This window comes from Cervus canadensis, chromosome 12 (genome assembly GCF_019320065.1).
Source record: "Cervus canadensis isolate Bull #8, Minnesota chromosome 12, ASM1932006v1, whole genome shotgun sequence".
NCBI classification, from domain to species: Eukaryota; Metazoa; Chordata; class Mammalia; order Artiodactyla; family Cervidae; genus Cervus; species Cervus canadensis.
This window is the reverse complement of record NC_057397.1, coordinates 41,470,603-41,542,691: the sequence shown is the minus strand read 5'-3', so window position 1 is coordinate 41,542,691 and position 72,089 is coordinate 41,470,603. Positions and strand designations below refer to the sequence as shown.

The 72,089-nt window shown below is 40.2% G+C and overlaps 1 non-coding gene across 1 annotated transcript; it reads right to left on the bottom strand.

The window, feature by feature from the left end:
- Window positions 1-61,581: 61,581 nt before the first annotated feature.
- LOC122451572 lies at window positions 61,582-61,688 on the bottom strand. Its single transcript, XR_006272466.1, has one exon. It is a non-coding gene; the product is annotated as a U6 spliceosomal RNA (small nuclear RNA).
- Window positions 61,689-72,089: the final 10,401 nt, after the last annotated feature.

Sequence of the window (72,089 nt, the reverse complement as noted above, 5' to 3'; positions counted from 1 at the left end):
GGCTTCTCAATGCAGTGGTGGGGAAGCCACCAATCTCTTGTTGCAGAGCACAGATTAGTATTTGCAGCAGGAAGCTGAGTATTTGTGACACATGGTCTTAGCTGCCCCTGCAGCATATGGAATCTTCCAGGACCAGGGGTCAAACCCATGTCCCCTGCATTGACAGGAGGATTCCTAGTCACTGAGCCACCAGGGAAGTCTTCTCTCTCTCTCTCTCTTTTTAAATAACTGTCACTTTGCTTTAACCCTGATAACTCACTTGGTAAAGAATCCACCTCCAATGTAAGAGACCCTGGTTCGATTCCTGGGTCAGGAAGATCCTCTGGAGAAGGGATAGGCTACCTACTCCAATATTCTTGGGCTTCCCTTGTGGCTCAGCTGGTAAAGAATCTGCCTGCAATGCAGAAGACCTGGGTTCAGTTCCTAGGTTGGGAAAATCCCCTGGAGAAGGGAAAGGCTACCCACTCCAGTATTCTGGCCTAGAAAATTCAGTCCATGGGGTCACAAAGAGTCGGACTGAGTGACTTTCACTTCACTTTAACAATTTAAATACCACACTGATATATATGTTATCTGCCTCACAAGGGTTTATTTTGTTTATTTATATCTTAGGCTGTGTTGGGTCTTTGTTGTGGCACCTGGGTTCTGGGGCTGTAGAGCTCACAGGCCCCTGGGACTCCTATTCCTCACTACCCTTCCAGTTCTGCACGTGTCCACACCACCAAACCCAATGCCAGGCACAACCGTCATGCTAAAGCAATGCTTATTTACACTGATGCTCCGCAGAGAAACCATCTGGAGTAGAGTCTAGAGTTCCCAATCTGGAGCTCCAGGCTCATGTTCCTGCCTCTTGTCCTTTGTTATCTCCTAATGTTCTCATATGTGAATGTTGCAGATTACTTGCCATGAACCGAATACCTTTGATGTTTTCAGTTCTCCTGACTGGTCCCCTGTTCCTATGTTACTTTAAGTGTCATGTGAGTGCTACCAAGTGTCATAAGCATCTGAAAGAGCCTGGAGTGAATTCCTTCATGACATAAGTGGCATTTCATTGACCCTGGAGCATAATAAAGATTTCCATAGAGGTCATTAACTGTTTGTTTCTACATTTTTCTGTCGTTGGATTTATTTCATGGGCACTCATCATTTAGTAAAAGAAAGCCAGTCAGTTAAAAATTTTAGTGAATAGACTAATAATGACAATAGAAAGCAACCCTTGAGCCTTTGTTCCTATTGCACAATCCACAAACCAGACAGGTGTCCCATGGTAATTGGGTTTCTTGTCTCACATTTATACCAAGCTGCTTCTCAGGAAATACAGTGTCTTATTTGTCTTTGTATCTCCAACACTGAGTGTAGTGTGTGATACAAGGTGGATGTTCCTTGGAGGATCCAGGAGGATCCAGGGTTAGGAGCCTGAACTTTATACCATATATGGTCCCCTTTTAAGAAATAAAATTTCTCTCTTCTTCTAAATTTTCAAAAGTATATGACCTTGAGAATATGTTGCTAGGGACCCTCATAGGATCTTGGAAGTGAGGGGCCATGTGCATATAGGAGTTTGGGGGGTTGATTTGGAAACTTTAGCCACACGGTATAACCACCTCTGAAAGAAAGTGAAAGTGTTAGTCGCTCAGTTGTGGCCAACTCTGCTCCCATGAATTGCAACCCAGCAGGCTCCTCTATCTATGGGGATTCTTTAGGCAGGAATACTCAGGTGGGTAGCCATGCTCTTTTCCAGGGGATCTTCCTGACCCAGGGATTGAGCCTTGGTCTCCTGCATTGCAGGTGGATTCTTTACCATCTGAGCCACCAGGGAAGCCCCATAACCATCTCTACTGTCAATCTTTGTTTTTTTTCTGTTGTTGTTATGGTCTGTATTATTCTAATGAAAAAAGAATGTGACCTTTTTCATAACTGTGACCTTTCATGCTGTACTCTCTGAGCATGGGCTCCCAGTGTTGTACACCTGAAGGAGTTCTTTCAGGAAGTCATCTCCCTTCAGGATACATGCTGTAGAGGCACAAGAGTTTCCTGGAGTTTGTAGGAATTTCAGATGCCCCTGGGATGTTTCTCAGACTGCACCACCATCACTAAAAATCTAGTGAAGACAGCAGTTTCCGAACTCCATGTTTGTATTTTTAAATGAAAACATTGCCATAAAACATCACCATCCTCTAAGCCTTTCAAAATGTGTTTCAAATATTTCCTTTCTAATTGGAAACTTCCCTATGAAATCATAGACTTTGAATTCAGTTTATATTCTTTTTGATACTTTTTAGGGCATATTTCTTATAACTAGTTTTATAAGAGGAAACACCCTTTGTAAAAGTATGAGACATTTTTGTTGTTTCATGTAGTTTGAAGTATATTTGGAAGTACATATGTGTGTGTATATATACATATGTATATAGAGAAAGTTACTGAAATTCATTAGTGTTTGCTATTTATGTGAGTGAATATGTTCAGGCACTCAGTTGTGTCTGACTTTTTGTGACCCTATGGACTGTAGCCCACCAGGCTCCTCTGTCCATGGGATTATCCCAGCAAGAATACTGGAGTGGGTTGCCATTTCCTTCTCCATTGTGAGTGAATGCTGCTGCTAAGTCGCTTCAGTCGTGTCCGACTCTGTGCGACCCCATAGACGGCAGCCCACCAGGCGCCCCCGTCCCTGGGATTCTCCAGGCAAGAACACTGGAGTGGGTTGTCATTTCCTTCTCCAATGCATGAAAGTGAAAAGTGAAAGTGAAGTCATTCAGTTGTGTCCGACTCTTCATGACACCACGGACTGTGGCCTACCAGGCTCCTCTGTCCATGGGATTTTCCAGGCAAGAGTACTGGAGTGGGGTGCCATTGCCTTCTCCTATGTGAGTGAATAGGTGTGGCTAAAAAGTGACCAATATCTCCCCATCTAAAGTTGATTCCCTGAGCAGTTATTCTATTATCACCCTGTTTATTGCATTCATAGCACTTATTCCTACTGTTACTAAGATACCTTGCTTTACTATCTTTGTTTACTATTTCTCTAGGTAACTCCCAGACGATGGGTAAAAAGTCATTGATGTAGACTCTTTAATGACACTACTGGTTGCTAAGACTGTTTACCAACATATCTTTAAGATTCCAGGTCTGCAAAACCCTATAAGAGAAGAGGACCACTCCCTGGTTGATGCTTGCATGCTTAATCACCTCAGCTCCAACAGACTACAATATTTACAGGAATCCCTCAGCCCCCTCCTACTCTCTGCTGATAGCCCATCCCAGTCCTTTTCTTTCCTCTGCCTCCTTGTTTCCACTTGAATTCTTCCCTCTAGCTAAATCACCCTGATCATCCTTGGGTGTCTTTTTTCACTTCATTCCCTCTAGATTGCTTTTCTCCAAACCCTTGCCTATACCTGTGGAGTGATGATTTGAACCATAACTCTCATTCTTATTAGTTGTGTGATCTTGGATAGATCTGTTAGAGACTCAATTTCTAGATACTGTGAGCACCACTCTGGCGGGTATCTCTCAGTCAGCCTTCAATAAATGGCAGCCACTGTCATCATATGGGCTTCCCTGATAGCTCAGCAGGTAAAGAATCCACTTGCAATGCAGGAGATGCAAGAGATGTGGGTTCAGTCCCTGGGTAAGATCCCCTGGAGGAGGAAATGGCAACCCACTCCAGTATCCTTGCCTGGAAAATTCCATGGACAGAGGAGTCTGGCAGGCAATATAGTTCGTAGGGTTACAAAGAGTGGGACACGACTGAATGACTAAGCACAAGCACCGTCATCGTTGTTTTCATTATTTTATTTCAGGCCTCAGAAACCTCTTTGGTTTCTCCCCAATAATCATCTATAATTATTTGTAATTTTAAAACAACTTCAAAGTCATGTTTAGTTTGCGTGTTTTTCTTCTTGAGTTAGATCTGAGCTCTGGAAGGTAAGTTACTTCTACTGTTACTGCTTTATGTATGCTGTTCTCTGTGCCTGTTATCTGAAGCAGTGGTTGTCTGCAATAACATTAATCCCTATCGTTTGAAGTTGTGCTTAAAGAAAGTGCAAATTATTCCTTCTGCTTGTGCCTGTAGAATATAATTGAACTCCCTTAAGACTTTCTAGAAACTGTCCCAGTAAAAGCAATAAATGGGGAACTTTTTATGTGCCTACGTTTTATAAGATTTGTTTTAATTCTTAAATTAAAGTTGCAAGACTTAATGTCATGCTGCCTCTGACTATATAAGTCAATGGGTAGGGACAATAGAGAGGTGATCCCCTCATCTGGGAACAAGATGACCTTCAGAGAAGCAACCTGGGAACAGCAAATCTGTAGAGTGGGGGATAGAATTAACCCTCCCTAAAAGATGACCTGTGCATTTACAGTTGAGGGGATTAAGGAACAATCAGATTTTATCAAGTGGCAACCAGGATGGAGGAGTCTTGAAAGCTGTTACCTAATCAACTATATTATACCCTAAGAAAGAAAGAATATGTTAAAACTTGTAGAAGGTAATATATGGAATCTCATTTTTTAAAAGGCAGTAAATAAGTTTTGGGGCAAAATTAACCAAATATTATCTTGGAAAGAAATAATCTTATGTACTGAACTGGCCACAAAGGAATTATAGACACACTCTGTAGGCAGATGAGAATAGCTTTGAAATTTACATGATGTGCACAAGCTAATGCCCAAGATCACCCATCACTCTTCACACTCTAAGCAACCTAATCTATCTTCTGAAGATAAATTCAGTCTCTTGTTGTTCAGTGGCTAAGTTGTGTCCAAATCTTTGTGACCCCATGGATTGCAGCATGCCAGGCTTCCCTGTCCTTTACTCTCTCCCTCTGAGTCAGTGATGCCATCCAACCATCTCATCTTCTGTTGCCCCCTTCTCCTCCTGTCCTGAATCTTCCCAGCATCAGTACCTTTTTCAATGCATCCGCTCTTTGCATCAGGTGGCCAAAGTATTGGAGTTTCAGCTTCAGCATCAGTCCTTGGTTTTTCAAGTGGTCATGTATGGATGTGAGAGTTGGACTATAAAGAAAGCTGAGCACTGAAGAATTGATGCTTTTGAACTGTGGTGTTGGAGAAGACTCTTGAGAGTTCCCTGGACTGCAAGGAGATCCAACCAGTCCATCCTAAAGGAAATCAGTCCTAAATGTTCACTGGAAGGACTGATGTTGAAGCTGAAACTCCAGTACTTTGGCCACCTGATTCGAAGAGCTGACTTATTTGAAAAGACCCTGATGCTGGGAAAGATTGAAGGCAGGAAGAGAAGGGGACGACAGAGGTTGGGATGGTTTGATGGCATCACCAACTCAATGGACATGAGTTTGAGTAAACTCCAGGAGTTGGTGATGGACAGGGAGGCCTGGCGTGCTGCAGTCCACGGGGTCGCAAAGAGTCGGACACGACAGAGCAACTGAACTGAACTGAACTGATCAGTCCTTCCAATGAATATTCAGGGTTGATTTCCTTTAGGATTGACTGGTTTGATCTCTTTGCTGTCCAAGAGACTCGCAAGAGTCTTTTCCAGCTCCACAGTTCGAAAGCATCAATTCTTCAGTGCTCAGCCTTCTTTATGGTCCAACTCTCACATCCATACATAGCTACTGGAAAAGCTATAGCTTTGACTATATGGACCAAACAACTCTATCTAGTGGTAAAACGAGTGCTCTAGAATATGATCTCCCTTCATTGGAAATTAGCATTCTGACTTAACCATTAGTCTCTTGCAGGAACAGATCCAGAATTTATGAGACCTGAATATTTTTTTCAATTAGCAAAGGTCTCTTTGACAAAAAGGATACAAAACGGAAAATATGAAATTTCTTCCAGAACATTGGAAAGGATAAGTGCAAGTGAATAGGCCCAAAGCTTTACCTTTGTCAGCATCATGACAAAGTCATTGAAGTTGCATATGGTGCAGGTTCTGAGAGTTCATCAGCTCGGGGGGCATAGTCTTGTCTTGAAAGGCTGAGGGGCAGACTCCAGAAGCCCCTTACCGGTGACCTGCTCACTCTCTCACAGGGCACTGTAATCTTAACCAGGCAAATACAACCAAGCAGTCAAATTCCATACTGCTTCTTAAAAGGATTTTGGCACTTTATGATCCTTTATATATATATATATACATATATATATATATGTGTGTGTGTGTGTGTGTGTGTGTATTTCCTGTCCGAAGATCCAAAAACTCTCTCCCATTTATTAACTCTTCCCATATTCTGTCTCGTTTTCTGCATTCAATTTACATAGCAATGTTAGGCAAAACAGAAAAAGAGAAAACTATAAAGATATAATTGTACCCGCAACAAGTGTTCAGTGTCTATCGGCTAGAAAGAAGAGAAAACTCAGAGCAGTGGGCATGATGGAGCTGTGGCCTGACACGCTCTGAGTCTGCAATGAAGCAGTCAGGCCAGAAATGTGATCCTTGTGGGGTAACAGGGGATAAAGATGCCTCATTGGAGGCAGTAGAAGAGCGTGAGAGCCACAGCTTAAAGTCCTGGGCTGGAATGGGGCTCCGTTGCTCCTGAGAAGAGGCTGACCAAAGCTGTAGCTTTGTGGACATGGGGCAGGAGGGGAGAGGAAAGGAGAGTGTGGGATGAATGGAGAGAGCAGCATGGAAGCATATACACTAACGTATGTAACATAGCCAATGGGAATTTGCTGTGTGACCCAAGGAACTCGAACCCAGGCTCTGTAACAACCTAGAGGGGTGGGATGGGGTGGGAGGTGGGAAGGAGGTTCAAGACGGAGGGGACATATGTATACCTACGGCTGATTCATGCTGATGTATGGCAGAAACCATCACAATATTGTAAAGTAATTATCTTCCAATTAAAAATAAATAAAACTTTTAAAAGGTGGTAGCCAGGAGCAGGAGGTCATGGGCACAATGCAGAGATGAGGCATCAAGTCATGCTCAGCTTAGTTCAAGAGTTAGTGGGTGGGATTGAGCAAGACTCTGCATAATGTAGGTATAATATTAGAATCTCAGTTGTGTAGGAGGGGTGTCAAAGCCTAAGCAAAGTGAGAAGGGTATTATTCTGAAGGGGCTGCCTGGCATGGGGGTGTCAAAGAGGGCAACCACAGTGGATGAAAGTGGTTGTGTCAGCTATAGGAGAATTCTTACCTGCAGAAGGATTGATCAAGTAAGAAAATATTAAGAATAATGGTATTAAGCTAGAATTGGAGATATGGTTGTGAACTTACAGTTTTCAGTAGACAGACATGTGTGTGTGTGTGAGAGAGAGACAGACTGAGAGACACACGAGAGAGAGAGAGAGAGAGAGAGAGAGAGAGACTTGAATGCATATATTCCTAGTTTTGTCCACTGGAAGCATCTGGAAGCAGTGATATCCCAAAAGCATTGGGTACACGTAGCATTCAGATCTTGCTTTCCAAGTACCATTCTTCAGAGGTCCTTGGAGATGTGGTTAACTATAGTATTGGGGTAGAGAGAGTGCAAGATGAGTCTGGAACCTACTGTTGAGGCTGAAATAAGAAGTACTCAAAGAATGATGGAGACACAGAGGTCATCTTGCAGGGGCTCCCACTGGAAAAGTCTTGGGCAATTCGAACAACAAAATAAATAGTGATAGTGGAAGAATGTAATGTACTGAAGCTGTGAGTTCATACAGATACAAAGATTAGTGAATAAATTCATTGTTTGATGAGGAATGTTATTTAAATAATCTCAAAAACTCTTATAAAATATTTATTAATTACAGTGGAGAAAAAATAAGTTCCCAGTTTAGAAGCCAAGCAGGTAGGAACTTATGCAATCAAAGTTAACATTACCAATAATGGTACAACATAAGCCATGTGTCACTTAAATAGGATAAAGTGAGAACACATCATCACTTCTGTGATATTCCCACCCAAGATGTATAACAGGCACTTAACCATAAAGAAGCATCAGAGAAACCCAAACTGAAGAACGTTCTACCAAATAAATGGCCTGGAAAATCAAAAGGTTATGACAGTTAAAGAAAGATTGAGAAATGTTCCACATGGGAGGAAATTAAGGAGACATGATAACTAAATTCGGTGTCTGCTTTGCAAGATCTGGATTTAGGACTGCACCTTTTTCTTATCGACTACATGACTGGAACCATTGGAGGAACTTGAATGAAGCCTGAGAATTTTATTAAAGTACCAGTATTAATTTTCTGACTTTACTGTTATATTGCTGTTACATAGGAGAAATGTCTTCATTTGTGGGAAAAACACACTAAAGTGTGGGAGAGTAATGGGGCCTAATATCAGCCATTTACTCTCAAATGGGTCAGGAAAGAGCGTCTACTAAGCTGTACTTGCAAATATTCCTAAGTCTGAGATTGCTTACATGTATATTTGGGCTTCCCTGGTGGCTCAGCTGGTGAAGAATCTGCCTGCAGTGTGAAAACTTGGGCTCAGTCTCTGGGTCTGAAAGATCCCATGTAGAAGGGAATGGCTTCCCACTCCAATATTCTTGCCTGGAGAATTTCATGGACAGAGGAGCCTGAAGGGCTACAGTCTATGAGATCCCAAACAGCTGGACATGACCAAGCAACACACACACACACACACACACACACACACACACACACACAGAGGTATATTTATTTATTTATTTATTTTATAGCTTGTGTGTGTTTCATGTTCTGAATATCCATGTCCAGTCAAGTTCCCCAAAGCAGATTTTGGTGGGACCTAACAGCTTAGGGCACTTCCCTGGTGGCTCAGACAGTAAAGAATCTCCTGCGGTGCAGATAGTTGTGGCTCCAGGGCCCTAAGGCAAGGCTCAGTAGCGTGCTCAGTCTCTCTGTGGCATGTAGTATCTTACCGAACCAGGGATCGGACCCGTGTCTCCTGTTTTGGCAGGTGGATTCTTTACCACTGAGCCAACAGGAAAGCCCTGTTTTTCTCCCTAATGACAATGTACAAACTGCTCAGGAAATTTGATGGGGTGGATATGTTTGTTAGGTCTTTATCCCCCAGTCACACAGAGGCTCATCACTGCCACCTTTGCTGAAAGTCATTCTTCAGTATTTTCTAGAAGCTGGCATGCAAATGATAAAATTATAAATGAGAACAATAATGCCTTCTTCTCCTAGAGCTTTATCACAGGCTTTGCAAACCATGTGACCAGAGAGCTAATGATTTTAACCATTTCATATCCATCCTACTGGGGCTTCCCTGGGGTCTCAGACTGTAAAGAATCTGCCTTCAATTCAGAAAACTTGGGTTTGATCCTTGGGTCAGGAAGACTTTCCTTGGGTCAGGCAGAGGAGCCTGGCATGGCTACAGTCCATGGGGTCTCAAAGAATTGGACACAACTGAATGACTCAAACACATCCATCCTACCGGGTACTTTTCTAGCTTCTCTTTTATCCAACAGACTTTTATTGAGCCCTACTATGTTACAGATCCTGGACTTAACCTTAGAAATAGTGGGAGGTAGAAAAGGCCCTCACAGTTCCCACTATGAACAAAAGAAAGGTGAGGAAGGTGAGGAAGCTAATATTTACTGTCTAATGAAGAAGTGGGGTACTGAGGGGAAGACCCTGTCTCTCAGGAAGACTTCACAAAGAGAGGGAGTATCCTTTTGGAGCTAAAGGAGAAGGCTACTTAAATTTTTACCAAATGTTTAAAAATTTAAGTGATATAGAAATGTTTTTTCTTTTTTTTTTTTAATATGGACAAAAAGACAGAAGAAGAGGAAGGGGAATAAACAGCTGCTTTTTTTTTTTCATTTTAATATACTCTTGGCCAAGCCACACAGCCTGTAGGATCTCAGTCCCCAAACCAGGGCTCAAACCCAGTCCACAGCAGGGATAGCACTGAATCCTAACCATTAGGCCACGGGGAACACTGGAAAGTAGCTTTAAGTAAAATATCTAAGTAGTAAAAAAACTGTGCCTGTATCTTCATCTACACTATGCTCCAAAGCCAATCTTTTTCAAAGTACATTTTTCAAGAATAAAGTAGGCATTTACACGTGCTCAGTCCTATCCAGCTCTTTGCGACCTCATGGACTCTAGCCCGCCAGGTTCTGGGATTCTCCAGGCAAGAATACTGGAGTGGGCTGCCATTTCATCTTCCAGGGGATCTTCCTGACCCAGGGATCGAACCCACATCTCATGTGTCTCCTGCATTGAAAGGCAAATTCTTTACCACTGAGCCACCTGGGAAGCCCAAAGAAGTAGATGAATAGTGAATTACTATGAAACAAATAGATGTACATGTTTTTAGCTTTACATGTGTTTTCAATACCTAATACGATTTTGTGCTTTTTTCTTTCTTTTTTTTTTAAGCTCAAATCACTTTCCATCAGGATTCTTATTCTTAGTGGTTCCATCACATCCCACTCCATCTCAAATGTGATACATTCCTTCCCACTCTGGATACTTGACTCACTTCTAAACCTTCTTTTCAGCTCCCAAACTCCCAGAACTGTAAGTCAGCTGTCAGTCTACGGATATTGAATTTTTGGCTCCTGTCAAAATTTTGCCAGTGAGTCCTAAGGCCTTAGCTCCCCTCAAGCTGATGTCTTCTGGGCCCAACTTGGGGATGCAGTGGAGGAGGGGGCATTTCAACCCCCAGGAGTTGAACTGTCGGTTTCAGTCTCACCAGGAACTTTCTGGACCTCATCTCCTCCCTCCTTTCTTCTGGCCTGAGTTGAAAGCCACAGAGGAAGCTACCAAGGGCCGGATGTCTAGAGCGACCCTAAAAATTCAAGTCACTGTGAGCTAATAATGAGAGAAAAGTCACAGTCTGTAATATTTCACAACTACACCCCTTGGTACCCCTCATTTTTAGTGTTTTTGATATCATAAATGTAGATAAATACCATATCTTCCTTATTTATCATTTATCTTTTGTTTTTTTAAACACGTGCTTTAGAACTGTATTTCACTTCCTTTAAATTATCTCCAACTAGAACCTTGCTTAGATCTTAAATGATTCTACATGGCTCTGAACGCCTTTCTGCAGAAAAGATATTTTATCTCATCATGGGAAAATAGTAGATGAATAGGCCTTTGGTATTCAGAAATGTACCATTTCTTGTGAAAGTGCCTCAGAAATCTTGGGTAGAAATTGCGTCATTTTGAAAGTATGGTATTTAATCTCAGGTACCAGGACCGGGTGGGAAGAAGACACAAGGAATGAGGAGGGTGTGCAGTGTGCACGTGGTGATGCGATTCTGGGGAATCTGGGAAATGGGAAGCAAACGCCACCCTGCTATATTCCTTATCCCCTTGTCATCTACGGTGAAGATGGAGAGGGGCAGGGTCTTGAGCAGCAGTGACTGGGTTTAGAGCTGATTGGGTTGGTGAGGGTGGGCTCAGCAGGGAAGCCTGGCATCACAGCCCATTTACAAGGAAATGGGGGTGTAGGAAGGTGAGATTCCACAAAGGTACCCACAGCCCACTCTCTGCTTTTGTTCTGTTTTTGTGTCATTCTGACCCAAGAGAGTAAGTGCTATCAATGAATTTTTAAGAATACATAATTGATACTGACATTGTTATTCCCTGATACATAATTGACACTGACATTGTCTTCCTTGATAGCTCAGTTGGTAAAGAATCTGCCTGCAATGCGGTAGACCTGGGTTCGATCCCTGGATTGGGAAGATCCCCTGGAGAAGGGAAAGGCTATCCACTCCAGTATTCTAGCCTAGAGAATTCCACGGACGAGTCCATGGGGTCGCAAAGAGTCGGACACGACTGAGCGACTTTCACTTCGTTATTATGCTATGGTTCTTGAAAATTTGGAATTTGAGAAGGAAAATTACATTTGAAGGTAAGACTCTGGAGTCCACAGCAAAGCCAGCTCTCTTCCTCTCCACCACCACTTCCCCACCAGCCCACATGCTCTAAGTCATCACCTCTTCTGCCTCCTAACCCGTCTCCTGGCTGCCACTCTAACTGCCCCTGCCCTCAACTCCAGTTCCAATCCATTCTCTTCAGAGATTTCCTCCCTGCCCCTACATGGCTTGTGGCAGTGAAAGCACCTGAGTGCTAACCACTGGACTACCAGGGAATTCCTGGGATTTTTTCTTTTTAAACTTTTTGTGTTGGAGTAGAGCTGACTAGCAATGTTGTGATAGTTTCAGGTGGATATCAAAGGGACTCAGCCATACATATGTGTGTATCCATTCTTCCCCAAACTCTCCTCCCATCCAGGCTGCCACATAACATTGAGCAGAGTTACCCATACTATACAGTAAGTCTGAGGTTTATTTCGTTGACATTTTTATTGAGATAAATGTATGTTCACATGTAGTTTGTAAGAAATAAAACAGAGAGATGCTGTGTACCCTTTACTCAGTTTCACCCAAGGATAACGTCTTACAAAATTATAGTACAAAATCACAACCAGGATATTGACATTGATATGATCTACGAGCTTTATTCAGATTTCTTCGGTTTAACTTGTACTCATTTGTGTGTATGTGTCTCTGTGTGTTTCCTTTTTTTTTTTTAACTTTTTAAATTTATTTTTTGGGGCACACCACTGAGGCGCAGGTGATATCTTAATTCCCTGACCAGAGATGCAACCCACATGCTCTGCATTGGAAGTGTGGAGTCTTAGCCGATGGACCACCGGGGAAGTTCCTATGTGTATTTCATCCTATACGATTTTATGTTATGTGTATCCACCACCCAAGTCCATCACAGGGACCTCTCTGGTTGCTTTTTCATAACGTCACCCACCTCCATCCCTCCTTCTAATCTCCTTCCTTAACTTTGGGCAGTCATCTACTCTTTATTCTTAATTTTTCTTTTTTTCATTTCAAGAATGCTAAACAGATATGATAAACAGAATCATACAGTATGTAAACTTTTAGCTTTTTTTTTTTTTTTACTCAGCATAATTCCTTAGAGATTCATCGAAGTTTTTGTGTGACGTTTATTCCCCTTCACTGTTGAGTAGTAGCCATGGTATGTATGTCCTCTGGTTTGTTTAACCATTCACCCATTGAAAGACATCTGGGCTGTTTCTAGTTTGCGGCGATTACAGATAAAGCTTCTATTCGTCTATAGACTGTTGTGTGAGTATAAGTTTTCATTTTTCTGGGATAAATGACCAAGGGTAAAATTACTGTCCTATGATCGCTGCGGATTTGGTTTTTGAAGAAACTGCGAAACTGTTTTCCAGCATGGGTTGCACCATTTTACAGACCCATCAGCAATGTATGAGATCCAGTTACGCCACATTCTTGTCAGCGTTTGGTGTTGTCACCATGCTTTATCTTAGCCATTCTGATAGATTTGTAGCAATACTTCATTGTGGTTTTAATCTGCGTTTCCCTGATGGTTAATGATTTCCAACATCTTTTCAAAATGTGCTTATCTGCCATCTGTATATGTTCTTCAACAAAGTGCCTGTGTCTTTTGTAAGACACATCTCTCTGTTTCTAATTGGCTTGTTTGGGTTTTTTACTGCTGAATTTTGAGAGTTCTTTATATATTCTGGATACCAATCCTTTAATATGTGATTTGCAAATATTTTCTCGCTGCCTGCTGCTTGTCTTTGCATTCTCTCCACAGGGATTTTTCAGAATGAAAGTTTTTAATTTTGATAAAGTCCAACTTACCAATTTTTCCTACTATGGATTATGCTTTTGGTGTCACATTTAAGAACTCTTCATCTAGCTCTAGACCCCAGATTTTCTCCTATTCTTCACACATCTTTAAAAATACAAATTTGACCATGTTGATCACTGAAGAAAACATTTAGCTCGCTTCTCATTTCATTTTGAATTGAGTCCTAACATCTCATACAAGGTGGTCAGACTCTGTGCACTGTCCTGACCCCACCCCACCCCCCCATACCTCTACTCCCACTTTCTAGGTGACAACCACCTTTCTATTTCTGCAAGTTTCTTCTACCTTGGGACCACATGCATGCCCATTGCTCTACCGGGAATACTCTTTGTGTGGCTGATTTCTTCCAACACATCAGGTCTCAGTTTACATGTCACTATATCTGTGAGGCCAACTCAGGCCTTGTTACCTACATGGATAGTTTCTATAGCAATGCCCACCCTTTGTCAATTATCTGGCACTTCATATTTTAGCATCTGTCATTGTTTTTGCTTGTTTAGTGTCTGGTCTCTCCCCAGACTCTAAATTGCATGAGGACAAAGACTTGGTTTCACCTCTCACCCTGGCACCCAGTGCTTATTTCAGGGCTCAGCAAACAGTGTGTTCTCAGTAAATATTTGCAAAGGAAACGAAATTAATGAGGGCATTTTAAGAAAACTTTCCCTCAGTGTGCAGTATTTTCTTAAGAATTTCAAGAAGATTAAAGTTTTATTGGGGATTATAACTGCTTTGGGCAGAATTCATTTTAGAGGAAGTCTTACTGTCCAGACTATCTTTGGTTTATATATTTTGTCTCATGAATTTAAAGAGGAAAAGAGATTTCAATAAAATGTTGTGCCATAAAAAAAAATCTAGGCAGCAACATTGAGTTTATGTATCTTGCTCTCAAGAATTCCTACAGCATTGCCATCAAAGTTATCATTCCTGCACTTGAGAACATTCCAGCCCAGTGAGGGCAGATGTGTGTGGAAAAATGACTAATGCACAATCGTAAAACTTTGTGATAAGGACCCGAGATGCTTTTGGAGCACCTCACAGAATGAGGGTAGAAGGGAGGAGATGTGGCCCTGCAGAAGATTCTTTAAATGAGGCAACACTTGGGCTGAGCCTTGAAAGATACAGTGACATTGACCAGGAGGAGGCAAGAAGGAGAGGGGGAGGGGAGCACTGGGCAGCAGGTTGGCAGGCTCTGGACTGTGTGGTACTGGACTACTAAGTCTCAGAGGGAGTCTGGAAGGGTCAGAGAGCCACATGACCAGCTCTCTCTATATAGATAAATAGATAGATAGACAGATTTGGCCCCGCTATGCAACATAGGAGATCTTAGTTCCCCAGCTAGGGGCTGAACCTGTGCCCTCTGCATTGGAAACGCAGAGTCTCAATCACTGAACTGCCAATGAGATCTCCAGATTTATATTTTTGATTGAGGAGAACTATGAACCTGGAATAAGTGACTTAAGCCATAGTTTCACTGGGCAGATTCCATGTGAAAAGTGGCCACCACAGAACAGCTGCCTTTGGCATTCAGAAGAAAGTGGACTGACCCGAGGATTCCCGGAAGCTTCAAGCACCATGGCAAGCCTGCAGCTCACTAGGAACTTGCAGCTGCTCCCGGGCATGGAGGTGTGAGAAATGAGGCTGTTCTTTTTGGCAAAGAATACACTGTATCTTGCAATGTCCCTGAGGCCAGGATGTAAGCAGCAACTGTGCTTTCCAGCAGTTCCATGCAACTGGGAAGCTGAGAGAATACAGAATCTGAAACAATCTCTGTAGGCTGGATGATCAGCAGTGCTTATAAGGTTAGAATTGAATAAGGATAAATAATAAAGGCCACATGAAGAATAACCACAGTAAAACAAACAGAAACTCCACAAGTACAGATGAGAAAGCTGTGGTCGACGAGAAGCACATGTAGAAAAGACTTTGGAGTTTTGAGTGAGTCGGTGTAGTCAGCCATGTATGATGAGGGTGCTGAGAAAGTGAATACGAATTTAAACCACCTTGATAGTATTCTGCTATTCAGGCTTAGGGAGGTAACAAATACTGTTCAACAAGGAAAAGAAAAGAATATTTGAAGTAACTGAAGTCACAGAAAAGAGGAATGAGATCATACAAATTAGCTCAGGAGGCCAGGATAAAACCAGCCAGTTAAAAGAGCAGGGAAGTACAAACAATAAGTGCTAGAGAGGGTGTGGAGAAAAGGGAGCCCTCCTACACTGCTGGTGGGAATGTAAACTTATACGGCTGCTACGGAGACTTGTATGGAGGGTCCTCAAAAAGCTAAAAATAGAATTACCGCACAATCCAGCAATCCTACTCCTGGGCAAATATCTGGAGAAAACCATAATTTGAGAAGATATTTTCACCCTAATGTTCATTGCAGCACAATTTACATAGCCAGGATATATAATATGGAAGCAACTTAAATGTCCATCAACAGATGTGGTGGATATATACAATGGAGTATTACTCAGCCATAAAAAGAACAAAATAATCCCATTTGCAGCAAGATGGATAGACCTAGAGATTGTCATACTGAGTGAAGTAAGGCAGACAGAGAAAGACAAATATGTGATATCACTTATATGTGGAAACTAAAAAAATGGTACAAATGAACTTATTTACAAAACAGAAGAGTCACAGATGTAGAAGACGAACTTACAGTTACCAAGGGACAAATGAGGGGAGGATGAACTGGGAGACTGGAATTGACATATACACACAATATATATAAAGTAAATAGCTAGTAAGAGCCTACTGTATAGCACAGCAAACTCTACTCAATGCTCTGTAATGACCTATGTGGGAAAAGAACCTAAGAGTGGAGACATATATATATATAGGCTTCCCTGGTGGATCAGAGAGTGAAGACTCTGCCTGCAGTGCAGGAGACTCAGGTTCAATCCCTGGGTTGGGAAGATCCCCTGGAGGAGGGCATGGCAACCACTCCATTATTCTTGCCTGGAGAACTCCATGGACAGAGGAGCCTGGTAGGCTACACAGTCCATGGGGTTGCAAAGAGCTGGACATGAGCGACTAACACTTTCACTTTTTTTTTCATAAAAAAATGTAGTGATGGCAAAGAAAATGCAGAACAACACCAACAAAAACAATAGCTTCAGAAAAAAGCAGGAAGTTAAAAGCACCTTAGGTTTATAACACTAAATGAAGATCCTGTATATCCATTGTTGCCATGATAAAAAAATATAATGGATTTATTTTATGACACTGGAAAATAGTTTCTTAAAAGGAAAGCTAAACAAGCAACTTCCACCAGCTTCTTTTAAAAAGATTTAGCAAAGTTTCATCTAATAACATATTAGGATAACATACAATATCACAGAGTTTCTACAACTGGCCTTTGGTTCTCTTTACCTTACTAATCTCGGAGCAAACAGAAACCTCACGACCAGCAGTAATATTTCCACTTCTCAGTAAACCTTCTTGAAAGAACAGATATTGATAAGAGTGGCAATTAACCATTTTATTGCCCATTGTAAATTAGCGATTAAAACCCAGAATTATTCATTGTTAGGCTGGCAAGCGTTCTCTTTTTGGTAGTATTTTTTTCTTGTTCTAGAAGTCTGGTGTATTCCATCAATGTAAAGTGATAATAAAATTAATCAGTCTTGAGAACTCTTCTGTTCTCAATGTCCCACCCTCCAGGAAGCAGCCAGAGATATTTGTTTAAATGACAGAAGATTTTCATTTCTCTTAGGATAAAATCCAACCTCTATCCCAGAGAGCAAGGTTGTGAATCTCATTTCATGCTACTTTTCCTCTGTTCATCTTGTCCCAGCCACATGGACCTTGGTCATACCCTTCATCATGCCTTTCTTTCCCCCAAATGAGGGCCTTTAAACTGTTCTTTACTCAGTTTACCTTTATCTGTATAGCCAAAGCTATGGTTTTTCCAGTAGTCATGTATGGATGTGAGAGTTGCACCTTAAATAAGGCTGAGTGCCCAAGAATTGATGCTTTTGAACTGTGGTGTTGGAGAAGATTCTTGAAAGTCCACTGGACAGCAAGGAGATCAAACCAATCAATCCTAAAGGAAATCAACCCTGAATTTTCATTGGAAGGACTGATGCTGAAGCTGAAACTCCAGTACTTTGGCCACCTGATGCGAAGAACTGACTCATTGGAAAAGACCCTGATGCTGGGAAAGATTGAAGGCAGGAAAAGGGGATGACAGAGGACGAGATGGTTGGATGGCGTCACCGACTCAATGGACATGAGTTTGAACAAGCTCCAGGAGACAGAGAAGCCTGGCATGCTGCAATCCATGGGTCTGCAAACAGTCAGACACAACTGAGCAACTGAACAACAACAACAACAACAACAGTTTACCCTTATTTAAAGGAACGCCTGAGGCCACAGCCCACAACTACTGTTTCTCTCTATCTCAGTCCCTGTTTGTTTCCTTCACACCATTTAGGGCACCTTATAAACCCCTGTATTTGTTTCTTGGCTTGCTGTTCATTTTCATGTTTCTCCTACTAGAGAGGCAAGCAGGACCCCAACCACATGAAGATCATGATGAGAAGGGACTTGACCCCAAAAGAAATGCAGAACCAGTGAGAAGTTTTAAGAAAGGGAGAGAAAAGACTGGAATTATTCTTGCAATAGCCTTGTGGCAGAACAAATGAAGAGTGAAGAACAGTCTGGAAAGATGCAAGAGGGGGAGCCCCATCAGGAGACTGTTGGGGTGGCCTAAGCTAGGAGTGATGATGGGGTGAACGAGGCATTGAATTGAGGCATTGAGGGGTGGAAAGAGGTAAATGGATTTAGGAGACATTTAGGAGATTGCACCATCAGACCTAGTGAGTTTATGTGGGGAGAGAGGGAGGAAGATAAATGTAGATGATACAAGGCTTCTGGCTTGGGTAACTGAGTGGATGGATGATGTTGCCTTTGCTGCCATGGCCAGATGGGATGAAGAGCATCCTTGAGTGTCAGAACAGAGTCTCCTTGGGATCTGTTGAGTTGAGGATCATGGAAGTGGAGATGACCTGTTGAAAGTCAGAATCCCCCAAAATGCATTGGCTTAGAGAGGCAGATGCTTACTCCATACATATCTTTAAAAGAATATAAACTAATAATATTTTTATTCATTGTAGTACCAGCAAATGGTAGACAAGAGTGGCATCACATGTGCCAAGAATATTATCACTTCAATGATCTAGGTTAATTGGAGATGCTGAAGGGCCCAGTGACTAAGATGTGCTCTGTTGTCAAAGTCACACTAAGAGTCCCAGCTCTGTGCAGCTTAACTGTGTACCCTGTGACAAGCTGCTTGGCTTTTTTGGAGTATCAATTTCCTTATCTGTAAAATGAGACATTTTCCCCTACTTGTAGTGTTGTGCAGAGTTAATGCAATACTTCGTGCAAGGTGCTTAGCGTCTGCAAAGTGTGGGAGAAAGAAACCTCTAGTCCACCCCTTATTTAAGGATTATTCATAGCCTTTAAGGGCTTCCCTGGTGGCTCAGATGGTAAAGAATTCACCTGCAGTGCAGGAGACCTGGGTTCGATCCCTGGGAAGATCCCCTGGAGAAGGGACAGAGGAGCCTGGCAGGCTACAGTCCACGGGGTTGCAAAGAGTTGGACACAACTGAGTGACTTTCACTTTCATTGCCTTTAAAGCTGATTCCAGCTCAGAGATATAAAATTATGCCAGATAGGACTAGTGTAATTCAATTATATGTTTTTCCAATAATAAATATTGCTAGTTAATTTATTTCTTTTTGGCTGCCCTGGGTCTTCCTGTGCTCGAGCTTTCTCTTGTTGTGGTGAGCGAGGGCTACTCTCTAGTTGCAACGCATGGGCTTTCCATTGCAGTGGCTTCTCTTGTTGCAGAGCACAGGCTCTAGGCACATGGACTCGGTAGTTGGGCTTAGTTGCCCTGCGGCATGTGGAATCTTCCCAGGCTAGGGATCAAACCCATGTCCTCTGGATTGGCAGGTGAATTCTTACCCACTTGGACCATCAAGGAAGTCCTCTGGTAGTATTTTTTGATAAAACTTTGAGATTAGATCTATTGGCATTCTGACTACATTTGCACAGATGGCCACAAAAGGCTAATACACAAGCCAAAGCCACAAAAATAATTTCACAAGCCAAAATCATTCCCCAAGTAAAGGGGCTATTTGGAGGAGCTGATGTCCCCAGCTTTAAGTAGGCAAACTTCAGTGACAGCTGAGGCACAATCAAGAGCAAAAAATGTAGTATTAGAAAGATTAGGCACCTGTTGACTGTGACAGTGTTCAAAGGCTTCTTTCTAACGGATGTATGGTACGCAGGAATGGGGATGATGACACGTAGTAGTGATTCCTAGAGCCTACCCAATTGGATTATTGTATACAAAGCAAATAAACCGTACAGACATTTGTGGAGGCAGCAGATGCCACTTATTCTGAGAAAAGTGTCTCGTTTTGTAGCTTTATGCTTTGGAACATTCTGAGTTATCATTAACGACTAATGTTCCTACTCTCTTCATTCTGTGTGTGACATTCTAACCCTTCCCCTTTTTTTATCCCCAGAAATTGTTTTTTTGTTTGTTTGTTCTTTGTTTTCTTGTTGTTGTTTTTGGCCGATGCAGCATGGCTTGCAGGATCTTAGTTCCTCAACCAGGGGTTGAACTTGGGTCCTCAGCATTGAAAGTACCAAGTCCTAACTGCTGTACTGCCAGGGAATTCCCAAGAAATTCTGTTTTAGATATAAACTACACTTTCCTTTTCCTGGGCAGGAAATAAAAATAGCATAAATAGCAGGAAGGAGTATATGTTTTATGAGGATATACATAACAGATTAGGGAAGTAATTTTTTTTTTATCAATTTGTCCCTAAAATGTTTCTGACCTTTAGAGACATTTGAAGGTTTACATATATGACTGCCAGGAAGTAGTTAAAAATTCCTCTCTGTTTATTTAGGCAAGAAGATTGGTTATCCAGTAAGTGGCAGCAAACAGCTTATAGATTCATCTTTTCTGATTTCCTAACTCTCAGATTCTTATGAATGAAGCAGAATCATTGATTGAGCAAATGGAAATGAACTTGAAAGTAGACTGTGCACATTATGACTCTCCAAAGAAGCAAATATGAATCTGTCACTTCCTTTTCTCTGAGAAGTTTTTGAAGGCAATAGAGTGTACTGATGTGTGAGCACTCAGAAGATACCATAAGGCATTTTCTGCATGACTTAATTCTTTTTCAGACACAAAGAACAGATTCTGATGATTTACAATCATCAGTGTAAACTCCTAACACTGCCCTGCCAACTAGGGATTGCAGACTACTTGTTTAAAGGATAATGAAAAGTGAGAAAATTGTATAGGATTGTCATGGTCACCATATATCTAAAATTTCCTGGGATAGTCCTAATTTTAAAGATTCTATGTTGTTAATCCTTTCATTATACTCCTTATCAGACCATGCATTTAGGTTTGAAAAATATGTTCTTAAAGATCCACAGTTGTTCTTAGATATATGTTAAGTAATATTTTCCAGAATCAAAGAAACTATCTTTCAAAATAATTTATGAGTTTTTAAAAATTATCTTAGGAAAAGTGACTTCATTTCTTACAAACTATGGGAAAGCCACCTGAACAGCCTTGGCATAGACTGATGGTTACTTGATCAGTTTTCATAGTATTGCAATGCTATAAATGCGATAGGATTTTACCATTGCCAGTTTCATGAGCACAACATACAAACACACTGAAATATTTTTGAAGGACAACTAAGAAGTAGCATTTTAGTTTAATTCCGTTTCTGTGGCTATTTCCTAGAATCTGAAAGAAACTGTTAAAGAATGTACCTGAAACAAAGTTGCTAATCAGGAAAAAATATGATATTTAGACTACACTTGATACTATTGGCCAAAAAATGACCTGGAAAAAATTACCTTTAAAGGACAAACAGTCAACTATTTTATGACAAATTCTTTAAAAAAGAGATTCTTCTATTGAAGTTCTTATATTGCTGAAAATTGATTTGGATTAAAAGTGAACCTTCAGAGCACCTTTCTAGGGATAGAAGCCATAGAAAACTTGAAAAATTCCAAAAATTTTTTATACTAATTTTGAAAAGAAGCAGTTCAAGCATACAGAAATGCCCCTTCCTTATTTATATGGAACTTGCTAAAGAATTAAGAGCTTATTAGAGGTACATTCTGCCTACAGTCAATATTTTACTGTATGTTTTGCAAATAAAGTTGTTTGTTGACATCATTTTGAGGACATCCATGGTGCTTTTCAATTACTGTCCAACAGTAATATTTGTTTGTCATTAAGTAAATTGCATCATCATTTGTCTAGCACCTGGCAACTTAACTCACTTTCTTATTTATTTTCTGTAAACTGACTTGCACAAAATTTCTCCATTCTCTTAATCCTTTCCATTCCCCGAAGGGCTGAGGCTTATTATTCTGACTTGGTTTGTACACCCAAGAGGTCAAAGGTGTCAGCTGAAGGACTGGAATGTTTTCCCCTTACAAGAACCTTTCCTTTCCTCCAAGGCAGGGGCAAGAGCCAGAGATATTTGGTTGGATTATCTGAAGTGTCATCGTTATTCAACCCAACAGAAATATAGTGTTTACCACAGGAAGATAAAAGGCTTGTGTTTTTGTTTTGTTTTGTTGGCTGCAGTAGGTCTTCATTGCTGCACGGGCTTTTCTCTACTTGTGGCAAGTGGGGGCTACTGGCTAGGTGTGTTCCTCGGGTTTCTCGTGCTGTGGCTTCTCTTGTTACAGAGCATGGGCTCTGGGGCGCATGGACTTCAGTAGCTGTGGCTTGAGGGCTCGGTAGCTGTGGTTCAGGGATCTAGAGCATAGGCTCAATAGATGTGGCTCGAAGGCTTAGTTGCTCCGCAACCTGAGGGATCTTTCCAGACCAGGGATCGAATGTGTGTCTCCTGCATTGGCAGATGGATTCTTCACTAGGGAGCCTAAGGGAAGCTCAAAATCAGTGTTTTTATAGTCACACAAATCAGAGTTTGAATTTCTGTTCTGTTGCTTATTGCTTACAAACTATATTCCAAGTCACTCTCTCAGTTTTGACACCTATGATATAAGAAGCTCTGACAAGTTTTTGAAGTTTAAGATATCTAGAATACTTAACTTTAGACCCTGGATTATAGTAGGATTCAAATAAATGTTAGCTAATTTGTTCAAACGAATAATTTTCAGTATAAAAAATACAACACAGTAGAGATATTAGAGGTAAATAAACAAGGCATCTTTTGTGCCTAGGTGGTATGATACAATGGGAAAAGTGTAGGATTCAGTAACCTACCTATCTTCATCATGCTTCTCAATTAATTGAGCACCGTACTGCCTCCCAGAACTGTTATTGCAGTTAGGCTCATACAGTGAAATATTCTCTGCCCATCCCTTTCTGGACAGAAACTGACTTATAATTTAATATCACTCTCATAATACTTGAAAAATAAGAGAGAAGAAACCAAATTTGAAGTGATCTAGGTTCTAGTTCATTTTTCTGATGGGATAAATATGTTGATTATAACATGTTTATAACCCGTGGGTCTAAGTTCTTAGGCAGATAAACTAAGTGCTATAAAGTGAATGAGTTAAAGACACCCATACCAGCTCAGTAAAAAATCCAGCCATTCTGATTTGCTGATTGCAGATCATTCATTCAGCTTAGATTTATTAACTGCTTGCCATGTACAGGCATTGTACTAGGTGCTAATCATGCAACTATAAATAGAACAGTCCTTGCCAAGAGAGACACCTTAAACAGATTATTACCACAATGTGATAAGAAGTTTAATTCATTTATTTATTTAAGAAGTATTTATAGAGTGCCTATTGGGTGCTAGGCATGGTGCTAGGGTCTTGGGTACAACAGAAAAGAAGAAAGACTCAGTCCATGATCCCATCATATATACAGTATAGTGGAGAAGACAGAAGTTTTAACAATGAACAGTTGTGACAAGAGAAGTATAGAGAACATGAAGGTGTTAGTGCTTAGTCATGCCCAGCTCTTTGCAACCCCATGAACTGTTGCCTGCCAGGTTCCACTGTCCATGGAATTCTCTAAGCAAGAATATTGGAGTGACTAGCCATTTCCATCTCCAGAGGATCCTCCCAGTCGAGGGATTGAACCTGGGTCTCCCACATTGCAGGCAGATTCTTTACCATCAGAGCAACCATGGAAGCTCTATGAGTGATCTTTTTTAAGGGAATTTAATCAAGTGTATGGCAAATAGATGGGGGGAAAGTGGAAACAGTGACAGATTTTATTTTCTTGGGCTCTAAAATCACTGCAGATGCTGACTGCAGCCATGAAATTAAAAGATGCTTGCTCCTTGGAAGAAAAGCTATGACAAACCTAGATAGTGTATTAAAAAGCAAAGACATCACTTTGCCAACAAAGGTCCATATAGTCAAAGTTATGGTCTTTCCAGTAGTCATAAAGAAGGCTGAGTGCCTAAGAATTGATGCTTTTGAACTGTAGTGCTGGAGAAAACTCTTGAGAGCCCCTTGGACAGCAAGAAGTTCAACCCAGTCAATCCTAAAGGAAATCAACCCTGAATATTCATTGGAAGGATGGAAGCTGAAGCTCCAATACTTTGGCCACATGATGCAAAGAGCTGACTCATTGGAAAAGATCCTGATGCTGGGAAAGATTGAAGGCAGGAGGAGAAGGGAACAACAGAAGATAAGATGGTTGGATGGCATCACCGACTCAATGGACATGAATTTGAGCAAACTCCAGGAGATAATAAAGGACAGGGAAGCCTGGCATGCTGCAGACCATGGGGTTGCAAAGAGTCGGACACAATTTAGCAACTAAACAATAGCAACAATCTCGTGTATGATAAAGAAGGCCTCCTAAAGGAAACGATGTTTAGGCTGAAAACTGAAAGACAGATAGAGAAAGAGGCATGTGGGAGAGAAAGTTCTGGTAGAGGTAAAAGCATGTTGGAGGGCCTACGAGTAATACAGTTTGGCACATATGAGGAAATGACCAAAGTCTGACATCATTGGACAGAGAAAATGAAAAGGGGATTAGATACAGGTGTTAGGGAGCACAGAGGAAGATGCGCTTAACAGCATCCATGTCAGGGAAGGATGCCCAGAAGGGAGAAAACTAGAACTGAAGGATGAGCATGTGTTCACCAGCAGAACAAAGGGAGGTGAGAGCATTTCCACCAAGGGAAGGCATGTGTAACTGCTCAAAGATGACAAGCAGGCCGACACATTCTAACTGTAGATCACATTTATGGTGATGGATGTAAACATAATTGTACATCTGGGAATGTAATGAGGATGGAGTGCAGGATGGACCAGACTGGATGCAAGAAGACCAATTGGGAGATGAGTGCCATTATCCAGGTAGGATATAATGATGGTGTCAGGAGATGGGGAAATGGGAGCCTGGGGGACATCTTCAAGAACGTTGATGTAAAATTGGCAGGTCTCGAGAACTGATTAGGTGAAGAGATGAGGAGCAGAAGAGATCAGAACCACTCTGATCATGCCCCCACTGGAGAGATAACTATGGAGGAAGGAATAGATATTGGAGAAAAGATAAAGATGACAGTTAAAGAGATTCAACTAAGATGTCTGTGGACATCCAAATGTGAACAGTCTGTAGTCAAGGGGGTATGCTAGGATGGACTCAGAAGAGAAGTCTGGGCTAAAGATGAGGATCTGGATGTCAACAACAGTAGGCGATGATTAACTAGTGAGCTCATAATTACTTATTGTTGTTGACTTCCAGAAGTGAAAGGGTAGGGCCAATTAGAGTCAGGGTAGGGAGAAGATGAAAGTCATTTTTGAGTACCTATACTCTGATTTCTCAATTTTTTCTATGATGAGTATGTAATGGGCTGTGCTTAGTCACTCAGTCATGACTGACTCTTTGCAACCCCGTGGACTTGTAGCCCTCCAGGCTCCTCTGTCCATGGGACAAGAACACTGAATTCTTGTCCAGGCAGGAATACTGGAGTGGGTTGCCATGCCCTCCTCCAGGTGATCTTCCCAACCCAGGGATCAAACCCAGGTCTCCCGCATTGCTGGTGGATTCTTTACCATCTGAGCTACCAGGGAAGCCCTGAGTGTGTAATACCACTAGGTAAAAATTTAAAGAATTTTTTAATTTAAATGTTATTTCCAGAGTTTTTACATACTAGGAGGAAAACCTCTTGTTCTGAGAACAAGGGATCAAATACTGGGTCTGCATGTGCGTTTGTAGGCAAGAAGAAGAAATGTAGACAAAAAGTTTTTTTTTTTAATGTTCATACATTTGTTTTTCTTCATCAAACTGGTCCAAGGAGAGCACGGATGAAGGAAGCGGCAAAAATGTGGAACAGCCCACACAAAGGGAAGCAGAAGAGGGAGTTATCTAAAGGTAAGTTTAACAGGACTGAAACACACACATATATATATATATATATATATATATTTTTTTTTTTTTAATGATGCTAAACAAGCAGACAATGCTCTTAAACAGTGAGAGTAATTGAAATCTGGGCTTTGTGTGATTTTTCTGGACAATATAATTGGACATGAATTGGGATGTGCAGTATTATTTACAAAAGTACCATGCAACACATTCCACAAATTAATAGTTGTTATTCTGCCAGGGAGGATGCAGTGTTCGTGGAGCCATGAATAGACAATAATTACATAAACTCTACATTTGCCGAGATGCGCTTATTCTCTAGAAGACTCATGAGTTTGCAAAGTTAATAACATTAGACCCCTCCAAGAGAATCATCACGCAGAAACTTCAAAGGACAACATGTATTTTCAAATTAATTTTGATGCCAGAGGGAAAGATAATAGGTGTGGCTCAATGTGTTGATGGGGCAAGAATTCACTGTGTCTGTTTTGAGGACATCGTCTTGCCCATTTTGTGGCTCCTTCAATACTTAAAAAAAAAAAAATTACTTATTTGGCTGTGTTGGGTCTTAGTTGCAGCCCATGGGACCTTCGTTGCATCATAGGGGATCTTTTGTTGTGGCACGCAGGCCTCTCTAACTGTGGCACGCAAGCTCAGTTGCTCCACAGCAGGTGGGATCTTACTTTCCCAGCCAGGGTTTGAACCTGTGTTCCCTGCACTGCAAAGCAGATTCTTAACCACTGGACCACCAAGAAAGTCCCTCCTTCAATAATTAACTCTATTCCTGGAAGATGCTGAATATCCCAGTATGAATGGCTCCTTCTAGCCTAGAGAATTTTGTTTACTTAGAGGATTTATTGGATTTTAAAATGTTTTCCTTTTGTGATTTTTCTGACCCAGAAATATGCTTTTTATTTCAGTGACTCTCTCAAAACAGCTGAATAAATGAAAGATTCTAAACAATCACCCTTAACTGTAAATCAAAATGTTATGTTTCCTCAGTTATGCTAAGATTCTTCAGTTTGTTTTCCTTCTATCATCAATAGAGAATAACCCACCACGAGAATGTTGATTAAAGGCATTCTACCAAAAATATTTACTCCATTCTGTGGCAAACACTTGTCATCTCTAACTTAAGTTGAACAGCCCATGCTTAAGTGTCACTGTGATGCTACATGAAATAGAGGCATCTGGAATTTATTCTCTTATTCTCTTTCTAATTATAGCTTAATTTATCAACTGCACATTTTTAAGATGGTTATTCCCAGTAGGCTTGCCCATTAGAAAACCATGCTAGAAGTATTCTTTTCAAAATAACATTGATTTTCCTCTTTTGGGGGGCAAATATCATACTTGTTTCTATATAATTTTTTATGTATACTCAATTGTATAATTTCTAAAGTTATCCAAAAATATCTTCCTACCCCAATATTCCCCCGACCTCAATCAAAAAAATCTCATCCTTCTGGGGAATTCCCTGGCAGACCAGTGGTTAGGACTCCATGCTTTCTCTGCTTAGGGCATGGGCTCAGGCTCTGGTCAGGGAACTAAAAATCTCTGCAAGTCTCGTGGCATGGCCAAAAGAAAAAAATAAATCTTATCCTCTCAGTGACACTCTCTCTGCCACACAGTGGACACTGGTCATGACCTTTGGAAATGGAAGACACCCTGGAGATCATTAGTCAGTGGTTGTCATTAGTTGATCATTAGTCACCTGACAGAATATAAAACTCTCCTTGGAGCAGGGCACTCAAAGCCGGTGCTCTGGGACAACCCAGAGGGATGGGGTGGGGAGGGATATGGGAGAGAGGCTCAGAATGGCAGGACACAAGTACACCCATGGCTGATTCATGTCAATGTATGGCAAAAACCAACACAATATTGTAAAGTAATTAGCTTCCAATTAAAAGAAATTAATTAATTTTAAAAATTAAAAAAAAAAAAGATGTTTTCAGCATAACCAGAAAAAAAAAAAGAAACTCACATGCCAATGCAGGAGGCGTGACGCAGGTTCAATCCCTGGGTTGGAAAGATCCCCTGGAGAAGGAAACGGCCACCCACTCCAGTATTCTTGTCTGGAGCCGTGGACAGAGGAGCCTGGTGGGCTACAGTCCATGGGGTCTCAAGAGTTGGACACAACTGAGGCGACTACGCACACACGCCTGCATGCAAAGTACAAACCACTATGGCTTTAATCTACAAGCCAAACCTAGTGCTCTGTGGATATGGTGAGGCCTTTGATTAGTCCTTGTCTGAATATTTTGGCTTAAGGAATAGTTTTAGTTCTCAGAGTGACTTACTCCTATTAGTTTAAAATGCTGATTGTTCTTAGAGAATTGAGTCAGGCTCCTGTCTACTAATGCTATTGAAGTAAAAGGGTCTATGTAGATTTCTACCACTAAATGTTACTTTGAGTTTTATAAATAAATCATTTCTTTTACATTAAAAAAAAATCTCTCCTAGGGTGTCTGTTCTAAAAGAAGATTTAGGGACTTCAGTCCCAGAGATTCTGATTCAGTAAAACTGGAGAAAAGCCCAGTCGTGTACATTTAAAAAAAAACAACCCATAGAATTCTGAGCACACAGAAAGCACGCTGAGGAATCTTTCTCTAAACTTTTTTTCCTATAGTAAGGATGCTGAGGGCAGAAGATGTAACCTGCTCATGATCTCGGTGATCTGATTGATGTAATTGTCCTCAAAGTGTTTCCACAGCTGTTCTCAACATCCCTCTGCTTACATTCTAGAAAACAAGGATCAGAAAGTGGTTGCCTTCTTATGAAAAGCTTCTATCTTTACCCTAACAGGGTGGGGGTGGAGGTGGGATTGGACATTTGTGAAAGAAGGTACATGCCATTGCCTTACCAAGGAAACTAGTCAAATGTTGGCATCATCAGAAAACAACAACCATAAAAGTATATATGCTGTTTTCATGTGGTCCTCTGATAATATTTGTGGACAGAGTATAGACATTGAATGCATAAATGAGTGAACGAAATGAATGAATACATGGTGAATAAATGAATAATTGAACAATGACTCCTGTACAAAGATAGGAGAGAAAAGGTTCAGACAGTGTGAAGCCTGTGTCAGGGTACCCCAAAAGCCCCCATCCTGGTCTCTGATAGTCAAGGTTTTCTGTCAGGTATCAGGAAGAGGGATCCATCTTTACATACTTTTAAAATAACTTTTTGAAATTGCAGTATAGTTAATTTAAATGTTGTGCTGAGATTCATCTCTAGAAAAGGAAATGAATGCTTCCATGGTGAGTACAGTAGTTCTGAGTAAGTAGCTGAAAAGAACATACAGATTTCAGTGGTTTAGGTATAGCATGAGGTTATAATTGGCTTTTTCAGAAAAGAATTTCTCTTTCCTTTGTTTCTTTTTTTCCCCTACCTCTACCAGAGGTGGAGAGGGTATCAGTGTGGGAGATTCTCACCGTGTTTTTTAGCTGGTTGGCTTTTGCTGATGAGGTTTTACTTCAGTTTGTTTGGCTTCTTTATCTGTCATGTTATTTATCTGCAGTTTAGCTTCTAGTCAAAGGGAAAACAACTGTCGTTTGTCATCCTTTAATGCTAGGAGATGACAGAAAGCTGGGTTTTATTTTTTCTTCTCTTTGAAGTATTACAACTGAAGGAGCAGATGTAAGCATCATGTTTTAACCAGAATTTTTGCTTAATTTCATGGAAACAGCCACTTCTTGGAGGACTGGTGGCCTGTTGGGCTTGGCTTCAGCAAAATTGTCAGAGAAGATGGATGGGTGATTCCAGAAAATTGTGAAAGAAGAGCACCACTGATTACAGAAATTCAATTTGATTCCATATTTTAAAATTGAAGTATACTTGATTTACAGTATTGTGTTAGTTTCAGGTGTATGGCAATGGGACTCAGTTATTTTTTTCAGATTATACTGCATATTACAAGATACTGAATATAGATCCCTGTGCTATATAGTGAATCCTTGTTGCTTGTCTCTTTTATGCGTCTGTTTGTATCTATTAACCCCATACTCTTAATTTCTCCTTCCTATCCTCCCTCTTTCCTTTGGTAACCATAAATTTGTTTTCAGTGTCTGTGAGTCTGGTTTTGTTGTTTTTATTACTTTTTGAGTCTGTTTTTGTTTTGTATATAGATTCATTTGCATTATTTTGTAGATTCCACATTTGAGTGATATCAAAAAGTATTTGTTTTTCGCTGTCTGACTTATTTCACTGGGTATAATATTTTCTAGGTTTATCCATGTTGCTGCAAATGGCAATATTCCATATTTTTTATAGTTGAGTAATATTCCACTATATGTATATAGTATGGGGCTTCCCTCATACCATAAGGCTCAGATCATAAAGAATCTGCCTGTAATGCGAGAGACCTGACTTCAGTCTCTGAGTCAAGAAGATCCCCTGGAGAAGGGAATGGCCACCCAATCCAGCATTCTTGCCTTGAGAATTCCATGGACAGAGGAGCCTGGTGGACTACAGCCCACGGGGCTGCAAGGAGTTAGACACAACTAAACACAGCACACACACACACACACACGCAGATACCACATCTTCTTAAGCCACCTTCTACTGATGGGCACATGGGTTGTTATATCTTGGAAATTATAAACAATGCTGGTATGAACATTGGGGTGTATCTTTTCGAATTAGAGTTTTCATATTTTTCTGGATATATACCTGGAAGTGGGATTGCTTAGTCACAGGGTAACTTCTCAATTTTTTAGGGAATGATCATACTGTTCTCTGTAGTGGCTGTACCAATTTACATTTCCACCAACAGTGTAGAAGTTTCCCTTTTCTCCACACCCTCTCAAGCATTTATTATTTGTACTTTTTGATGATGGCCATTCTGATCAGCGTGAAGTGATACCTCATTGTGGTTTTGATTTGCATTTCTCTCATAAGCTACATTTAAATCAATAAAATTAGAACGTTCCTTCACCCCATATACAAAAATAAGCTCAAAATGGTTTTAAAGAACTGAAGACAAGATAGGACACCATAAAATTCTTAGAAGAGATCACAGGCAAAACAAACCATCTTCTGACATAAATTATGGTAATATTTTTATAGATCAATTTCCCAAGGCAAAAGAAATAAAAGCAAAAATAAATAAATGTGGGATTTCCCCAGGGGCACAGGTTCAATGCCTGGTGGGGGAACTAAGATCCAGCATGCTGCCTGGTATGGCCAAAAAAACCCCTGTAAAAAACCAAATGAGACCTAATCAAACTTAAAAATGTTTACACAGCAAAAGAAACCATGAACAAAACTAAAAGACAACCTACAGACTGGAAGAAAATATTTGCCAATGATGCTGCTGACAAGAGGTTAATATCCAAAGTAGACAAACAGCTCCTACAATCCAATATTAATAAAACAAACAACCTAATAAAAAAAGGAACAATAGATAGAGGACCTAAAAAGATATTTTCCCTAAAGTATACACACAGGTAGCCAACAGGCACATGAAAAGATGATTCTATATTTATAAAACAATGCAAGCTTAACCAAAACGCGCCTTGGAAGCTCTGTGAAGCCAATGGCCTTCCTCATATCTTTAAGCCTAATTTAGATTCTCTACAACTATCAGTGAAAGAGCCAACACTAACAAAGTTAAAATACCCTCTCAGAGACTTTGTGAAGCCTGCTACAGGCAACATCATGTCCCCTCAAGGCCACAAACACAATGCCAATGAGCCAAGAGGGGAACAATGATAGGGTGGAGCAGGGTAGAGGGAGCCACCCCGAAATGCAAAGCATAAGCCAGAACTTAGCACTTCTCTGTTTTTATGTAAAATCCTCACATTTTTTTATGTTGATTCATTTTTTTTTCCTCTAAAGCTCCTGAATTATAACTAAAATTGCACCTCTGAAGTCAAAACCTTTGCATTCTGAACTCTAGAGTCTCCTCCATTCTGTAAATCAATGAAATTCTGGATCTCTTGTAAGATTTCCATATCAGCCTATGGAATACACTTAGGAAAATAATTCCAATCTAGGGATATACTTTTCTGTAGAACAAAATTGCAAGAACTAGAAGGGCTGTCTTGGGAGAGAGTGATGGAGAGAGGAAAAGCACAAGCCATCATTTTTGTGCTGTGCTAAGCTTAACAGCTTTCCATCTACAAAACTGATATAAAACATGAAATCAGGAAAGTTTATGTCTTTCTTCATATGAAGCATCTCAGTAACCTTTCTCAAATGCACACCTTCTGGCACTACCCTACTTGTTACCCATCAATAGCTCCCCATTTCTTACAGAGCCAAAGCCGACCTCTCTAGCGTGGTGTACAGGGCCCTTCCTCTATAAGCATCGTGGGCCCTGCCCCATCTTCCCAGGCTCTCTCAGTTAATTGTACTTCATATTTAGTTGAGCTAATCCTTACATAAAATGAAATGGAAAAACCTTAAGTGTACAATTCAAGGAGTTTTGAAAAATGTAACCAACCTATGTAACCAACTTCCTGTGATGATATAGAACGTTCCACCACCCCACCGGTGAAATTTTAAACACTGACAATACCAAGAGCTGGTGCGTGTGGAATAGCTGGAAGTCTTCTACTTTGCTGGTGGGCACATAAAATGCTGCAAATGCTTTGAAAAACTTTCAAAATCATCACAAAAGAAACTCAGAAATGCAGGAGACCTGGGTTCTATCCCTGGGTCAGGAAGATACCCCGGAAAAGGGAATGGCTACAGAGATCCAACCAGTCCATCCTAAAGGATATCAGTGCTGGGTGTTCATTGGAAGGACTGATTCTGAAGCTGGAACTCCAATACTTTGGCCACCTCATGCAAAGAGTTGACTCATTGGAAAAGATCCTGATGCTGGGAGGGATTGGGGGCAGGAGGAGAAGGGGACGACAGAGGATGAGATGGCTGGATGGCATCACCAACTCGATGGGCATAAGTTTGAGTAAACTCCGGAAGTTGTTGATGGACAGGGAGGCCTGGCGTGCTGCAATTCATGGAGTCGCAAAGAGTCAGACACAACTGAGCAACTGAACTGAACTGAACTGAACCCACTCCAGTATTCTTGCCTGGAAAATTCCATGGATAGAGGAGCCTGGTGGGCGACAGTCCATGGTGTCACAAAGAGCTGGACACGGCTGAGTAACTGACAATATCCTATATGCTCTAATTTCCATCTCTAGAGATTAGTTTGGCCTGTTCTTGAACTTCATATAAGAAGAATCATACTCTGTGTACTGTTTTGTCCCTGACTTCCATGTTCTCCTATGTATCAATAATTTTTTTTTAATCACTAAGGAGTATCATATTGTATAAATATACTACAATTTTTTAATCCATTTTTCTTCTGATGGACATTTGAGTTGTTTCCATGTTTTGGCTATTATGAATAAAGCTACTGGGAACATTCTTAGGCAAGTATTTCATTGGTCATTCGCTCATATTTTCCTTGTATAAACAAACACCTAGGGGTAGAAATTTTGGACTTTTTGTAATGATTTTGAAATGGTTTTTCAAAGTGTTTGAAGCAGTTTATGTGTCCATCAGCAACGTAGAAGAGTTCCGGTTATTCCACATGCAGCAGCATTTGGTGTTGTCAGTGTTTAAAATTTTAGTTACTTTATGGGTGTGAAATGGAATCCAAAAATAAATCCACTGTGGTTTTATTTTGTGTTTCTCTGATGACTACTACCATTCAACATTTTTTCATGTGTTTACTGACCGTTTGTAATCTTCTTTTGTGAAGTGCCTGTTTAAGTCTTGCCCATATACTCATTGGGTTGTCTTTTTATTATTGGTTTATAGTTCCTTATGTGTTCTGGATACAAGATTTTTGTTAATCTTTAGTTGGTTGCCTTTTCATTTATTTAAGACATTTCTTGAGGGGCAAAATATCAGTTTAAATTTTTGATACATTTAATCACTATTTAATATTTAGTAGAGGTTTTTTTTGTACTTTTCCTAAGAAATCTGCTTATTCACATTTGAAAAATATCCTCCTATATTTCTTTCTTTGGTTTTAGCTTTTACATTCAGGTCTAGAATCTATCTTGAATTAATTTCAGTATGTAGTGTGATGTGGGGACCATAGTCCAATTTTTTCACATGTTTATTCAGTTATTCCAGCACCATTTGTTGAAAATATTTTCCCATTGAAATAGTACATTTATAAAAATCTATTGACCATATAAGTGTGGGTCTTTTCTGGATGCTATTCCGCTTCATTGAGCTGCATAAGTATCCTTGTCCATGCCAATGCCACACTGTCTTGATTACTGTAGCCTTAAATTAGGTCTTGAAATACAATTGTGTGAACATTCCAACATTGGACTTTATTTTCAGAATACTTTGGCTATTTTAGGTCTTTTGCATTTCCATTTAAACTTAGAACATATCTGTCAGTGTTACAATACAACCTGTTGGGACTGTGCCTGAGAACGCACAGGTTCTAGAAATGAGTTTGGGGAATTGACATTTTTAGCCATATTGAGTCATTTATCTTCCCATTTATTTAGATCTTTAATTTCTTTAATGTCTCTTTGCAATGTTTTCAATATACAAGTCTTGCCCATAGTTTGTTAAGTATATTAAATATTAAGCACTTAATATACTTTATAAAATTTGGGGCTTCTCTGGTGCCTCAGTGGTAAAGAATCCACCTGCAAAGCAGGATTTGATCCCTGGGTCAGGAAGATCCCTGGAGAAGGAAATGGCAACCCACTCCGGTATTCTTGCCTGGGAAATCCCAGGCACAGAGAAGCATGGCGGGCTATGGTCCCTGGGGTTGCAAAGAGTTGGACACAACTTAGCAACTAAACAACAACAAAATATAACTTAAAATATTTTCAAATTCCAGTTGTCTAAGTTAGTGCCTAGAAACACATTTAATTTTTGTATGTTGACCATGTATCCTACAACCTTGCCAGATTTATTTATTAGTTTTAAAAGCTTTTGGCAACCCCCTTAGGATTTTCTGTGTGCATGACCATGTTATTTGTGAATGAAGATCATTTTCTTTCTTTCCAGTCTACATGTATTTTACTTCTTTTTGTTGTATTATTGCATCTTGAATAATGTTGAATAGAAGTGGTGAGACTGAACATCCTTCCTTGCCTGGTCTTGATCTTAGAGGGAGACAATTCAGCTTTTCAGTATTAAATATGGTGTAGCTAAGAATGCCCTTTATCAGAATCAGGAAACTTCCCTCTATTTCTCACAAATTTTTATTGAGAATAAATGTTGAATTTTGTAAAACTCATGTTATGCATCTTTTGAAATGTATGTTATGCGTCTTTTGAGATGTGTGTTATGCATCTTTTGAGATGTGTGTATAGTTTTTCTTTTTCTAATACAGTAGATAACATTGATCTTTCAAATGTAAACTCCTGAGGTAAAACCAACTTGATCAGTCTGTCTTATCTCTCTCTTTTTTTTTTAAAGACTTATTTTATTTTTTCTTCCCTGGGTCTTCGTTGCTGCACTTGGGCTTTCTCCAGTTGCAGCTGGTGGGGGTACTCTCTAGTGGTGGACGGCTCTTCATTGTGGTGGCTTCTCTTGTTGTAGAGCACAGGTTCTAGGACAAGTGGGCTTCAGTGGTTGCAGCATATGGTCTCAGTAGTTGCAGCTCCCAGGCCCTAGAGCTCAGGCTCAGTAGTTGTGATACACTGGCTTTGTAGCTCCATGGTATGTGGGATCTTCCTGGACTAGGGATCAAACCCATGTCCCCTGCATAGCAAGGAAGATTCTTACCCACTGGACCACAAGGGAAGTCCCCTCTTTTATGTCTATATTGTCAATTTGTGTTTTCTTTTCTCTTGATCAGTCTAGTTATTTGTCAATGTTATTAATTTTTTTCAAAGAATCAAATGTTGGCTTTGTAAGTTTCTCTATATTTATGTTTTATTTCCTTGATTTTTGATTTATATATTTATGTCCTCTTTCCCCTATCTTAAATTTAATTTTCTTTTCATTTTCCTTGTTTCTTAATGTGGAAACTTAGACTAAAAATGTCTTTGTCTTATAAGGATTTCAAGCTACAGATTTTGTTCCAAACACTGCTTTAATATATAACACAGACTTCATTTGTGTTTTCCTTATTCAGTTCAGAATGGTTTTTAATATTCTTTGGGACTCATTTTTTGATGCAGGTGTTTGTTATTTAGAAGTGTGCTGTTTAATTTCCACATATTTGAAACTCTGTAGGATTTCTTATTATTGATTTCTAACTATTTTAGCCATCAGAAAAACACTGCATAAGATTTCAGTCTTTTGAAATCAATTGAGATTTGTTTCATGGCTCAGCCTTAAACTTTTTTTTTTTTTAAATAAGCACAGTTCCATAATTTTTAATTAATGAATGAACTTTTTGCTGTGCTGGATCTTCATTGCTGCCGCAGACTTTCTCTAGTTTTGGCGATTGGGGTCCTCTCTTCCTTACAGTGCAAGGGCTTACTGTGGTGGCTTCTCTCATTGTGGAGCCCAGGCTCTAGGTATACGGGCTCCAGTGGCTGCAGCTCGAAAATTCTAGAGCACAGGCTTGGTAGTCGCGGTACACGGGCTTAGTTGCTGCGTGGCGTGTGGGATCTTCCCTGACCAGGGACTGAACACATATCCCCTGCACTGGCAGGCAGATTCTTATCCACTGTGCCACCAGGGAAGTCCCTCAGGCCTAAACGTTTTAAAAATTACAGTAAGACCTTACCACTAAGCCATTGAACCACTGTATGATAGGTCAAGACATTTAGCTTCTATTTTTGGCAAGAATTCTTGGAACTAACAATTGTTAAGTCCCCAACAGCAATGAAATTCGCCACAGACACTGCAATAACACACGCAGTAGATTTTAAGAACACAATAGATTCACATATTTTCTGCAAACTAGCTTCTGAGGAACAATGTACAACCTTCCCTTTTCACAAGCCTTGTAAATTTGTCCAACTGAGCCTTTTCCTGTGGCATATACATTTTTACCATCATCAGTTGTCACACATCATAGCAGATTCTACTTCAGGTTGTACTGAATTTGTATTTCTCGACTTCTGTCTCACCTCTGCTTTTTTCCACACATACTTTTCACAGGGGTTAATACTTTGGTCACCTCAAATTCTGTCTGGACTCCTCAAATAACCAATCATTGAGGAGGATCAGTAGCATCTGTCAGCTCATCAAGAGCCAAGGAAAACAATGCAAAAATCTTTTGTCTTATTTTTAAATTGACTATTGATGCTGTTCCCCAGGCCCTCAAGCAACTGTTCTCACTAAGTGGCTAATAGTCTTAAACATGTTTATTTTTATGTACAGATTTCTTCAGCTGTTGAAATCAAGCACAATTTAATTAACTTGTATTGGTAAATGGTTTTCTGCTTGAATAACAAATCACTCTGAAACTTGCTTTGATTACAGTCCCATTTTCATTTTTTAATTTTTGTGCAGAAATTTTGCTGTGATGAGATATTCTGCGTTAAATTAAAATTATCTATTTTTCTGACTGTGACTTTCCTGTGAATTAAAATACTGTTACCAAGGCTTGGTCTGGTAACGCCTATATATATTGTATTCTTGTAGCAGAGCTATTATGTCCTTGTATAAAATACAAAATTTTTTGCCATATAATAACAAAATCACGCATACTCCACTTTGCCTTAAAATGTGACATTCAAAACCTCCTTTTCACTTCCAGATGGGTGACATTCAGGCAGCCAGTTGGAGTGGCAGAGTTTCCGTCCTAGAACCATGGCGAGCGCAGTTTGTCCATAACGTTGCAGAGAAGGTCCCGGCACTGGTCAAACACTCCTGTGACTTACTCCAAGCTTCAGCTGACCACATTTTGGCACTATGCCAAGGCTGAGCTGGTTCCTCCAACCCCTGCTGAGATCCCTGCAGCTATTAAGGATTGAAAAAAATAATCAACAGTGCTCAAACCGGTAGCTTCAAACAGCTCACAGTTAAGGAAGCTCAGAATGGTTTGGTGGTGACTGAGCTGTGGATGCGTGGTTTTACATTGGCAAGATCATAGATTTTAGGCAAGCATGGCATCTTTGACTATGATGTTTGAAGATTGATTTTTGACATGTGATTATATTTGCTATATTATTCAAGTGTTCTTGGACCATGGACGAGCGTACTGCTATTTCAATAAAATAAGATGGGCTTCCCTAGTGGCTCAGACAGTAAAGAATCTTCTAGCAATGTGGGAGACCCAAGCATAATCCCTGGGTGGGGAAGATCCCCTGGAGAAGAGAATGACTACCCACTCCCATATTCTTGCCTGAAGAATTCCATGGACAGAGGAGTCTGGCAGGTTATGGTCTATGGGTTGCAAAGAGTAGGACACGACTGAGCGACTAACACTTTCACTTTCAAGACAGTATGTCCAAAAAAAACACAACAACCTACTCTTCTTGTTTTGACATGATAGGTATGCTCTGGTAATAAATATAAATGTCTTGGTAAACCCTAAGGGAAATCAATCCTGAATATTCATTGGAAGGCCTGATGTTAAGGCTGAAGCTCCAGTACTTTGGCCACCTGATGAGAAGAGCCTACTCATTGGAAAAGACCCTGATGCTGGGAAAAATTGAAGGCAGGAGGCGAAGAGGACGACAGAGGATGAGACTGTTGGGTGGCCTCACCGACTCAAAGGACATGAGTTTGAGTTGGACATGACTGAGCCACTGAACAACGCAACAACAATAGTGATATGTGCTACACTCAAAATGCTGTTAGAGTTATAAGTGCATCAGTGTAAATTATCACGCACTGGGCAGCAATGAGAGTACTTCATGCACCCTCTGTTTCAATTACTCAGCTCTGCAGTCATCACGCGAAAGCAACTATATATAATATATAAACAAGTGAGTATGTCTACCTTCCAATATGACTATATTTATGGACACTAAAATTTGAATTTCATATAATTTTCATGCCTCATAAAATATTCTTCTTGTGGTTGTTTCCCAAACATGTTAAAGTGTTGTAAAACCCACTTTTAGCTCACAGGCCATAAACACTAGATGACTGGCCATATTTGGCCTACAGGTCAGTTTGTCAACCCCTGTTCTATAGCAATCCTGAATCATTTACAGTCTTCTTTCTCTGTTATTTCAGACCTCCCTGGCTTTGTACATTCTGAATCCCTCTCACTTGAATCTTCCTCCTCTCTACATTTTCCTGATGTCATTTTCCAAGACACCAATAAATCATCACCTATTGTACTTTTTATATGATTCAACAACTGTAGTTTCCATGTAATTCTGTGGTTACATTACTAAGTCCAGAAGTACATATCAAAGAGCAAGAATCTGTTACTTTACTCTTCCATAAATCACATTAAAGTAAATCTGTTATTTCATTTTGTTTTGTTTTAAATAATTAACTAGAAGTTGCCCTGAGAGGACATATGAGGTTTGTAGGATCAGCGAGAAAGTACAGAAGAATGTCATTTATACCTAAAGATTGTTATGAGAATTAAACAGCATCTAAAATGAACATTCTAAGCATAGAGAAAGCTGGTAATAAAACTCAGTTTCTTCTCTCTTTCCTCCTCTGAAGATGTTTGATTTTAAGAGCAAACTGGTAAATGACCATGCTCATGATCACAGACAAAATTCAGTTCCTGTGCAGTGAATGTGCATAGATTTTCTTATGCCGGTATCATCCTTATTACCTACTAGTTAGATTCCCCTATGATCCCATTTCTGTTTCTGTGATTAATACCTATTTTTCAAAATTATTTTGCTTTAATGGAGGGCCTTCAAAATATTTAGGAAGAAGAAAGGAACATTTCCCTTAAGAATTTCTTTAGATTATAAATCTCATTTGTCACAGGCTTGGGGCAGATTGTAAAATATGTTATTGTTGTTCAGCAGCTAAGTCGTTTCCGACTCCTGTCACCGCATGGACTATAGCCCGCCAGGCTCCTCTGTCCATGGGATTTCCCAGGCAAGAATACTGGAGTGAGTTGCCATTTCCTTCTCCAAGACTGTAAAATATAAGTACTTGTAAACATTTGCCAGGAACCATTGTTAAAGCTTTTGCTGTATAGTAAGTGCCCTACATATGAATGAGTTCCATTGTAAGAGAGTGTTCATAAGTCCAACAGTTAGCGTAAGTACCCAACTAACACAGTTGGCTACATAGTACTGTACAGTAATAGGTGTATAATACTTTTCACACAAATAATATGTACATAAGAAAACAAACACAAAAAAATAAAGAAAACATTTTAAACCTTACAGTACAGTACCTTGAAAAGTACTATGGTACAGAACCACAGCTGGTATACAGGGGCTGGCACGCATGTTAGCATCTTTGAAAGTCTGCAACTTAGAGATTCATATGTAGGGGACTTACTGTTTGGAAAGAAGTTAGTTCTTGGACTGTCAATGGATGTTGTGTTTCTCATACTAAAGAATGAAAAACCAGGAAATTAAGGGTGCTGAGATTATTGTTATGCCAGAGAGAGCAGAAAGGATCTCATAGACTCTACAAGGGTAAGCAAGATTCTTTTGGCCAAAAATTAAATGAATAAACGTGAAAAAAAAAAAAAACCCCACCCCCACCCCTCCAAACCTCACATCTTCAAGAAGGGAACTAGATTGAGTTCTAGCTAAAGTAATAGGTGAAATTAGGTCAAGTGGTCCTTCCCTAATAAAACCTCTGCCCTTACCTCACTGGCCTCTGTGCTTCTACCACTATCATATAACTGCTCTGAACAACCACATTCAAAACTCTGACTACCTACTTTTGCATTTCCTTTTTTGCATTTCTGCCAACAATGCAATGCAAGGGGGTTCTCTTTTCTCCACACCCTCTCCAGCATTTATTGTTTGTAGATTCTTTGATGATGGTGTGAGATGATACCTCCTTGTAATTTTGATTTGCATTTCTCTGATAATGAGTGATAGTGAGCATCTTTTCATTAGCCATCTGTCTGTCTTCTTTGGAGAAATGTCTATTTAGGTCTTCTGCCCACTCTGCCTTGCAGTACTGAAGGAAGCCACACACTCTACCACTTAACCCTTTAATAACTGGATCCCTGTAGTATACATCAAAGTTTGAAAACCACTTCTTTAGAAGATCTCTTATCTATCTCATCTCACCTCAGAAAGTCTCATTAAGCCTCAAAGACCCACTATTACCATAGCTGTGGTCTCTGTATTTTCCTGTGAGAGGATCTGGGGCTGAACGAGGGAAAGCCCATTTCTTAGGGTTTTACTGGCAGTGTCAGACAAGGGGTGCTGTCTGTCTCAGGAAGCACACGGAGATAATAGCACTGTCTTTGAATTGCATCTTCATTACTTAGGGCCTTGGTATTTTCTTTGACCTTTCAGAATTTCAGTTCCTCCTCAGTAAGATGGGAGGCAGAAATCTCTATCTCAAGACTATAGTAAAGATTAAACAATATTACGGTATAAAGCACACAGGAGAGATTCCGAAGCATGGTAGGCCGTCAATAAATGGCGGTCGCTATGAACAAGGTAAGCAGAAGCTGCAGGACTGTCTTCTGTACCGAGGGAGCAGATAAACGCAGTTGGAAAGAACAGGTGGTAACAGTGGAAAGGAAACAGTCTGCCAATCCCCAGGGCTCAGAGAAGAAAGGAAAGAGGGCTTTGGGGAGCTGGCGAAAGACCCGGAATGTCCTTCGGGTTTTATGTTGGCAAGAAGCCTCAGCTGCCCACAGCTGCTCACTTACCAACTCTTTGGAATTTTAGATTTCAGGCACAAGATGATTTATATGGTTGCTTGAGAGTGGTAAGTAATGAAGAAACTAAGTGTCCATAAAATGACCAATTTAGTAAAACTTCTGGTTTTTCTTTCTTTGCTGGCGGTGCCCTGCCAAGACCTCCAACCAAACTTGGCTCTGGGCTTCCCTGCTCTGCGCCCAGCCTCACTGGCGAGCTCTCTATCTAGGTGATTAGCCCGTGGCCACACTACTTATCGAGCTCTGCCCAGTCTTCTCCAGTGTGAATGCTCGGGGCTCTTCACTATGCAATGAAAATAAACAGCAGTGTAAATGGTCTCCTGGCTACTCAATCCAAACCAATAAGGAAAACCTGCTTTACAAGCTTCTACTGAAACTTCTAGTAGAATAAGCAACTGATAATTCTACACCAAATGTCTGGCTTTTAGCCAGGACTAACAACTGTTCCCTTTTTGTAAGCTACATTCTGGTGACCATGGAGTCAAAATAGACATTTTGATTCTAGAGCAATTAAAAAAGAAAGGTGAAATCACAGTGCCTTTATGCAAACTAACCATAGGTTTAGGATGAGGACAAAATTAACTTAAAACCTTTAAAGAAATTGGTCAACTGCCAATCAAACATTCTGTAAGAAAAAAAAAAATGAGCTCAACAAAGTATCACTGTTTTTTAAATTGCTGGTACTCGTGGCTGTTAGATTTGGGTCGCCAGATTTAGTAAATAAAAATACAGGGCCACTTCTCTTGCCATGTGCGGTTGTGCCAAGAAGAAAGATACCTATGAACTAGGAAGTGGGTCTTCAATAGACATCAAATCTGTCAGTGCCTTTGATCTTAGACTTCTCAGCCTCCATACCTATGAGAAATAAACTTATACTGTTTATAAGCTAAAAATAAATTTTTTTTTAATTTAACAAGGTGCCCAGTTAAACTGGAATATCAAATAAACAACTAATAATTTTCTAGCATAAGGATGTCCCAAATATTATGTGGGGCATATTTATGCTAAAAAAGTACTTATTGTTTATCTGACTCAAATTTAACTAGATGTTGTCTATTTTATCTGGCAACCTTAATTTAGATGCATTTCCACTATGATGTCAAGAAATATGAGAAGGGCAGCGTAACACATAAAAATTCTGATGAGATAGTTAAACCTCTTTGCTAGGTCAAAAGATAATTCTGACATAATTCTTTTTGTCATATGCCCTCTAATTAAATTAATCTTATATATTTCCGCCAAGCTTTAAAGTTAGAATTTTTATTGTTTTTTTCATATGTGTGAGGGAAAGAATTAATATGTATTGAGTATTTACAAGATGCCAAGCATTTTTTAGGCACTTTAAGTATCATTTATATTACTCAAAAAATTATTTTCCTGTATAATTTCAATTTGAAAGTACTCAGCAGGGTAAAATTATTATTATCTGAATGGATCTTTGTAATATATGGGGTGGCTAAGACCATTTAAGTCAATAATAATTTACTGAACCCAAGAAAACTGTGCTAAGCAGTCGCCCTAAGGAAGGATAACTTTTATTCACTTATCTTTAGGCAAAAATAGCCTTCATTTCAAGCACAAATGCCCTTATTAGCAGCGGAACATAGTAATTCAAACATGAAAGGAAAAGAATCAATGAACTTTAACAATTTTGCTAATTACTCCTGTTTGTGGATATAATTGTTCTTGCAACTAACATCCATTGAGAGGATCTAAGTACCAGGAAAGGAGGCTGAGACTATAATCCTTGAACTCGCATTGCTGATGATCTGGTAGGGGACAGACCAGTGTGACCTTGGCTGCAAAGGACCTTTTAGGGTGTGGACACAATTTTGCATTCCAAAATCTCCCCACAGGCAGACAGTCAACAATGTGAAGGCACCTGAAATTCTCCATACACTCAGCACATGGATTCAGATGACGCATTTGGCACACTATAGAAATACTAAAGGATTATAAAGGGAGGCAAATAAATGGAATGCTCCATGAATTGGAGTAAATGTGACTTCCAGAATTTCCTTAGTGACCAACGTCATACTACATAATGTGGGTGCGTATTTTACTAATTGAACTGACGTCATCACATTGGTCGATGAGGTCTACTTGAGAATCATTGCAGTTCTGTTTTTCAAGTGGTCTAGCAAAGAGTCGGACACGACTGAGCGACTGAACTGAACTGAACTGAGCATAGGCAGACAGAATACTCCATGGGGACAAATAGAATTCAGTTGATTTTTTGTCATGAGGAAATTTCCTAGGCATTGTTGTGATAACTATACTAGTTTGCTGTGGCAAGACAATATGGACAAGACATGCATGTTCTAAAGAGGCAAATCTCATGTATTCACGTGTGAGAATACCACCTGCAGATAACCATAAATCTTTTTCAAAGATTAAATGCACCTAGAGGCTACCTCATACCTGATAATGTGCTTGGTAAATTGAATGTTTCTTAAATTCAGTGTTATCTTGATAACAGTCATTGGCATTGATGTTCTTAAGGTCATGTATGTTCCATGCATGTTTAAGATACCGAGTTAGGTTGGCTGAAACCAGACATGTGGTGAAAAGTGAAGCATTGAGTTAATCCTTCAATTTCAATTTTTAAAAAAACTTGACTTTGAGTTAAACTGGAAACTTCAATTTTTCAGATCCCCTAACTACCTAATTTTTCCTCTGTAAAGATACAATTTAAGAGTATGATATTGTATCATTAAGGGTTATTGTTGTTGTTTTTCAGTTGCCAAGTCATGCCCAACTCTTTGTGATGCCATAGACTGTAGCTTGCAAAGCTCCTCTGTCCACAGGCGTCTCCAGGTAAGAATACTGGAGTGGGTAAATTGCCATTTCCTTCTCCAGGTGATCTTCTTGGCCCAGGGATCAAACCCATGTCTCCTGCTTAGCAGGCAGTTTCTTTACAGCAGAGCCAGTATCTTTAAGGGTATTCACATTTTAATCAACCTAGGTGTCCATGTGGCTCAGCCCCCATGAGTTCACCCTCAATTTCAGCACCAGTACTTTCAGGTCTCTTCCATTCTGCTTGAAGAGGGGGTGACCTGGGACAAGTTCCCCGCTGTGTCTAGGTTATCCCAGACCCACCTCCAGTGTATTTAGAGAGGGAAACTTGGTTAAGTGCACAGTCTTGAAGACAAGAAGTCATGAAAGGGCAACATGCAGAACAAGAAGTGAGTATGTGAGATGGAGGAGGATTCCAAGATAAAGGAGGTAAAATGAAGTATAAACAGAGGGTTCATTCTTTTTTATCCAATAATGACTGACTTCCATGTTTCTTGAATATCTGTAATGGATTCTTCTCTGATTTGCCATACTTTAAATTAGTATGCAGTCAGAATGAATTCAAACTTTAGTATTTATTTCCTCAATCTGGTTACATTATATGTGACGCTCTAATTCTATTACCAGTCAACGTTTTGGCCGTTATCAACTTAAGACTAATTAAGAGCAAAATAATTACCAGACATCCTGCCATAGTGGAATTTGCTTTTTTCAGTCATTTATAAAGAGTCTCAATTTATTTTTTATAGAGTCATTAATCTAGTTAGCTTTGATCTTTTCTGTCCCTGTTTAATTAAAGTCAACAGACATTTATCAAGAGCCTTTTTGGTGCCAAGCAATGTGTGATGGTATCCTTCAAATAGGAAAGGATTAGACTTAGAATCCTGGAATTCAGTAGCTCGCAGGTAGGCTAGGAAGAACTGTATAAATCACTTGGTCCACATTCCTCACTTTACAGAGGTTGAAACTTGTTAATAAACTAGAAAGTTCATATACAGAAAATAAGATCAAGTAACCTATCCCAAATTACAACTTATTATTTCAAGTTGTTATGTATATTTTAAATGGAAGTTTGAGTTCACCCCAAACCATCTTTCCAAGGGAAGGAGAAAGCTGAAACTTAGGGTTAGAAATCACAGTGTTGGACTTCCCTGGTGGTTCAGTGGATAAGAGTTTGCCTGCAAATGCAGGGGACATGGGTTCAATCCCTGCTTTGAGAAGATTCCACATGCCCCTGAGCAACTAAGCCCTTGGGTCACAACTACTGAGCCTGTGCTCTAGGGCCCACAAGCCACAACTACTGAAGCCCATGAGCCTACACCCCATGCTCCTCAACAAAGAGAAGCCACCACATTGAGAAGCCTTCACACGGTAATGAAGAGTAGCCCATGCTTGCCGCAACCAGAGAAAGACCAAAAACAGTAATGAAGACCCAGTGCAGCCAAAAAATAAATAATAAATTTCAAAAAACCAAAAGATGTTTAAAAGAATGCACCTTTTGGCTGCTCAGACACTTTTCAGCTGCCCCTACTCTTCTACCCAACCTTGTCTTCACCAGCACCCGGCATGGCTCAGTCTCCAGAACTGTAGATGTTTTCATTACTGAAAAATAGCTGGTCTTCAAGAGTTTTAAAGGAACAGACAAGGTAAGATTCACTATTGCAGATACATCTTCTAAGACCTTTGTTCCAGATATATATTCCAAAGCAAACTTTTTTTTTTCTCATGAGAGCTCATAATCACATCATTAGATGCAATGGGGACAAAGAAATTTTTGAATTTTGATTTTACTGAGAAACATATGAATATAGTTATCCTTTTAAACCATAGGGATAATTATTTTATAATTACTTAAGGGTATAATCCTTAAAAATACTCAATCACTATGTTGTAATCTGAAACTAATATAATATTGTAAATCAGCTATATTTCAATAACAAAAAGAAATAAACCATATAGATAAACAGAGAATTTGGAAGGACAGAGATCCTTAGAAGTGGTTTTCTCTAAATGTTGAGCTTATGGGTGGTTTTTCTTTGAGATTTTGCTTATTTCTGTGACTGTTTTCCATGAATACAGAAGCAGAAGAAAACATTTTAAATCATGTTTCCTAATCTGTCAAGGACAAGCAGATGTAGGTACAAGAGTATATATGTTTCTTTGTGCAGTGTTTATACCAGCACCAAGACAAAGTAAGCAAGCAAACTAAATGGTTAAAAAGGTTAAAGACAACAGAATATTGTGAATCAAACTAATGTCTATTAATAGAGATTGGTCAAATCCAATGGAAGATTAGGAGCCTATAGAAAAGGATGTTATATATTTGTACATATTTCATGGGAAATCGTCCACAATAAATGTTATATAACTTAATATATACTTTGAGCCCATCTATATTAGAAATCACTGAAAATATATACAATTGAACTTTGAACAAGCTGGATTTCAGCATGCCAAGTGCCCCCCACACACAGTAAAAAATCCAAGTATAACTTACAGTCAGCCCTCTGTATTCATGGTTCTGTCTTCTAAGAGGAAATGGTACCCAGATGACAATTCTTATCTGTGTTGGTACTTTCTTATGGCTGGGCTTGTGATTTTATTTTTTATTTGATTTTACAATCATTACCATTTTACATGTTCTTTAAATATGAGTCCTCCAAGATTCTATTTTTTTTAAATATAAATTTCTGGTATAACTGTGGAAGGCGAACATAGATAAGGTGGTAGTTAAATGAACTTAAAGAATGTAACTTCTTATCTATCCTTGAGCACTATCTATCTTCCTTATCATGAGGGTGATAAATTCATATTTACCCTAGATTACTTTGAGTGAATCTGTTTTAATGCCACTGATGAATATGAAAAAAAGAGGTAAAAATATCTGAGTTTGATTGTTATACCTGCAAGTTACAGTCTTTTCTAAGCTTTATTATTGATGAATTTTGTTGTATAATATTTGTGTTATGTTACAGATGATGAATTATGTTGCATAAATAGAAAAAACTATTTCAGTGAGTGAAGAAAAGAAAGGATAATTTCATTTAAAATCCTAGGAAAATAGAATTTACAATAGAATTTAATTCTATTGTTAGATTCTATAATAGAATTTAATTCTATTGTTAGATTCTATAATAGAATTTGAATACTAAATTATGTACAATCTCTATTCTGTCTAATGAACTGAGTAATTATTTACATATTGGCTCAGTGGTAAAGAATCCACCTGCTAATACAGGAGATGTAGGACATGTGAGTTTGATCCCTGGGTTGGGAAGATCCCCTGGAGGAGGGCATGGCAACCGACTCCACTATTGACTGAAGAATCGCATGGACAGAGGAACCTGGTGGGCTATAGTCCATAGGGTGGTAAAAAGTTGGACATGACTGAGCACAGACACAAATTTGATCCTATATACTAGATGAGAAATGACCCAGCTATAGATATTATTTTCAGTGAACTTGAGATTAAATTTAAAAGAAACATATAACAAAAATAAAACGGTGACTAATACAAATTAGTAGGTAAGTAGTGACCTGCCTCTTGAGAAACCTATATGCAGATCAGGAAGCAACAGTTAGAACTGGACATGGAACAACAGACTGGTTCGAAATAGGAAAAGGAGTACGTCAAGGCTGTATATTGTCACCCTGCTTATTCAACTTATATGCAGAGTACATCATGAGAAACTCTGGGCTGGAAGAAGCACAAGCTGGAATCAAGATTGCCAGGAGAAATATCAATAACCTCAGATACGCAGATGACACCACCCTTATGACAGAAAGTGAAGAGGAACTAAAAAGCCTCTTGATGAAAGTGGAAGAGGAGAGTAAAAAAGTTGGCTTAAAGCTCAACATTCGGAAAACTAAGATCATGGCATCTGGTCCCATCACTTCATGGAAAATAGATGAGGAAACAGTGGAAACAGTGTCAGATTTTATTTTTTTGGACTCCAAAATCACTGCAGATGGTGATTGCAGCCATGATTAAAAGACACTTACTCCTTGGAAGGAAAGTTATGACCAACCTAGATAGCATATTAAAAAGCAGAGACATTACCTTGCCAACAAAGGTCTGTCTAGTCAAGGCTATGGTTTTTCCAGTGGTCATGTATGGATGTGAGAGTTGGACTATAAAGAAGGCTGAGCGCCAAAGAATTGATGCTTTTGAACTGTGGTGTTGGAGAAGACTCTTGAGAGTCCCTTGAACTGCAAGGAGATCCAACCTGTTCATCCTAAAGGAAATCAGTCCTGAATATTCATTGGAAGGACTGATGCTGAAGCTGAAACTCCAAAACTTTGGCCACCTGATGTGAAGAACTGACTCATTTGAAAAGACCCTGATGCTGGGAAAGATTGAGGGCAGGAGGAGAAGGGGACGACAGATGATGAGATGGTTGGATGGCATCACCCACTAAGTGGATATGAGTTTGAGTAAACTCTGGGACTTGGCGGTGGGCAGGGAGGCCTGGTGTGCTGCAGTCCATGGGATCGCAAAGAGTCAGACACGACTGAGCGACTGAACTGAACTGAACTGAGCCTATCCCTTCTCCAGGGGAACTTCCCAATCCAGAAATTGAACTGGAGTTTCCTGCATTGCAGGCAGTTTCTTTACCAGCTGAGCTACCCGGGAAGCTCAAATGGGGATGAGAGTAAGGATAAAGGTAAGGACTATGATGCCCTTTTAGAGCAATTAACCCATCAACCTGATTCGAGTGCGAGAGAAGGAGAGATGACATGAAAAACAGCTGAATAAATGGATTAGAGCTAAGTTACAGAGAACTGTGAAAGCCAGGAGGAGAAGTCTGGAACTGACCCAGCTCGACAATCGGAGACATTTTTTTATCTCCAAGGAGGAAAAAGATAATGTTAAAATAGCAGTTTAAGGAGATGCATCTGGCAGCAGTATGTAATGTCATCTGGGGGAAGGAAGATTCTCAGTCAAAGAAGGCGACCAGGCTGCGTTTGCTTTAGGTACGTAGACAGGAGGGATGGTTTTAAAGGATATTTCAAAGGAAAAATTGCCCATGATGTAATTAAAAAAAGATATTTGCTTGACTCAGCTTATTTCCTGACCTCTGTAGCCCTCCACTTCCCCAAAGATGTGGTCATTTAAATCCCCACCTGACTGTAGTTTCCAGAACCTACCCTATACTGGGAAATCAAACCCTTCTTAGTCTCCAGACCAACACTTAGTGATTCGATGTCTGTTTCTTGTGGTGTTCAAGTTTGATTACTGGGCTTCTTACTTCTTATAACTGAGCTTTTGACGTGATCTCCTCTTAGACTCTTTCAACTACTCAGTTGTGTTTTCCTGAAATTAAAAAACAAAACCAAAATCTAAAAAGACATAAGCCAAAATGGTAAATGTGTAAATAGTAATATTACCCCTTTCTTTTTCTTTCTCATTTTCTTTTTCCCAATATTAAGCTTTCTTGATGAACCATGTAGTACTTTTTAAATGCAAAACTAAGTGATAGGAAAAAAAAATTCAAACCCATGTATTAAAGGGAAACATAATTGGCTAATATGAGTTGCTGACAGTACCAAAGTCGATGTTGTTGTCCTGATAAGAAACACACCTCCATCATAGGAAATAAAAAAGAAAGTCATTTCCTGCTCAAGGGCGAAAAGGGTGTGGACATTGCTTCATTCATTCAAATTCAGAGAATCCATCTGCATTCTCAGTTCTCATTTTAAAGTGGAAATAGTGTTTTCTATAAAAGTTCAGCCACAAAGAGCCAAAGAATAAGGTTGTGTGTCCTGAGGAGACAGGTCAGTGACTTGCTGGCAAATAATACTCATTTTTTCACAAGCAGCACAGACTCTCTGACCTGATCTGACAACCAATTCCTGATGGCTACATCCAGCCCAGACACAGAATAGAAATTTATCCTGAGAAGTCTTCTGTTCAGGTCAGACCTAAAAATATTTATCTTGTCTGATTTCAGAGGGTGTCCTGGTCTCTAACGATGAAAACTCTGATGGCATTTAGGGATCTTCACAGTTGAACTTTGCCACCCAGTTGGGCTTCCTCGGTGGATCAGCGGTAAAGAATCTGCCTGCAATGCAGGAGACCTGGGTTCAATCCCTGAATCAGGGAGATCCCCTGGAGAAGGGACTGGTGACCCACTCCAGTATTCTTGCATGGAGAATTCCATGGACAGAAAAGCCTGGTGAGCTACAGTCCATAGGGTCAAAAAGAGTCGGACATAACTAAAAAAATAAATTTAATGAGAGAACATGAATAGCACATTATTAGCCCCCATCCTAACTGGCCCTACACCCTCCCAAGAATGTGACACCCCCATTAGGCAGTGATGTGGAGGACTTCTGGGTATAAGAAAGCAACCCTTCATTCCCCAAAAGAGCTCCAGTCAGTAAGGGCTCCTCGTTACCTAAGCCAGTAATTCATCCAGGCACAGCTCAAAATCCTTTGTGCTATGCGGTGCTTAGTCGCTCAGTTGTGTCCTACTCTTTGCGACTCCATGGATTGTAGCCCACCAGGCTCCTCTGTCTATGGGGATTCTCCAGGCAAGAATACTGGAGTGAGTTCCCATGCCCTCCTCCAGGATATCTTCCCAACCAAATCCAGGTCTCCTGCATTGCAGGCAGATTCTTTACCCTCTGAGCCACCAGGGAAGCCCCTTGAGGAGCATGTAAAAACATACTTGTGTCCAGACTTCAATCATTTCAATTCAGTCAACGGTCTCTGGGAGGTTGGCCCAAGCATCAGTGTTTTTGTTTTCTGTTTTTAACACCCTATGGTCAAGAGTCACCAATGTAAGCAGTCAAAATCTTTCAAGGCCCAGGTAGAACCAACATGGTAGCTACACCAATAGTGCATCTAAAAAAGCCATTGTTCAGGAAAATGCTGGCAGAGTGCCAACTCCCAGGAAGCTCTTCTTGGAACCCTGTCCCACCTGCTTGCTCTGGTACCATAACTCTTGCTGAATATTACATCCATGAATGACACTAGCCTATGTGACCTGAGCCGATAGTTCTACAGCTGTACCTTAAGCTAATCTGCCTGCCACTGTCTGTGGCTGGATACAAATGCACACGTACATCCTTTCCCTGGGGTTCCAGAGGAAACTATTGAATTAAATGCTGTTGGCTTTGTTTTTTCCCCAAATATGAACTTTTCCTTTCTACAGTGTTTTAGCTCTGATGTGCTCTGTATATAATCATATTTTGTCATGTTTGTTCAGTCTGGGATCGTTGCTCCATGAAGATCTTTGTTCTACTTTACTGACTCCAAGATGAATCTAACCTGTCTGGACACTTAGCCATTGTCATCACTATCTTACCTTTAAAATCACCAATATTAGTGTTGCTGAGACACAACACTGAGAAAGTATAAACTAAAATCTGTGTAGAACTCATTTAAATTCTCATCTGTTTTCAAGGGAATTCTTAATTGTTTTACCCATTGAAATTTTTTGCCTCATCTTTGTAAAATGTCAACTGATTCTCTTTATAAAGTTCTAGACAGTGAAAACAAGCTTTAAAAATTTAAAAATTATATATAAAATCATATATATTTATATGTAGAAGTATATTATAAATATATATATTATAAGTATACATTATAAGTATATATATTATAACTATATATAAATATGCTATAGAAATATATATATTACAAATATATAGTCATCTCTAGGCCTTATTTTCTTCATCTTTAAAATAAGGGAGGGGACTTCCCTGGTGGTCCAGTGGTTAAAAATCAGCCTTGCAATGCAGAGGACCCAGGTTCAATTAATCCCTGTTTGGGGAACTAAGACCCCACATACCACAGAGCAACTAAGCCCACATGCCACAGTTACTGAAGGTCACCTGCTCCAAGGTCCTCCCAAGCCACAGCACAGGCCACAACTAGAGAGTCCATGAACCACAGCAGAAGATCCTACATGTCGAAACCAAGACCCCAGGCAGCCAAATAAATAAATAAATATTTTTAAATGAGGAAGCTGGACAAGATAATCAAGTCCCATCTAGTTCTCTGACTTTATGGCTCTTTTCTACAACTTATTTATCCACTGACTGATGAGAACCAATCCCAAATAGCACCTATTTGATATTGTTTTTAACAAAACACATTTACTTATGAGATGTGATACATTTTTTTAATGAGCTTTAAAAAAAGGTGGGGGGATTACTTCTTTCTAATAAAATTGAAGAACTTAAAAGTTTCAAGTCCTAGTGATAAAAATAAGTCATGTGACTTTCAGCTAGATGCCAGGGTGACTCTGTTTCCACATTTATCACTATTAAAACCGCTACCATTTATCCCAAAAGTGTTTTAATATTGAAGTACTTAAGAATGAATTTTTTTTTTTAAGTCTGGGATTCAGTAAAGAGGGTGTGAATAACTTGAGTCTAGAAAAAATCGGGACAGTCTATATGCTGAAAATTTCTTAGGTTTGGAGTTTATTTTCTACCAAGTGGTTAAAAGATAAAATGGCTTAAATCTCTGAAAAGTTAAAAAAAAAAACAAAACTTAAAACCTTTACCAATGCAAGTTATTTTTAACCAATCTTGATTCACATGTGTGAGCTAATATAGGCATTTTCATCTTCCATGCCCTCCTGAAGTTTGGAAACTGGCTAAAGAAGGTAGGTTTCTTTCAATGCAAAGAATTCTAAATCGAAAACCAGACTGCAACTGGACTATCCAGTATTTCACCTCTGAAGAGTAACATATAGTTTTTAACTAAACTCACCTACATTTTCTAATTTAATCTTCCTAAACAGATCTTTGAAAGGAAAGGCAGGTCTTGGCCATCCCATTTTTCAGATGAGAAAATTAACGCAGCTTTTTGTTGTGGTTATTTGTTCTAATCTAGAAGCACAGAATCAGTCACCTGATTTTAAGCTGGATTCTATTAAGACACATTTTCTCCACACCTGTTGTGGTTGTAAACTGCCTTGTGCTTGTGTTTAAGAAACAGGTCATCAAACCCCACAGGCTTTCCTACTGCTGGAGAAATAGGTCTCCATCCACACCAAGCCAAACTGGTTATAACCAATACCAACCTGCCTGAAATCTAACTTGCGAAAAGATTCACTGTAAATCTCTCCAAAGGAATTTGGTTCTGAAAGAATGTAAAAAGATAGACATGAGCAGCAGGCTGGGCTTCACTTGGAAGGCAGTCTGTGGCGACTATCTGTATGGAGAGATCAGGAAGAGTCATAAGGCCCCAGGGAGTTTCCAGGGGTGATGACAGGCCATCTCCTCCTCCTCTTCCCACAAAATAGAAGTGGGGATTTCTTCCATTGCTGAACAGTTCTTAGGACTTCCCCAGGCTCCTTAAGAGAAGATACCAAAGTGGGGATCCCCACTCTTGGGGACTCCTGAAGCTTCCTTTAAACTGAGGTTCTTGACCCCAGCTGCATTTGGAAGGCACTCAGAGAGGGAATGACACACTGATCTCTGGGCCCCATTCCAGGTCAATTAAATCAGCCTCGCTGGAGGGTGAGGGGTGGATCCCAGATGTAGGTAGTTTTAGAGCTTTCTGGGTGACGTTAATGTTGAGAACAGTGGAGAACCACTGCTTTAGGCTGTCTGCCTGGTCACTGGAAAGGCCTCTTCCATTATTCAGACCAATTGGAAAGTATGAAGATTTGGAATTTGGCATTCTTTTTCTCCCCTATCCTTCAGTGGCCCTACATCCCTCCTCATGCAACCAGTGATCTTGTGTTCTGTTTAGTTTTGCCTCCCTTCTATAATGCCTCTCCATCACATCAGTTGACAAAAAATGATCAGGAACCCATTCACATTAGAAAGACATAGAAAGTGGATCATCCACAGTGATTGCTCTCTTAAGGGCACTGACAGAACAAGTAATGAGACTTGTTTATGTGTAGAATAAAGCCCAGGGAATCAAGCTGTAATTCACCAAAGGCAACAGGCTTTGGTGGGGTCCCAATGTCACTCCTCTCGTGCTTAAGAAACATAGCATCTATTTGGCCAGAAGAAACCTGCTCCCTTTGTCCTGCTGGCCATAATTCCCTGGGTTTCACTTGACACAGCTGTGTCTTGGTGGGTCCCGGACAGGGGCAGCCTCCTGCAACACCTAAAAGAAGTGGAGAAATAGAAAAAAGCACACATTGACACCCAGAGACTTCTATGTGACATGAAAGCTGATCAGAAAGCAGAATAATCCTGCTCTGACAAGAACCAGTTTTCCTAATCCCCCAAAAGGAATATTATACCCTGAGCAAACATAGGGGAAATAGAATATAATTCAAGAGTAAGGAAGCAAGAGGGCAGGAGGAGAAGGGGACGATGGAGGATGAGATGGTTGGATGGCGTCACCGACTCGATCGATGGACTTGAGTTTGAGCAAGCTTCAGGAGTGGGTGATGGACAGGGAAGCTTGGCGTGCTGCAGCCCATGGGGTCTCAAAGAGTCGGACACGACTGAGCAATTGGACTGAACTGAACTGAAGGAAGCAAACAAATATTTAGCTAAATCCTACTTAACTAGACGACAACAGTCAAAACCAAGCTGTGTGTAGCTCGAGTGCTCTGAACTGAAGCGGATGGGTCAGTGAGAGTGTGAGTCATTTTGTGCTTTCAGGATGTTTCACTGGAGAGTAAGCACTGCTGCCCAAGCAATGCAGGTTTAAAGCAATCCGAATGGCAAAAGCCCCTGGGTCATCACAGCCTATTTACATCAAAATCAGTTTTTACTGTGTTTATGTCCTCTGGGAAAGTCACAGTAGAACAAATAAGAGACTTCTGTGGATATGGTTTAGCAGTTATCAGAAGAAACCCAAAAGTTATCCTTTTGAATGGCTGGTTTAAAATATTTGTTTATTAAATGCAACTAATGTTTGAGCACAGATTGCTTATTAAATATTCAGTTCGAGATTCTAAATGTGACAAGTCAATTTAATTATAAATGATGTACAAATAATGAGGGGGACCTAACTATGTTGCTAACTTGCCCACAAGCTCTCCGAATCATTTCTGTTAACCTGTTATCAGAGAAGGTGAATGAGAAAGAAATATAGCAAATAAGTAACATTCTGTCCTAAGATCTAGCATGTGACTGATGAATGGTTGTAACAGTCAAGGATGAAAAGAGGACAAATAAGCAATTTCTACAAATACATTAAATTTGCAAGAACTTTTCCAAACCTGACTTTATGAAACAGAAGCAGTACCAGCCAAGACATTTTTAGATGGTCCTTTTGTGGTAAAAAATAATTTGAGGTTATACTATTCTTAGTTTGGGAGGAATCTGTTGACATATGGCTCTAACAGATTACAAACACCCCCAAATTTTTGTTAGGAAAACATACTGCCTACTGTGAAATGTGTGGCTTATTACTATTTGGGAAACTCTTGGATAATAATTTAATAAAAATCATAGCAATACTTTAAACTTCTATTTTATAAATACGACTTACTGTAGCCTGATGGCTAAGTGCACCCTGGAGGCTTCAAATTTACTTTAATAATAATAATGATGACGAGGATGGCATCTAAAATTCATGCAGCCCTATCTATGTGCCCGGGATTATGTGTATCATATCATTAAATCATCATTCTTTCCATTTTGCCTATGAGGAAAGAGGCTCTGAGAAGTTAAGTGACTTACCCAATCAAGGCCACTATGCATGGACAGCTGATTTCCGTGCCAGGCCTGTCTAATTTGCATGTCTTTACTCTTAACCACCATACTGTAGTGCCTGCCTATAGAAACTCATCAGCAAAGTAAGATAGCAAAGTCTGGTAATGCTATAAATTGGAAAATATAGACACCGTTATGTCAAACATTCAAATAATTCTCTATCACTTTGGACCATTTGGTAGCATTTTTTTATCTTGTGGGAGATAAAATAAAATAAGCAAAACATACTTTACAAGAGAAATTCTCTGTAACTTTGATGCAAGCAAGGATTTCTTAGGACACAAACAACTCAAATAATAAAAGAAAAAACATAAGTTGGACTTCATCAAAAAATTTAAAATATTTTATCTTCTTTTCAAAAGATACCATTAAGAAAAAGAAAAGCATTCTATATCCTAGGACGAAATAAATGTAGTGCAAATAGTTGACAAAGGACTTGGGTCCAGAGCCTATAGAGAAGAGCTTACAACTCAATCGAGAAACAGTAACCCAGTTAAAAACACCAGCAAGTGATTTGAACTGATACTTTACCAGAAGATGTTTGGATGGCTGGTCAGCAAATGAAAAGACACAATATTATCAGTCAGAGAGAAATGCAAATTAAAACCACAAGGAGATACCGGTACACATCCACCAGAATAGCTGAGTGTAAAATGACTGAAAATATCAAGTGTCACCAAGAATGTAGAGCAACAAGAACTCATACACTGCTGGTGGGAAGGTAAAATGGTACAATAACTTTGGAAAACAGTTTGACAGTTTCTTATAAAGTTAAATATATACTTATGATATGACCTAGAAACTCTAAGTATTTACCCAAGAAAACTGAAAGCATATCCATGCAAAGTTTTACACACAAATGTTTTATTAGCATTCATTCAACTTTACTCATAAGAGTTTCAACTTGAAAATAATCCAAATGCTCATCAACTAGCGGATCAAGAAATAAGTTGTGGTATATTCCTTAAAATCAAATACTATACCCAAATAAAAGGGAATGAACCACTGATACATCCAACAACATGAATGAATCTCAAAATAAATAAATAAATAAATAAAGTGCTGTATAAAAGACAACAGACACTGGGACCTAATTAAACTTAAAAAGCTTTTGCACAGCAAAGGAAACCATAAACAGGAGGAAAATAAAACCCTCAGAAAGGGAGAAAATACATACAAATGAAGCAACTGACAAGGCGTTAATCTCCAAAATATGCGAACAGCTCATGCAGCTTAAGATCAAAAACAAACAACCCAATCAAAAAATGGGCAGAAGACCTAAATAGACACTTCTCCAAAGCAGACATACAGATGGCCAGCAAACACATGAAAAGATGCTCAACATCCCTAATTATTAGAGAAATGCAAATCAAAACTACACCAGTCAGAATGATCATCATTAGAAAATCTACGAACAATAAATGCTGGTGGAGAAAAGGGAACCCTCTTACACAGTTGGTGGGAATGTAAATTGATACAGCCGCTATGAAGAACAGCAGGGATGTTCCTTGAAAAGCTAAAAATAGAATTACCATATGACCCAGCAATCTCATTCCTGGGCATATACCCAGAGAAAACCATAATTCAAAAAGACACATGCACCCCAATGTTCACTGCAGCACTATTTACAATAGCCAGGACATGGAAGCAATCTCCATCAACAAAGGAATGGATAAAGACAATATGGTACGTAGAAACAATGGAATATTACTCAGCCACAAAAAGGAACAAAATTGTGCCATTTGCAGAGATGTGGATGGACCTAGAGACTGTCATACAGAGTGAAGTGAGTCAAAGGGAAAAACAAATATTGTATTAATATAAAATCGCTTATATGTGGAATCTAGAAGAATGGTACAGATGACCTTATTTGTAAAGCAGAAGTACAGACACAGATGTAGAACAAATGTATGGATATTAAGGGGGGAAGAGGGGAGTAGGATGAACTGTGAGATTAGGATTGACATATATATACTACATGTATAAAGTAGATAACTAATGAAAATTTACTGCGTATCACGGGGAGGTCTACTCATTGCTCAGGGTGACCTAAGTGGGAAGGAAAATCCAAAACAGAGGATATGTGTCTAGGCATAGCTGGTTCACTTTGCTATGCAGCAGAAACTAATACTACATTGTCAAACAACTATTGTTTAGTCGCCCAGTCCTGTCCAACTCTTTGCGACCCCGTGGACTGCAGCACACCAGGCCTCGCTGTCCCTCACCATCTCTCAAAGTTTGCCCAAGTTCATGTCCATTGCAGCAGTGATGCCATCCAGCCATCTCATCCGCTGATGCCCTCCTCTCCTTCTGCCCTCAATCTTTCCCAGCATCAGGGACTAAAGCAAGTATACTTCAATAAACATTAATTTTAAAAAAGACACCAGACACAAGAGAGTACATACAGCAACAATTTCATTTATGTAAAACTCTAGAAAAAGCAAATACAATCTATAGTGATCTGCATGATGCATTTTTCTTCTCTACTGGATATTTTCTATTAGGATAAAACATGTTCTTTCTCTCACTTCCATCCCCGTCATTAAAAAGCACATCAGCGGTTGCCTGGAGCCAGGATTGGAGAGATAAATTTACTGCAAAAAAAAAAAAAAGGCGGGGGCAAAAATAAATCTTTTAACATGATGGAAATGCTCTATATCTTGATTGTGGTAGTAGTTACAGGTGTATAAATCTGTCAGACTCATCAAAATGTACACTTCAAATAAGGGATGCATTGAACTGTATTATATACATATAATGTAAGTAGTCAGGGAAAAAATAACTGAGGAAGGATAGGGAATGCATGGGAATGTGGTGTCAGTGTAGTTTTTAAGTAGGGAGAAGCAGGGAGACCAATTAGGAGGTTATTGCAAAAATCTAGCAGAGATGATGGTGAGAGTTAGACCATGATGGCAACAATGAAGATGGTGTAGACATTGTCAGATTTGGGTTGATCTTGAAGGTAAAACCAAGAGGATTTGCTCATGACTTGGGATTGAAGTGTGAGTAAAAGAGGAAATTGAGGATGAGTCCTAAACCTTAAGCCTAAGTGACTCTTATCACTGAAATGGGGGAAACTTCAGAGAGAGATTTTCAGGGTAAAACCAGGAATTTATTTGGAGTTCATGCTAAGTTTGAGATGCATCTTAGACACCCAAGTGGAGATGAATCTAGAGGTCAGGGAGAATTCTAGACTGAAAATTTAGCTTTGGAAGTCATTAGCATGTAGAGTGTTTAAAGCACAAAGCTGGATGAACTCATTAAGAAAGTAGAGAGAAAAGAGTTCAAAGGACTGAGTATATATCACTTCAATGTCAAGAAGCCAAACAGATGAAGAGGAATCAGCATAGAGACAAAGAAAGAGGGACCAGTGAGCTAGGAGGAAATCCAGGAGGCACGTTTTTCCTAGAAGCCCTGAAGGGGAAGGAAGTGTTTTTAAAGAGGGCATGAGCAGCTGTGCTAAATGCTGCTGATGGATCAAGTAAGTTGAGGACTGAGAACTGACCATTGGTTTTAGCAACGTGATGGTCAATGGTACCTTGATAATGGCAGATTTTGATGGAGAAAGAGAGCAAAAACCTCACTGCTGCTGCTGCTAAGTCGCTTCAGTCGTGTCTGAGTCTGTGTGTCCCCTTAGACAGCAGCCCACCAGGCTCCCCCGTCCCTGGGATTCTCCAGGCAAGAACACTGGAGTGGGTTGCCATTTCCTTCTCCAATGCATGGAAGTGAAAAGTGAAAGCGAAGTCACTCAGTCGTGTCTGACTCTTAGCCACCCCATGGACTGCAGCCTACCAGGCTCCTCCGACCATGGGATTTTCCAGGCAAGAGTACTGGAATGGGGTGCCATTGCCTTCTCCGGAAAACCTCACTGGAGAGGGATAAACTGGGAACATGAAGAAAGAGATCAGAGACAGCAATAGAGAAAACTTTTAAAAGGACTTTTGTTAGGGAGAAGTGAAATGGCAGAGGAGCCACTGGGGGAAAGGGAAGATTACGAAAGGATTGAAGACACATAGAAGAAATAACTGCCTTGATACTGATGGGCATGGTCCAGTAGAAAGGAAAAACTGATGATGTGGGGAAGAAAAAAGATAACGATGTCCTTGAGTAGACAAGAGGGGATGGGAGTGAGTGACAGGTAGACCATAGTCTGAGAATCATAAGACAGGAAAGGACCCTTGATTGTGTTGAGTCTCTCGGTGCTCCCAGCTCTCTCTGTCTTCCAGATGTGGACCACTTTTAGATAAAGGAAAACTTCCCCTTGCCCAGCTGAATGTCTGTGGACCACGTTTGCTCTGACCTCTCTCCTCATTGTGACCCTGGCTCCCCACGCCACAAACCCTATTGTCGAGTTTCTGAATGTTGCAAACACTCTTCTCCAATTAATGGGATGTGACTTCTCCTTAAAAATAGCAAATACATTTCTTTTCCACCTAATTTTGACATTTGCACATTTGATGGATGTTGAATTACTCTCCCAAATAGTTTTTGGCAGGATGAAACCAAGGGAGCTTATTTTAGCACTCTCTCTTGTTTTTCCTGTGGCATTTTCACTTATGCCAACCCAGCCAAGGAATGAGGCATGGTGCTGAGTGGTTGCTGTGGAACTAGTAGGCTGTGTTCCTGATGCAGGAGGTAGATCAGGGAGCAGTCCTGTGTAGTCCACAAAAACCACTAAGTTAAAAAAAAAATATTTTGTAAACAAAGCCACTAAAAAAACAACAATGGTTACATAAAGGCTCTAACCAGCCAGTTATATAATCTAAAATGGAGTCAAAGAATTTTGAGCAAAAAAGTCCAAGGTATATACTATAGGATAAAGTCCTAATACGTATGATTAATCAGTGTAACCACTGTAGTGACACCCTGACTGCCAGAAGCATAAATATTTTGAAAGTCTTTGCATTTTTATTATTCTAAGAGTGTGTTTCTACTTTCCACGTGATCGAATTGGAGCACATACTGCTATAATTACTTTCCTATCTCTGGTTACTCGGCGTGAGAGAACTGTTACGTGAATTCATTCAAAAACTTTAATGACAGCCTTCTATGTGTTAGGCCCTGTGCTAGCCAGTGGGGATTTTAAAATGGTGAAGGCATGCTCCCTGATTTTGAGGATGTTGCTCTCTAGCTGGGGAGACAAACAAGAGAATTGTAATACAATGTAGTAAATGGAACACATTTGAAAGTGATTGATAAGTTATTACAAGAGTACAAAAGAGGAGCCTCAATCCATCCGGGGAGCCTCAATCCATCCGGGGAGCCCTGGAAGGTGAGGGGCTTCTAGAAATTTCTTAGAAAATGGGAACATCAGAAACCAAGCAGGAGACAAGGGAGGTTCAACCCCACTGCTCCCTAGGTTAAGGTACTGGGCTAGGGGAGACTTGGTAGGTAATGCCGATAGCTGCCAACCTCGAATGTCCAATAAAGATGTCACCTAGGTAACAAGCACTTAGGAAGGCTTCAGCAGGAGAGTGACATGGTCCAATCTTTATTTTATTTTTTTTTTTTTTTTATTTTAAAAAAATATGGAACGCTTCACGAATTTGCGTGTCATCCTTGCGCAGGGGCCATGCTAATCTTCTCTGTATCGTTCCAACTTTAGTATATGTGCTGCCGAAGCGAGCACCAATCTTTATTTTAGATGGAATTCTGATGAAGGGATTTTTCAGGGGTTCTCCCAGAAGCAGACCCTGAACCAAGGGTTTACGTTCAAGGGATTTTTTTTTTTTAAGGAAATGATTCCAGAAGAAGCCAATAAGGAAGTAGGAGAAACAGGATGGGGGAAGCTAAGACGTCAAACACAGGAGCAGTTTCAAGTTAAGTCCTAGATTCAGTCTGAAAGGTACACCTTAGTTCATAGCAGCCCTATTTACAATAGCTGAGACAAGGAAGCAACCTAAATGTCCGTCACAGATGTTTGGACAAAGAAGATGAGGTACAATACATATATACTACAAAATATTACTCAACCACACACACACACACAAAGAATGAAATAATGCCATTTGCATGGATGGACCTAGAGATTATCATATTAAGTAAGGTAAGCCATACAAAGACAGAAGTAGATTCTCAGACATAGTAAGCAAACTTATGGTTATCAAAGGGGAATGGGGCTTGATTGGAAGGATAAAATAGGAGTTTGGGAAAAACATATGCACACTACTATATGTAAATGGAGAATGAACAAGGACCTACAGTGTAGCACAGGGAACTCTACTCAATAACCTATAAAAGGGAAAAGAATTTGGAAAAGTGTGTGTGTGTGTGTGTGTGCGTGCTTAGTTGATCAGTCGTGTCTGACTCTGCGATGCTATGGACTGTAACCTTCTAGGCAGCTCTGTCCAAGGGATTCTCCAGGCAAGAATACTGGAAAGGGTTACCATTTCCTCCTCCAGGGGATCTTCCCAACCAAGGGATCGAACCCGAGTCTCCTGATGGAACCCGAGTCCAATTGCAGGTGGATTCTTTCCCCACTGAGTTATCAGAGAATCCCACGGACAGAGGAGCCTGGCGGGCTACTGTCCACAGGGTCGCCAAAGGTTCATACATGACTTATTGACTAAAAAACAACTGAATCACTGTGCTGTATTCCTGAAACTAATACAACATTATAAATCAACTGTACTTCACCAAAAAGAAAAAAATTACACCTCCGAATTTGCCCCACCTTTAGGAAAGTAGCTGGTGCTTTTTATTCCCACACCGGTTAGTTGTCCTCTACTGGCCACCCTGGGGGAAACAAAGACTCTTGGGCAGTTCCTGTTTTTCCTTGGGCTAGGCAGTTCCATTGCCAAAGGACAGTCCTCTTTCCATTACAGTCCCAGAAAAGCATGCACAGTCCAGGGGTGGACGAACAGAGGGGGTGAAAGGGATGAAAGCAATTTGAGCAGGACACCAAGAGTATCCACAGGTGATAAAACTGGAGTCAAGTGGGACTTCTTGTTTCTTTTTACTCCTTTTTTCATAAGTCATTTTTATTTTATATTGGCATATAGTTGCCAATATATATGGACATATATTGACAATGTTGTGTTCATCTCAAGGATACAGCAAAGTGATTCATGTATACATATATCTATTCTTTTCCAGATTCTTTTCGCATTTAGATTACTACAGGATATTGAGTATATCTTGAGTATAGTTCTCTGAGCTATTCATTAAGTCCTTGTTAATAACCTATTTTATATGTGGTAATGCATACATGTGTGGGGATGTACGGGAATGAAATACTAATTTGAAGATGTGAGTCAGACATCAGCTTACATTCGTTGATGACAAACACCTTATTTTTTAAAGCCCTATTGTCCCCACAGTTCCCAGCACAAACTGGAGTACAAGGCAAGTGCTAAATGAATGGTTAGTGCTCACATCTGAATGTCAGGTGTGGCTAAAGAGGCCACATGTATAGCTCCTTCTCCTTCATGGTGATTGGCTTTAGGTCTGGTCAAAGCTCAGTCTCTCAGTTGTGTCTGACTCTTTGAGACTCCCATTTGTGTAGGTACTCTTTTACTTGGAAACATTGCTTGTTAGAAAAGTTTGACTCCATTTTAAAAGAATCAGTGTTCTTGATCTCCAGTTAATGTGTGCTCTAGTTATCCTCCCCTCATCGCTGATTATCACCTTGTCTTTTATCCCTTTAGTTAGCCAAGGACAGAAATGTCACCACTCACTCAGAAGTAAAATGGCAGTGATTTAGCAGTGGGGTAGGGGTTAGAGCTATCTATTGAATGTATTCCTGATTGTAAATTGGTACAGGCACTATGGAGAACAGTATGGAGGTTCCTTAAGGAACTAAAAATTGAGCTACCATTTGATCTAGCAATCCTACTCCTGGGCATATATTTGGAAAAACCCATGTTTCAAAAATATACATGTACCCCAGTGTTCATTGCAGCACCATTTACAATAGCCAAGACATGGAAGCAGCCTAAATGTTCATCAACAGATGAATACAAAGAAGATGTGGTACATAAATACAATGGAATATTAGTCAACCATTTAAAAAAACGTAATAATACCATTTGGAGCAACATGGATGAACCTAGAGATTATCATACTAACTGAAGTCAGACAGAGAAAGGCAAATACATGTTAGCACTTATATGTGAAATCTAAAAAAAAAAGATACAAAATGAACATATTTACAAGACAAACAAATTCATCGACTTAGAAAACAAACTTTTAGTTACCAAAGGGGAAAGGTGGAGGCGGGGAGGGATAAGCTAGGTGTTTGGAATTAGTATATACACACTACTATACATAAGGGATGGAGTAGGGAATGGCAACCCACTCCAATATTGCCTGGAGAATCCTTATGGACAGAGGAACCTGGCGATCTACAATCCATAGGGTCACAAGAGTTGGACTCGACTGAGCAATTAACACACACACACACATACATAAGGGAAGTCAGGCGGCTCAGTGATAAAGATCCACCTGCTAATGCAGGGGATACTTACCTGACTTGAGATGGGAAGTTAGGAGGGTATTGCTATAGCCAGGTGATGGAGGAGGAGAGTTTGCACCAAGAATGAAGAGGAGCCAAAGGATTCAGGAAACACATAGCACCTTAAAGAGGCAAGAGTTTAAACGTTAGCCAGGAGTCGAGGCTGGTCCTCTGGTGTTCAGCCTGGCTGTCAGGGTGGGTAGAAACATCATGAAACAGACAAAATACATTTCATCTGAAAAACAGACTAAATGAAACAGAAAAATACAAGAAAATGGATGAGTATGGGGTGAGGAAAGAATGATGATCTCACAGCATCTTATTCTTGTACATTTTGCTATTTTCATAATGAGACCCAACCAGCTGTACCCACGTAGTCTGCTGTCTTTATTAACGTGATATTACTATTCACTGTCTGTATTAGTAGAACATGACTATTCCAAGAAAAACTCTTGCCCGTGAAAATGAAGTTCCAAATAGCATTATGTGAACTGTAAACTACTCAGCTAGCCCTCAGTAGAGTAAATCACCCCTTTCTGAAGGGGTGCTAGGCTGTTATCCTGTCTGTTTGGCCCTGGTGTTTGTGATATGTGTGTGATGAGATTATGCAGTGACATTGAAGGTTATTTTTCTAAACTATGTTAGGGTTTTGAAGTAATCTCTGACTTTCAGGATCCTAAGAATATTAACTTATCTCCTTAATTTTATTGTAACCAGGATTTCAGAAGTGACAAGATGTTTGGCTGACATGGTCAGAATACAGTTGCATTTTCTTTTTTTTGGCTATGCTGAGCATCTTGTGGAATCTCAGGTCCCCAATGAGGGATTGAACACAGGCCCGCTGCAGTGGAAGAACAGTGTCCTAACCACTGACCTGCCAGGGAGTTCCCAAGCCACATTTTCAATAACCAGAACTCTTAAATGATTCTGGATCTCATAGCACTGTTGTGTTTACATATTACAGTTCAACGGCAGTATATGGGGTATACAAATATAATAGCTTCAAAAAAAAAAAAACCAAAGCTCACACTACTTTTGGTGGGGCTATTATAAAATGTATCTTATGATGAGACTGATGTTGAGAAATTGGAATTAGAATACATATTTGAGTATCCAAGGTCCTCGCTTACAATGTCAAAATAAAATGAGAAGACTCTGAGATAGTAAGATGTATGCCATTCAGGTTTTAGGTGCTTGAATGACGTTGAAAAAGGTCATATGGATTCGATTTCATCCCTGAAGAACCATTTTAACCCCTTTAAAGGACTGAAAATAATATAAAAGTGAAGCTAAACTTTACTCCAGTTTCCCAACGGAAAAAAGCATTTCAGTTATATGAAACAAATCAACAAGGCTTGAAAACAGGCACATAAATGTAAGATAAACTAACAAAAATCCAAGCCCTCCTCCTGGTTTCTCTAAGAAAAATCGATTACGTCAGGTAGGTGAAGAAATCCAGTAGGGAATAAAAATATTCCAAAAAGCAGTTCCCCCATCCCCACCCCCTAGTGCCGCTCCAGGAGGTCCCCTGGGGACAGGGAGAGGGAAGACTTTTCATTCCCTATAACCTTCCCTTCTCTAAAGACATGTACCCAAACCAACAAACCTACAAGTCATAACTATGTTTGTTTGGCCCACTCGGCTTTAAGACAAGCCTTCCAGTCCATTGTGGTAACTCACTGCTGTCCCTGAAACATCCTTTAATAAATTCCAGAATCTTCACTCACTCAAGGATGCAGTACGGGGGCCTTTAGTAGGCAGCCTTGTGACACCTCATTAACAACTTGTTGTAAAGAGGCATCTCTTTGACCTTGATATTTTTCCAGAAAAGTGAATTATTTATTTCCCCCTGTATCCACATATGCTGTGCAGAAGCCACCCATTTATCTGACATGTTTTATTAAGGATACCAGATGTTCCTGCAGTAAGTTTTAGGTATCACAGCCTCTGACAACAGAGGAAAAACAGAGCTTCACATCAATGTATACAGAGAAAATTCATATGTCTCTGTGAATTAAATTTCTTTTCTGAGATCTTGGCAATCAGAGGCTGAGAATTACCCAGTTCTTTCTCCTAACATGTAAATAACATTAATTTATTCACATACCCTCTCTCCCCCCCAACCACCCTCCCCCCCACCCTGGCTCTCCCTTCACCTACTGCTCCCCCAACCCAGGAGTTATTGAAAGCTATTAAAACTTGCACTTTTACTGTCTATATTTATCTGTTAAGTCAGGCTTTTGGACAATAGTTCACTTTGATTCTCCTGAATCAAGTAGGCCAAGCTAATTAGTCATTAGCATTTATGTGCTGCTAATTACCACCAGTGAGAAGTGCCTGGGAGACGCCAACACACAGCGTTAGAGCAATTTGTTTTGTGGGTTGGAGAGGTGGTTTGATTCCATTTCCCATTATATCCTCAGTACAGACTAGTCCAAGTGGTGTTGGAGATTTGAAGTGACATTTCACTTTCAGCAGAGGAGAGTCTTCCTCCCACTTGGACATTTTCATGCTAAAACAGCCCACTTGTCAAACTCTTCTATTGTGGTGACAGATGTTACATGATACACAGCTAGGTAGTAAGCTGGCATCTGACATCTTTTAGCTACATGGGCACACATGTCAATATGCCATAAAATGCAGACACTTTCCCATAGAAGCTGGATAAACACTTCTCTCAGAGCCTTTGCTATATCAATTTGGAACAGATGGGTTGCTGTTTTTCTGATGTATTATGACAAGCAGCAGCAACTACTAATCATAGCACTGAGAACTGTTGCTGTCTAATGCTGTTCTTTTTCTGTGTCACCCATTAAGTCACTGTTCTGCTCTTGAACAGAGTTTTAAAAAAAGAAAAAGGAGAAGTAAAGGAAGAAATTGGACTTCCCTGGTGGCTCAAGGCTAAAGAATCTGCCTGCCAATGCAGAAGATGTGGGTTCGATCCCTGGTCCAGGAAGATCCCCTGGAGAAGGAAATGGCAACCCACCCCATTATTCTTGCTTGGGAAATCCCTTGGACAGAGGAGCCTGGCAGACTATAGTCCATGGGGTTGCAAAAGAGTTGGACATGACTTCACAACTGAATAACAACAAATGAAGATTACCTGATGGTACTGGGGAGAAGAAGAGAGAGGCTTTGGCCTTTGGACCTAGAGATTTTCTCTTCTTTTCTCATGCTTCCAAATCTGTGTCTGCACACTGCCATCTGTACTAAATTCTGAAATTTTCCTAGGCCCCAAGCTTTGAACCCAGGTATCTGGGTAGCGTCTTAAGGGGGCAGGCTGAGGGAGAAGAACTGATCTAGCCAGTGCTAAATAGGACCTGAAGTCCCCATCAACACAATCCACCTTTAACATCCTTCATTCTTAGCACAGGAGTCAAGGTTGGTCCCTTTTTTGCCTTCACATGTTGCCCTCCACAAATTCACTTAAAACTAATTTGTGTTTACACGAACATCAAGGGGTAAGCAGACTGAGCTCTCTTGGGTGGATCAACCGGCAGCCCCACCCCATGTGACAGTCCCGGGTCATGCATACCATCTAGGCATTCCTGGCACCTCAAATCAAGCATATCAAATCATCAGAGTGTTTCATCAACTGATTGGGTAGCAGAGGGTGATTTCAGGAGCCAGGGCGCCAGAAAAAGGGATCAAAGTTAGCTTAGCATGTCCCCGCGAACTTCCAAAAGCAACACTGCCTTTCCTCTGCACAACGTCCACTTTCATAGCGCGGGGGCCGCCTTCACTCCTGGGCTCGCTGCAAAGTTCAGGGGGATGTCCAGGTTTGTTTGCTTTTGAAAGAGAGTGTAAAATTCCTTCATTTCTTTAGTGACAGTCACACTGCTTACAAGCTGGCTGATAGATACAGAATTCATTGAATGTGAAACGGGCCTCTGTGAGTTCAGAGTGGGGAAGGAAAACCACAGAGTGATTCAGCAACCTGAAGGCTCTCTATTCACAGCTGGGGGAGAGAAAGGAGCCTGCTGCAAATCCAGGAGGGGCCGCCTCTTGTCCCATGACCAGGCAGAGGGAAACAAAAACAGCTAAACTGGGAGTTCCGTGACATTTATACTCCTTATTAATATCTATGATGCAAAAATTCCACCTGGAATTTAGAAGCTGTGTCCTGGCAAAAGATGCAAAATTTCAGTGCATTGGTTCAGGGTGTGGAATTTGCGGTCAAACATTCATACTCCAGCTGCCTCTGTCACTTTGTTGTATGACCTTGGGAAAATTACTTAAATTTGATTTCCTCGTCTATAAAAGGAGGATAATAGTATCCATCATACAGCATTGTGAGTGTGTGTGTTAGTTGCTCAGTCATGTCCAACTCTTTGTGAGCGCCAGGCTCCTCTGTCCAGGCAAGAATACCGGAATGGGTTGCCATGCCCTTCTCCAATTATACAGTGTTATTGAGGATCAAGTGAAATATTGTATGTAAAATGCTCAGAGCGGTGTCTGACACAGAATACATGCTGCACAAATATAAATATTGTTACCATTTAGATCAATAGATCCGAGTATGGGGAAGAGACAGTGAAGGAAGAAAGGAGATTTGTATACGACTGTGGTTCCCTTTAAAGATTTTCCCCTAGATATATTATCTTGAGCGGTCAGTAAATTCAACCTGTCCCAAAAGCACATTTAGAATTCCTTTGCATTCCTATCTACAGGATGAAATCTGACATTTACATTTACTTTATCAATTTAAATTTGCAGGGACTTTTATCTAAAATTCCTGTGAATTTTACCCAGAAGCAGGCCACATTGTCCCCAGATAATGCTTTAGGATGGCCTCCTGGAAGAAGAAATACCATCACAGGGATTACTGACAGAGAAGTTAGTTGTCTTTCTCACTTAGTTATCATTTTTTCCTTCAACAAATGGTATAACTCCCTAGGAAAGCAGCCACATACAAATATTAAGTAACATTGGTAAAGCCACGTGTTTAACTAAATATAGAAAAACCCCATTCTCAATTTCTTAAATGTAATAAACTCTAATTTGATTTGACCTTGGTTTCATTTCTGGCTTAAGGAGATCACTTCTGTCTGCTCACCAGAAAGATTTACCTTTAGATTAAAAAGGGTCAGCAATTTTATTCTGATAAATATCCAGTAATACTAAGTAGCACAGACAATTGTCCTACAACAGCTTCCTTAAGTGAGGACAAGGAAATATTTGATAATCATATATAATGTTTTATTTTTGGATCAAAGATTCAAATTTTATCCTGGATACAAAACTTTTCAATTTCAGAAACAAATAAGAAGACTTGAGCAGAAAAGAAAGAAAGAAAAAACACATAAACTTCAGAAGCAACTTGGTTAAAAATCCCTTGCCTTTATTTACAGTTCTTATAAGATAATTTGCCACCTGTTCACACTTAAAAGACAAGAAGTAGCTTTACTAGTGCTCTCTTTGATCTTAGAATACCTGTTAGTAGCTTTGTCTTTCTCAGTGTCTCCTCTGCTTTCCCAATTTTCTGGTTCCCCATTCTATTTTAAAAGAGTAGGAGAGGTTTTAAAACAAACCAAAACCAAGTAGTACCTCTTGGGAGCAGAGAGCATATTTTATTTTCTAATAAAATCTTTTTCTACCTCACTGCAGGTAGCTCTCAACTTTAATATAACATATGTCTGTTCATTTCTGTAAATGGGTTTGAAGATCACATTGTGAAGATGGAAAATCAGATTCATGCGTTGTAAAGGTGGACAATGGCCCCCACGGATGTCCGCTAATCCTACTCCCCGGAACCTGCAAATATGTTTCCTTACCTGGTTTAAGGAATTCTGCAGCTATGATTAAATTGAGGGTTTTGAGCTGGATAGATTATTCTGAATGATCCAGACGGACCCACTGTAACCACAAGGGGCCTGAGGAGAAGACAGGATATCAGAAAGGAGAGGAGGGGCTTCTCTGGTGGCTCAGGGGTAAAGACTGCCTGCCAACGCAGGAGTCACAGGTTTGATCGCTGGTTTGGGAAGATCCCACATGCCTCAGAGCAACAAAGCCTGGGCACCACAACCACGGCGCCTGCGCTGTAGAGTCTGTGCTCCGCAGCAAGAGAAATCACCGCAGAGAAAAGCCTGTGCGCTGCAGGAAGCTAACCCCCGCTCGTCTCAACTAGAGAAAAGCCTGTGCAGCAACGAAGACCCAGTACAGCCAAAAATAAATAAATAAATAAAATTATTATAATAAAAGAAAAAAACCGAAAGGACCGGCAACACCACATTCTAGCTTTGAAGACAGGGGAAAGGGCTTCTAGAAGCTGGAATAGGAGACTGATCCTGCCCTGGTACCTCCAGAAGGAGCGTGGTCCAGCAGACCCGTGTTAGACTTCTGACCTGCAGGACTGTACCCTAATATACTTGTCACGTTGAAGCTGTTACATGTGTAGGAATTTGTTATAGGAGCTGTAGCAAATTAATACACGTGTTATATGGGGGAATGTGGATTCCAAGGGAGTAAAATATATTATAAATTTCCTTAATTATGGTTCCCACTTTTGCTGCCACTGTCAGGAGCTAAACAGTGCTGACCTGGTGAGAATCTCCCCAGGTTCCCAGGTCCCATGACGGGAGGTGGTAGGATGCATGTCCTGGACAGGACCCAGTCAGCTGTCCCCCTTCACTCTAGGGCTTCAAGAAGTTAAGCCACGTGTTGCCAAATCCACCCCCAGTGCTCCCTACCCTTTCGTGCCCACTGCCACCCAATCTGGCCATCTTTAGACCACAGGCAATTCTTTAAAAAAAAAAAAAAAATCTTATTTATTTGGCTGCTCCAGGTCTTAGCTGTGGCACACCAGATCTTTAATCTTCCTTGCAGTGTGTAGGATCTTCAGTCATGGCATAAGAGATCTAGTTCCACTTCCAGGGATGGAACCCAGGCCCCCTGCATTGGGAGCACAGAGTCCTGGCCACTGGAGCACCAGGGAAATCCCAGGCCACAGGCAATTCTGATTGTTAACCTGCCTCATACAGATGCCAGGGGGTGGGTATGATAACAGGAGACTGTCCGCCTCTCCTACCCTAGCCAAGCAGTGCTCTGATCCGCTGTCGCCCAACTGCGCACGGTTTCCGGCCAAGCAGTACTCAACTAATTGTCCAGCCAACCTGCCCTTGCTCCATGCTCACCTTTGAGAGGGAGAGTGAGGCAGGACAAGGAATTGAGGCCTGCCCTGGGTGTTTTCCTTCTGTGGGCCAACAAGCTGGAGATGAGGGTGGCTGGCAAGATGCTGGCAACAGTGGGGGAGGTGCCCAGGCAAGACCAAAGCCCTGCCCACTTAGGGTTCTTAAACAAAGGCACATCCTTGTTCCCACTCTCACCCTGAATTTCTGCTCAAGGAGTAATAAGAAGTGATCTAAAGGACCCAGTTTAGAAAGTCTAGGGGAAAAAGGCATAATTCACTTGTGGTTTGGAGTTGCCCCAATCTGCTTCAAATCTGACAAACATAATAACTAATACGGCCTTCATCACTTTAAATACAGAGATGAATTTGATAACTTTTTATAAAGACAAGGTGTTAGGGTGGATAGGCCAAATGTTTTCTCCTGTGAACCAATTAATTCATACTGATAT